We start from the raw sequence: 70755 nt of genomic DNA, 5'->3' as shown, positions 1-70755 counted from the left end.
GCTCTCATGTTTTTAATGTGCAGGGACACAGCCAAAATTTGTGGGCCTCTGACAACAGCTTACCACCCCCCTCCACTCATCTTGAACCAACAATCAATATCTTTAATCCCTGTCTTGCCCCACATAACAGATACGGTGCCCCAGCTAAAGTGGATTTTATTCAGCTTTATTTTTCAGGCACATGCCCTGTAAGTATTTCCTCCTCACTGCTGATCCTCAGCCCTGCAATCTCCAGTGTTGTCTTACGGAGCGCTGCAGATAGAACATAGTCATACGTTGTCTTCCGATGCTTTTTCAAAAGCCAGTAGGGAGCTTTAGCTTAGCTTTCATGATCTGCCACTATGATTTGACTTTTTCCCCTGGAATCTGTTCTTTCCTGGTTTTGTTTTGAAATTACATTCCTCATGTGTCTGTTTTGGTTCTACTCCGTTGTCTTTGTGGGGGTTGTCTTTCCCTCTTCCATGATTGTCCGCCCCGCCCTGATGTGTTTCACCTGTTCCCCAAACACCCCTGCCTCCTCTATGCATTCAGTTTGTCTGTGTTAGTTTCTGGTCATTTTCCAGAGTGTTGAGCTCCTGTTTTGTTCCTGGTTGCGTTCCCCAAGTTTTCCGTAACTTCTCCTCATCTGCCCTTTAAGTCTGTTTTTATCGCCTTAAAGTATCTTCACTGAATCTACATGTGAGTGTGTGTCTGCATTTGGGTCCTTTACCTGTGTTCCTGGGCTCAACACATAACAAGACAAGTATTAATCCTCTGCATAGACGAGAGTTTTAACTTGTGAAGTTTGTGACACTCATTTAACAAGCTACCTGGAGACTGGGACCAGGTGGAGTTTCTGTGGAAATGTGCACGACAGAAATGTTTGGTACAGATTCACTTGGAGCAGGGGTGATGCTTCTGGTTTGGACAGATTAAGTTCTAACTCTGACTTTTAGATTTTGTTAGTTGTTCCTAACTCGCAGTATGATATATATTGTAATGCGATAAAAATATATCAGAAACATATTAAGAAAATGCTGAAACGCGCTGTATCCCTGGTAAGGTGTTGTGGCACTGGAGGCCAGTTTAGCTCCTTATATATTAACAATTCATTTACTAAACCCAAGATCCAGCACACAAAGCCTCTTTGTCACCACAGAAGCCACAAATTCAGTGTTACAGCCACTGTCTTAAGGACACGGGAGCGGGCACACTCTGCCTCTTTTGTCTGGCCCATTGACATGTAAATGTCCTCCTGCTATAAGGCATCAGCAGAGAGCAGTGAGAGGAAAAAAAACCCACTAAATTGAAATGTCAATAGTAATTTTTGGCATGGAAGGGACATCTGAGAGTCAAGGGCTGCCTCCCGGGAGAAATGTAAAGAGGAAGAGAGTGAGGAAAGTACTGAGAATGTGGAGGGAGGATGGTGTGTGTGTGTGTGAGTGAGTGTGTGTGAGTGAGAGAGAGAGAGGGAGGGAGAGAGATGGAGAATTGGCGAGAGATGGAAGATGTAATAGAGGGGGCAGATAAAGTGGAAGACAGTGTGATGGAGGGGAGGAAGAAGGGGGAGTAATAGCAGTCAGAAGGTGAGCTGTCAGAGGAGAAGCAGTGCAGGGACATCCAAGGGGGAGGAAGAGGTGGGAGCAAGGTGGGAGCAAGGTGGGAGGAGGGAGGGGGGGCAGAGAGCGAGAGAGAGGAAGGAAGATGGTGGAAGGACGGCCGAGCCCTGGTCCTCCTCTGGGAATCTCTCCCCATCCTCATCCTCCTCCGCTGATGGACAGGCTGAAATACCACAGGAGCCACCTCCCGTAATGACTTGATGAATGAGCTTCTCCAACCGGCCCCATCACCCCCAGCCCAATACCACCTTCACACCTCCTCCCTCCCTTCACACTTCACCCTCTCTCCATCCCCCATCACACACCAGGAAACGGGCAGCATCCGCATTTACATGAAAACATATTTACATACAGTGCTCACCACGACGTGCTGCACCTGTAATTCTGTGCGGCGACGCTTCGTTTTCATTTGCAAACATGCAAGTGACGCCATGACCGAACGATTGGTCTGATATTTTATGTTTTTGTATATATTCGAATACATTCATTGATATTGAAAGTCACTCAAACCCAGCTGTGTTTGTTATGGTCTGATTTTATTCCTCTTGTGATTCTGCAGCAATAACACTGTGTACTGTGCTGAGCAAAGTCATTAATAGTGGATTTTCTAATCAATGGCTCTGGCTCTGTCTTGTTTGTCAAATCAATGCCGTGCTCTGATGCTGCTTTTATTTTATCTAACATGTCCTCTGTGTCCCTCTGTGTCTCCTGCTGCACTTTTCTCCTCAGACAAAGCAAAGAGAAAAACGTTTCTGAATTTCATTGTTTCTACGTTTTCTGCACATGCTGACATTAAAAACAGGCATTTTAGAAGAATGGGTGGAAAACATGTTGGAACATGAAATTATTCTGGCAATGCTGAGAAGCATAAATGATTCTGTGCTCCAAAAAAAGAAAAGAAAGAAAGAAAAAATCATCCAGTATGTGAATAAATTCTCTAAGATGACTCCAGACTTCAGCACTAACCCAGAATGGGCTTCGCTTTCATGCCTGCAGTGAGGGAACATATTTTAAAAATCTAATTTTTTTGGTTGAAAAATATTCATGCTGTTGGAGAAACAGAAAAATATGAAACGTGTTGAAAATGTTGATATTACATAATTAGCAGAAAAGGTCCAAACAATTATGAAATTCAAAATGTAAATCCTGGCTGTACGATCAAAGCAGACACACCGTGGTGTCAATAAACAATGAAATCAGAATATAAATCCATGTGCAAATCAAATCATTATCGCACCTCGTCTTTTCTGTCCTAAACCTAAACCAAAAAGTGTTACTGAAATGCTGAGAAGCCCCTCTTTAAAAATACAAGATGGTGCAGCATGAGGTGAATCCAGGAAAGACTTTATTGATTTTTCTTTTCTTTTTTTTTTCAGAAATGTGCATAATTGTGCAAAAATGGACTGCAGCTTAACATCAGGAGGAACTCCATGACACTTCAGGTGATTTCCTGACAAATACATTTGACTGTAAATGTCAGGAGGATTTATTATGGCTGCCATGCTCAGCTTGTTGTCTCTTGCTCTCCTAAATTACTGAGGTCAGAGACCTGATTCCCAAATGATAAAACTCTACATGTAGTGCGAGACAGATCAGTGAGTACTAATGTCGCTATTCCTGAAATACGACAGTACTGTTTGAAAGGAGCATGATGATTTTTTTTTTTTTGTTTGTTTTTTTGCGGGGGTTTTCACTTGTTATCTTGAGTGTTTGCTTTTTTGGGCATTTTCTCCCATTTTGTTATTTTGTTTATTTATGCACTTAAGTATTGTTTTTAAAAAAGTGATTGGAGTAAAAGGAAAAATATAAACCTTTTGTTATTCAAGTTATTTCTAATTTACCAAGTTTGTTTAATGCAGATTTTTTTTCTTCATTGTTGGTAGCAAAAAGAAACCGGACAGACGGATAGAAAAAGGCTCAAGAGAGAAAAAAAGGCCCATAGATTCATTATTAGCTGTCAGGATATAATCATGAGTCATTCAGTAAGTCACACAACAGAAGGTAGCTCCCTCTGAGGCATTTATCCAGATGCCCTTGAGCAAAAACACACACACACGACCCATGGGGTTACCAGTCTAATCCCAGAGGCTGCCCCCCTCATAGAGGACAGGGTAATCTCCAGGACAGACCGCTTCAGGACACCACACACATTATAACAGAGTGGACAGCGTCCATGTGGAGCAGGTGGTGTTCAGGCAGGCTGGGAAAAAGACTGGAGATGAGTCTGAGAAGACATGAAGGAGAGCAGAGGAAAGGAAACGAGAGCAAACTGTGAAGAAGAATATGCAGCCGCCACAGAGGGAGCGCTTTAGCAAGAGGGAATTACAGAAATAGATATGAATGGAGAGGAGAGGTGGGGAGGCAGGGGAAGGTAAAGAAAAGGTGAACGTGTGAGCGTGAGTGAGAGGGGCTGTGTGAGTGTATGCATGGTGTTATCTCCTGGTAAAGCAGATGTGCTTTATCTGCCAGGAAACAGGAGACTGCTCCTACAAAAGCCTCAATTCACAGGTGAAGCCCCAGTCTTTACTTACAAGACTCTTACTGCCAGTTTGGCCTTTTTGAGATTGAACCTGAAACGGAGATTACACGCATACACACACACAAAGAAATCAGCTATAAGGTGTTCCAGCAAAAGCGAGTCTCTGCCACCTGACACACATCGTGTCCACGCAGGTTATTTTTGCACACCGTCCCTCCAGGCCGCTGTTGGCCGCAGCTGAAAGCAGAGAGACGCTCTCAGTGATGCAAGGCTGGAAATTTGTCATTTTAAAGCGTGGGTCAAACGGCCTCTCTGGCTATTGATTGGCTTGTCCTCTTCTATTACCCCTGTGTTATGTATTGTGCCCTTTATCAGAGCTGCGACAGCCACAAACACATTAAACCTGAGCAGCTTCAATCCACCATAAAGTGCCACAGCATGTCGGCTGGTGTGCCGTGCTGGGTGGAGATGAGCTACCGATCAAGGACACGGCAGCAATGTTCTGGCTTCTCTCTCTTCTGGAGTTACGACCCAAAGTCACAGAGTCGTGGCCAGACTGAGAATGTACAGCTCCCCTGACTCCGCAGAGCCTCACCTCATCACACGAGGCCACTCGCTCCTCTGTGCAAGAAAAACTGCCTGCATGTGAGAAAGATGATGTGCTGTGGTGCAGTGTGGAGCGCTCAGATACCTGCACATGCTTTTACTCAGAGTACAAAGGGTCATACATGAATATGGCAGCAGGTTCAGAGCGTGCCAGCATCTATCTCTGTGCCAAGCAGAGGGTGACAGAGGAGTGGATGTTCAGTCCTGTCCCATCCCGACCCCATGACAGAATATATAAAAAAAGTCAGACTTCACAACAAAAAAAACTTGAAGCGTAGATAATACCTGTAATATTTCAAGTCAAGGTTAAAAAACTGTCAACACTTAATTTGTTTCCGTACGGACAGTAGTATCTGTAGCACTTTTTCCTCATGGTTTTTCAAAAATGCTAATTTTAAGAGCAATGCTAGCTTAGTCAAAGCTCAATACATGAATGTAGTTTCTGCAGAATACACGAAAACATAATGATCTACTTTTATTCGTAAACAAGACAGAACTAAGCTGCTTATTGTTAGCATTTCATCATGCTAACAAAAAATGCTAACGTAAAAACCAATGGAGCTAGAGTACCATTACGTTAGCGACAGCTAGCTGACGGAAATCTGTTAATTTCTGCCCCGTTTCTGTTTGTCATTTAATTATATTACTAAAGGCATAAGATAACTTCATCAATGGTTTAAAAAACACACTTTGTGGTGCATCATTATCCCATTGGTACATGGATTTGATTTGAGTATTACATGGAATCGTATTGTGAGAGGTTTGTATGGTAAAACGGATCTGTTCATACGTCCACAGAAACACTCATGACAGTTTGCAAAAGAAAATATAATGCGAGCAGACACTTCCGCTCAGCAGCACTTGCAGAGAGCATCTGTCTGCTTTAAAGTTCCACCCTTTACTTAACCTGACAAGTTTAAAAGCAATTTACTGTATGAGCTCCACTCTCAAAGGGGTGTAAATCATATCAAACATATTTACTGAGGCTGTGAATACTACTGTAATTGACAGAAGAGGGATGAAGGGTTTTATTTAAAAAAAAAAAAAAAAAAAAAAAGCATTTCTCTGCATCACAGCCTCAGTGTTATGTTAAAATGAGAAGTGCTGGCCAAGTTCTCCTAACCATGTTTGTGTGGGCGAGGGAATCCCACAAAGACCTAAAACATCCACTTGTGGTTTTCATTTGAGAAATTTGAATAATTCACTGAACTGCACTGGTGCACTGCCTTTGTGGCTGTGAGCAGATGGCCATAGCAACAGAGTTCACACGAGCAGATTAAACACAACTTGAATGCCGTCCAGCGAAGACAGTTGCCAACCCTTCACTCAGATCCCTCAGCTAAAAATTCCTTTATCTCGCAGTAGGCGTTTAAAACCCTCGAGTTAAGCTCACCTCATACGCTGGCTCACAGAGTCGGCCGCGCTACAGAGAATTTGCATATTCACAAAAAGACGTTTTTATTAAAGCGGTCGTGACAGTGAGCCAGCAATATGACGACAATTGCTTGTGGCGAAGTAGTTCGAAAAAAAGGTTACCGCTGAAGTTCATCTCTGGCTGCTTCATGTGCTAATGGAAATCATTACTTTGCTGAGTGAGTTCACGTCCTCAAGGCTTAATATGCTCTGTTTATCAACACATAAATGTGACAATTGCCAAACTGTTGTAAAAGGTGAAATTTTCCTTCAGATCTGTCCGACACTTTTATATATCAGTCTGTTGTTTCCAGTAGATATTTAAGAGCCATGTTATTCGATTTTATTCAGCTTTCACTCGCTTTCCCAGAATGTCTTTGAATAATTACTAACACTGTGCAGTTATATTATGTCCATTGGTAATAAATGTTTTGCCTTTCTCACAGAAAACAAAAAATTGTCATCAGTTTGGCATATTAAATAAAACTAAATACTATATTTTCATTAACCTTTTGAGAAACCAGAAGACCCAGAAATCAGGAAAAAAAGTAGAGCTGTGAATTTTGAATTAAATAAAGAAAAGAGGGTTTTTTAGCAATTTATTCTCAGAGCAGCAGTAGTTTGGAGCTCACCTCCTAATCGCAAGCCACATTTCAGATTCCTTAAGCGTTTCAAATAGGTCTGACGTGAAGCTTGATTCTGCCGATTGACCAATCAGAGATTTGTAGGTGGAATTCAAGGCGTCATATCTAAGGTTTTGCTATCGCTACATTGGCTACGTTAGCATTAACATTCTAGAAGAAATTTCGCGAGTTCAGCATCGAACTTTATTCATTTATTCACCGAGAGCTGTCTCCTGTGGTGGAAAGGCCAACGTTAACGTTTGGTTTGCTTATGTTTCTATCACTTCTTTTCTTCTACTGAAGTTAGCATGCTAACCAGCTAGCCCTGGCCAGTCCTGTCTCGTAGCACTACTTCGTGAAAGTGAGTCACTGTAGCATCCACGTAAACCACGTAAACACAACGATGACAAACAACAAATATCACCACCACCATCTCCTGGCAAGAAGCCATGTTCGGCAACAGAGATAACTTACATATAGCACCTTTAAAGATGGGAGCGTCCTCTCCCTAATAGCTAACTACCTAGCTAAGTAGGATTTATGAAAAGTAGCTAAAAAAAAAAAAGGCAAGTGAGGACAGGATCTACGCAGCTTTGTAAGTTGCTCAGTCCACAGTCCTTCTCCCTACAAGAAATCTGCCAACGAGAAAACACTGTGAAGCGAGGTCTCGAGTCAGTGTGACAGTCGGCCTAGTTTGAAACACACTGAGGAAACAGATCAACAGCAGAGAGCTGGGTGGTTCAGCCAGAGTGGTTTGAAATGTTTCTGTTTGACATTTTTTGAGATTTTTTTATTTTTTCCTTTTAGTTTTATCGCTGGGTTGCCTTTGGTATCCACTGTAACTGCTGTGAATCAAAGCTGACTGCAGCTGCTGCTGCACCCACCCCCGCCTCCCCCCATTTCCGAGCCACTTTTCACGAGGGTGAGTAGATGATACTCTCAAGATTTTTGGTGGAGCGTTCCTTTAATCCCTTGTGTTTCATTCACTTTGGCTTCCATGTTGTTTTGGGTCCCAAAGAGCCACTGCTGTATGAATAAAAATAATGATAACAGTAATGGCAAAATGAACCAAGCGTTAAGTTAAATGCTTAAAGACAGAACATTAGGGAACATTACAGCACATATGGGTCAATTTTCCTGTAGTAATTATGTGAGAGTACGATGACTGGAGGTAAATGGAGGAGAGCACAGAGACAGAGAAAGCTTAGAGCTAAGGGATCAATAATTCTGCAAACTGGACTACACTCCCCCTACAGCCCCGTCCCTGACTGACCCTGGTGTCATGTCTAAGGGTGTCCCAGTCTGCAACTGTTTACTGTCCAGACTGCACAGGGCCTGTTACATAATACATGACCACCGACGACACGGCGGGCCGAGCTCTGCTGAATCAGCTGCAGAAAGATGCCGCCGCTGCTGCTCTGAGCGAACGATGGCCCACAGCGGCCGCTGAAGATAGGCAGCCTGTACTGCCCCCCCACCCCTGAGAAGAGCACTTGATCACCCAAGTAACCTTTTGCATGAGTGCACTCAATCTGCCACTCACCAGAGAGCCACCGCAGACATGGGGCAGACAGGGGGCATTAGGTTGGATTATCGCCCCCGCTGCCCTTTGTTGTTTTGATGTCCATCTTTCACCAACTTACTCCCTCCCCTCTCTTCCCCCAGCAGCCCCTTCCTCTCTTAACTCCTCACCCGCCTGCCCAGCTCTGGCACTGCTACAGAGAGGCAGTGGCAGGCTGAAACCAGAAAGCCTCCCCTCAGCAGCCCACTTTCACAGCCACACACTCTCACGCAAATTAAACCAAACACACACATCGACTGTACACAACAATGGTGGCGTTTTCTCTTTTTAATGAAGAACGGGATGAGATGAATCCAGATTGAAGCCATTATCGTTCATTGATTTCCCTTATTCAGTCGAAAATGTAATCACAGAGGTGTGATATTGATGAACAGAGGCAAAGAAGATATTTTTTATGCTCTGAGTTGAGTGAGATGTTGAGTCTGTACGTGTTGCTAGTTTCAGTGTGGATCTTTTCCAAGCAGATTTTTCTTGGTTCCCAAAAAAGTCAGAAGTTTGAAAAGTATAAAATCTACTTCTAAAAGCAACAGTACTCCTATTTTTACAGTAGCAGAATACATATCAGACATGTAATTGAGCATAAGACCTTGAAGAGCTCAGACCTACAGCAGCGCTGACCAAATTCACCTTCCTTCTACACCCAAACACACCTGTCCTGTCTCTTTAATTTTTAGATTAAATTGATTTCTGGAATCAGTATGTTGGCAGGAATCTGATCTGCCTGTCAGAATTCCTGAAAATGTTAGATGTTTGAGTTGTTCTGCTGCTGGAGAGACAAACCTAGTACAAGGGTATAAAAATAACCTCACTGGTGAAGTGATAAGACAATAAATTTATTTTTTACGTTTGCAAACAGTTCTTCCTGTTTGTTTGTTTTTTTCTAAGACCACTACCCAGAATTCAAGTATTTTTTGAAAAATCAACATAGCGCAGGTATTGGTTGAGAAAATAATGTCACCGCAAGGTCCATTTAGTAGCTGTTCTGTGCCTTTCAGTCACATCACACTTCACTCATTATCACTTTTCCTTGTGTTCTGCTGTGTTCCCCTTCCTGGTGTGTATTGACAGAGCATGGGGACGTCACATCATCATAACCATCATCACCGTCATCACCGTCATTGCTCCACCCACTTCCTGGAGCTATTTAAGATCAGTGCTTCAGTTTATTCTTTGCCAGTTCGTCTGTCTTCTCTCACGGCAGAAACGTTGGCCGACCTTGCTGAGTTATTATTTACCTGTGTTGAGAATACTCTACTCTTGTTGTGGATACAAGCTCCAAGCTCACCCGGTTACCGGAAAACGTCACCCACGCTCTGTCCATCCCCGTTGTTCGGACTGCTGACTTGGATTTACCTCTGTTCTCCCAAGACCCAGCCAAGCTCAGCCTGCTTTGCCTGCCTGCCCACTCTCCCAGCTGGAAACACTGACTCTGATTCCTATGTGGCGATCTTTCACATCTGTCTCTGTGTGTCTGAGTCTGCATTCAGGTCCCAGTTTGAACAGTCTGCTAAATTTCAACACCTTGTGGTGATGTTGTTTCGTCAACTGCTGTTTTCAATTTCAAAAATAAACTTTTTGAAAAACACAGGTTTAAAGTCAGAGGTAAGAAGTCCTAAACCAAAACTGAAAGGTGATTTTTAATGGTAAAGGTTCTTACTCAGGTTGCCTTCATTTCAATATTACATTTTCATGACTGCTCCTTCAAGAAGTTTTTTTTTTTTTCTGTATCTTATACGTTTTCATGGCTCACTTTAGCTGTGATATTTGTGACACACACCAAAATGAGGATCAGCAGCCTGTTAAACTGAATTACAAAATGTACCTTTCTTTTATTTATTGGACCATATTAACCTCTGCAAATAAGCTGCCATGATTCTGATTTAACTGCAGCATCCTTTGAAAGTGGCCTGAAGCCTCTATTGAATGTCGCTCCGTGACCCATCCTGTCCCACTGTACCCATCGTTTAATGTTGCTGCTTGACCCTGTCCCTGAACTCAGAGAGCAAAACAGCAAAACAAAGCTCTTGTCTACCCTGAACCCTGACCGACACCCACAGTGTCAGTCTTAAGTGTTTTGATTTTCGAGCTTCATTTATCAACTCCAGCCTTGTAAATCTTCCATTTCACACAGACGTAACTGCCCATATTCACACTGATTTACTTCTGCATGTGCCTGTAACTGTCTTTTAAAACAGACTAATTTCAAACATTACACCCCCCCGCCTCCCCCCACTCCCTCCGGCCCTCTGTATTACCATGCAGACTGCTAAAGAGGTCAAACAGGGTTTTAGCTTGTGGCCCTCGCTGTTATAAGGGCAGTGTTCAGGGCTGACCTTTAACCCTGAATACCATTGGTCCTCTGGTTCAAATTCAGACCATGACCCTGCTGTTGAACTCCCAAAGGAGGGAGAGACAGTGGGGATGGAGGGGGTGGGGGTGAGAGGAGCAGACTGCAGTGCATGTACCCACCCCTTCTGTGTATTTGCACCAGAAGAGGCAGAGTCAGTCTGGTTAGTCACTTGATGGTTGTAATTGTGTTATGAACATGTGTGTTTTCCTTTACTACTCTACAGGGTCCCATAGAGGCCAATTTTTGTCCCTCACAAGACTGTTCTGCTGTCCGAATTTACATATGAGATATGAGACCGAGCATGTAGTGTGATGTTTACGTTTCTGTTCCTTCTTGCAAACCAGAGACATGTTTTGGTGTAATGGCAACATTTTTTGGAACTGGGTTGTGTGGAAATAAGCATTCGACCCTATAAAATCTGTGCCGGTGTAATGATGCTACAAGATCAAGGGCGAGGCAACAGTAAGAGAATGCTCCAGTTTCTCAACCTGCCATGCCTGCATTTTATTTTGTGAATTATTTGAGTCATCAACACAGGCTGAGGTCTCCTGTAACAGCTAAAGTTGTCAAATAAATGTGACTGATGGGAACAGGAAGGAAACACAATCCGCCCTCCTCACGTCACCACACACAAGACTGAATAAACCCGAGTTTATTTTTCCCTTGTTAAGAAACATGTAAATCAGAATATTATCGTTTCTACAAAGGCTCAGGGTCTTGAAACGACACAGAACATTAAAACCTGAAAACTACTTGTGGCCCAGAATAAAGTTAAAAACAAAGTCTTGATTAAAGAACTCCTTTCTTTTAGAAAGTCTCCTTGATCTTATCAAATTTGTGTGAATTCAAGTTCACTGATTGCATAACCATGCTTAGGCAATGTGAGCCTGTCAGTATGATTTAGGCTAATTTGGCACTGGAAATTAATTAGTTGATCTGTGGTGGCATAGGGGAGCACTGGGTGTTGCACGGTGTACTGCAGAGAAACATGGGAGGGGGGTGGGGTGATGTCTTATCATGCTCAAACATTCTCTGGTATACAGCTCCACTGTGGCTGCTTCAAATATCTCACTTCATTTACAACCAAAAGGTGTTTTAGCACCTAGTGTGAAGTGGATTTTCCCTTTAAGATCAGATAAGACAGGATAAACCTTTGTGACTCATCCCGGGGAAGCTGAAGTGCACAGTTCTGGTTCAGCAGAGCAAAGTTTTGAAGATTTTTCTGACATTCAATCTTCCTCCATCTCATATTCTCATGCTGTATAGTTAAACAACAAAATAACCGGCTCACATTAACGCACTTGTTCCTCCTTTGTTTAACGAAGCAACCAGCAGAGAGTCCCACAGCCACAACAGACTGAGCTGCAGCGTCCAGTCCCACCGGCCACCACACACTTTATTACCGTAATTAACTTCCATCAGCTGGGGCCTTCTCACTTTCATATCTGCAAGTATCTCTGGAGAGTGTGAGCAAGGCTCGCTGTGAACGCAGCAGGTTGCTCAGCATATTAGCGGCTTATTCATTCTCATTACGATAAAACGGCCTGGTGTCAGGTTCAGGAGGAGATGTGTTTTCAAGTAACAGTGATCCTTCTCGAAAAATTACAAATCCCTTCAGTTTCTTTCTCATGAGGGGAAACAACAATGAGGTTTGTCTTCTTAAAGGTGTACTACTCAATATTTTTATTTTAACAGTGAATTAAATCACGATATGTAATGTGAAAGGTGTCAATCTCAGTGAACCATCAGAGTATTTTTCTTACTTCTTACTTTTCCCAGGAGTCAGTTCGGATCAAGCCGGAGCTGAAAGGAGGGTGAGTCTTACTTACATTCATCAGGTGGACACAAACACCTCTCAGACAGGATGCTAATGTTCCTCTGTGTTTGCTCTGTAAATGGGCAAACAGCTGTGTCAGCTGTTGTGTCTCAGCTGGTTTCACTTCTGTGTCCCAGCTCGTGTGTTGTTGGGAAATAGGTTTGTTTTCACATTAAATTCCACGTCTCCTGCTAATTTAAATGGGGACTTTGATCCGTGTCTTTTCCTATAGAAGATTGTAGAACATTTTCTAATATTGTGTCTTATAAAACGGTGTCTCATGATGGCTGCCCTGAGCTGTGTCTGTTCATACTTGTTTTGTTTTTGCTGCCGTTCATATTGGTTGAACATTGTCCATATATGTTATATTAATATATATTTGTTTGTGTATTCCATATATTTTTGTAGGTACAGCTTTAGTTTTAGTTGATAGACTTACAGGGTTTAATGTTGAGTGGATTTCAGCGAGGCAGGTCTTAGGACGCCTCTGACTGCAGGCAGCTACTTGGTGCACCTGTTGGTGAAAATTTAAAAGGACTGAAGAACATTTGCATTTTTCCTTCAAACTAAATTCTGACACTGAAAACTGAAAAACATAAAAAAGAAAATGATATCAGAATATGCATCTAAAACCAAATGTCAGCTGTTCAGGAGCTAAGAAAACCTTAGTCCTTAACTTAAAAAACGAATTTGTTCATTAATGGTCAGAGAGAGTTTCCAAAGGTCAACATGTTGTTCACTATCTACCAAAACCAGTACAAATAGCCCAGATTGGAGTTGTGAGGTTTCACACAACATCAGCATTGTTAAGTTGCACAAAGGCTTTAATGAGAGCAAAGTCCGTTCACACAGCTCCTCTGTGCTGCTCTATCAGCAGTGAGACACACATCCTCTACATGTTTTCACTGGATGGCCCTGCTTCCTTTATCGCCTGCTTTTAATGACCCCAGTGGGTTTAAGAATATGGACACAAACCAAAGGTAAAGAGCTTAAATACGTTCATAACAGTGTATGATCCTCCTTTTCCTTTCATTAAAAATAAAACTAATTCCTTTTCATTTTGCGTCTATGCTCACGTCTCATGCAAACCATAGTAATCTTGACCTTTAGTCCTCTTCACTGTTATGACTTCCACCTGACAGCTCAATTACTTCTGCTTGGGCTTCGCCTACACACACACACGCACACAGAAACACAGATTTGGCACATGTACTCAAGCTACTCTCATGTATCTCATGTATGTAAAGCTGCATGCATTTCATGTGTTTTAGATGAAAATTAAATTAATAGAAATAAAACATTTAAATAAGTGAGAGTGACTCAGATCAACAGGAAAATATTTTGTATGTGTCAAAATCTGACTTTTATTCCAAAACAAAAAACAAAATAAATTACAAAAAACACATGCAACAAAAAGAAAAACAGGGAAAACTAGCACTTGGCAGATAAACTTATTTATTTTTTGGCATCAGTGTGTGATGTAATTAAAAGTTAAGTATCTTTATCAAGTCTCAGGAGGCTTTCTAAGTCCAACTGTTTAACAAACTTTAATCAGTTAACAAGAAAAAAAAAACACTTTTGTAAAGAGAGCTGTGTGAGTAATATGTTCCTGAAAAAAAGAGAGTGTTCTTGTTCAGAAAAGCCTCCAGTAATAAATAAACAGGCTGATCAACTGAGGGGGGATCAGGTACAGAGTGCCACAGGTTGCATCTTAATTTCATGAATATGTTTATTTATGGTCCTATTTCATATAGTGTTAATTTAACTGGGAAAATAAATCTCTCTAAAAGTTCTTATGTCAAAGACGACAGAACTCACAAAATGTGCATATATTTCACCTGTTTGCATCTTTTTTTTGACAATACCATTGTTTTTGATGGTTTTACTACAGATTGTACTTTGGTATTTTAGAGATATTTTTTTCTTAAGGCAGGTTTTAGTTTCAGTAGTTTGATGTGATGGTTTTAGAGGCTGAAAACTGAATGGTGCTGACTTTTCAAATGAGTCTGCATCACAGAGACAGAGACATTATTCATTTGTTGCAACCCAGAATAACAGATATATCTATTTGTACATATTCCTTTCTGTATAGAAACAATATTTTTTAAAAAAGCCTGTACATTGTGAACACAGCAGACGAACTTATTTGCAGAGGTCCTACTGATCATGAGTTAAACACTGGCGCCATCTACTGCTTTTCTCCTGGAAGTGAAAGGTTTGATTTGCACCAAAGTTCGTCAGTTTATTTTTATGCTACATTAATCTGATTATCTGGAGATTGAACTGTTTAACTCAGTGGAGGTAAGGAGCTGGGTCCAGGGTTCATTTAAATGAATTGAATATAACAGGAAAAATAATGGAAATAAGACAGTAAAGATGTGGCACCATTTATCTGAAACTCACAAAAACACAGTGACTACAGAGCCACAGCTGCTACAACAGTGCCCTTTCTTACGTGGATTAAATATCTAAAAATGAATATATAAATTTTACTTCAGCGCCGTCTCATCACATCGCGCATAAAGTCATATTCTACCTGATCTTACAATACATAAGTATATTTATTTTGCACGAAGAGGTCTTCTACCTGACCAACCTGAAAAACTCAAAATAAAGAAACAAAACTGGCCAGACTATTTGAGTTAATATAGCTACTAAACGTGAGTGTGTTTTATAAATCAGAAAATTTAAACTGTTATTGGAAATTATGTCCAGTTGTATTTAGTGAAGCAGATGTTTCTACGTTTGTTTTTAGGTTTTTGAGTTCATCCCCAGGTCACAGTCTCTATACTAACAACTCCGTGGTGAGAGTCATATAAGTTGCATTATTTCTGAGGCTTTTGTCCATGTTCAGCTTCAAATTCAGCACTGAACATATAATAGGATATCATAGAACATCATAAGAGAGTGGAGAGGTGTCTCCACCTGCAGGCACCTCTGCAGACACCCTGGCACAGGTGGTGGGGCGCAGGAAGGAAGAGGCATCGGACACGCGGGTTCTGGACTGTGATTGAGACCTTTGGTAGCGCTTTACGGACCCAAGGACAACACTCATCTCTGCTGTCGGGCATCACAGTCGCCGACGGCTCTAATACCACACCGGGGGAGCGAAAGTGAACTTTACAGAAAAAAACATGGCGTCTTACGCCGAACGTAATTTCAGAACTACGGTGTCCCGGAAGGCGCAAACAACGTGAATTGCTGGATTCTCTAGGGAATAGACAAGCGCAACAGCACGACCCAGCAGTGTATTCAAACCACTGCCTTTCATAAACGTAAACACACTAGAAAGCTGTGATTTTCCAAAAAGAAACTACTGTTGTTTTTCACTCATGATACCAAAGCAGCTTCTCCCAGAGACATTTTATTTTGAAAAAGCCTTTATTCGCAGATTGTTTTAAGACGGTTTAAAACCCAACATGTCTCTGATGAATTTATCATGAGCATGAGATGATAACAGACCTCGATTTTCTGTGAATTTCCACCGGGACGTTTGTTGTTTTTCTACAATGATGCTTTAAATATTGATTTCTACTGTTGAATAATGCAGGTAGGAGCAGGAACGGGCCTGTAGGCGGGAGTAAAAACCACAATTGCCCAACGACAGTCACCGTTGCATCTGAAGGAAGAAGGAAAGACTAAACGAAATGAATCAAGGTAATGAAAATGACCAAAAAGAAGATTTCCTGTTTAACGCGCTTGCCTTCAAAATAAAATATTTTAATAAAATAAAAAGGGTCACTGAAGAACTAAAGCGGGCTACATCAAACGTTGTAATAGTATGTGAACCTACATGATATTGTTGAATATCTCATCCTGAATCCATGCACATTAATCATAAAATACCTTAATAATCAAAACACAAATAAGGAAGGAGTCCTTCCATCTTCTTCCATCTCACATTATGTTGGATGTGTTTCATGTTTTTATTGCTAAATGCATATCTGACAGCCCTGCATTCAAAGACAAATTACAAGCCTGGAAAGCACAAAACCAGCACTACAAGAGTCCTGAGAGCTCCAGGTTTGCAGTGTCAGCAGGATGCACTAGTTTTGCCAAAGGTCACTGCATTATGTAAGCATCTATTGGTTTTAAATTTGCTTCTTTAAAACAAAAGGATGATTTACTTTCCTGCAGCTAACCATCACACGATTTCTGTTTTTCCATAAAGTTTCCACATCTCTCTTGTGTAAATCGCCTCTTGGCCCAGAACCATGTGGGGGGAATTTAGCTCTGAAAAGACTGTGTCCTCAGAGAATATCAACTTGATTTGTCCGACTCAGACTGCTGAAGCCTCATATTAGCTTTAGACTTTATTATTTTTGAATGGAATGAAGATTGTGGATTTTGTCCCTGTCACTTACATTGGAAGCACATTATGAAGAGATATTTAAAGGCCATTATGATTTTCATGTTGACACCTGACTGCGGACAGACAGAAAAGGGGTCTCTCTGTTGTGTTTCCTTTTTTCAGTTCAGCTTTTCCCCATCCTTTTTAAAGGTTTTTTATTATTATTATTATTATTTTTTTATTATGTGGAGATTTTTTTATCCGTTTATTATCTATAATAACTTTGACTTGACTTTTATCTTGAAAATCAAGCAGCGGAAGTCGTACGATAATTCTGGCCCGTGCGGCGGCAGGAACTTTCCCTTCGTTCCTTCACAACAAGATGGACTGGGCTGAGGACGCCAATGTAAGTCGGTTTATATTAATTACCTGCCGCTGTTGCCTGGCTCGTGGGGCTTCTGGTTCATGTGGTGGAGACCCGGCGTATAATGTTCTAGTTCTACTGTCTCGGCAGGTTGTTAGCATGGACGAGCTAGCTCGCTGTTTATTTGTCGCTCGGCTGTAAGTTGCTGTAACGCGGAATAACCTGTCCTGACAGACACTGACACATCGAGAGAAAAAAAAATCAGCTGTCAGTTGGTCTGCTGGCCGGTGTGGGTGTTGTTAACCTGCTGCTAGTCACCCGGCGTTAACCAGAACTAGCTAACTAATTTCTCAGACAGATATAACGAGCTAATTTTCTGCGTGTGAACGCATCGACGTCCACGTTACGGAAAGATTAGTCTGGATGACATGATGATGATGATTCGTGTTTAACCATTTCATTGTTTCTTATCTTCTCCCTTTAAAGGGTCGTGGTTTTTCCAGTCTGTCTTAAAACAATAACCAGGTGCTTCTATGAATATTGAAACAGGTTCTGTAATCCTTAGTTGTTCTTCCTGTTCATACAAGGCAGTAAAAAAAAATCACTTCCTAATGTGCTTTCATTTTAGTGACTTAAGTCTTTCAGCTATGCAGAGGCCTATCTGGAGTTAATTAAAGTCAAGTGGTATTTTCCAAAGTTACATTATTTTTACTAAAACAAACAAAATAAAAACTCTTAGTTTTTGACCAGACACTGTTTTCCTGTTGAGCTGCAGTGCAGCTCACACTGCAGCTTTAACAGATATGTAATATTAACAAAGCAAAGCAGGATTGCACAACCTGACTGATTTATCTGTTTTGGACAGCTGAAGACTCATATTGAGTCCAGATAAACTTTTGAATATTGCTTAGACTGAAAGCTTATTAGGAAAGGATCTTTTACTGGCCAGTACGAACAGAAGGAATGATTACAGTGAGCAAAAATGTTGGGGCCCTGACGATTGTTTAAAGACGAACTTGAAAAATTGTGAACCCATCTGTTAATGTGAAACTGTAATCCTCATCTTCTAGTCGTTTGCTGTGTTTCAGTGCTGGTTTTCGGTCTTTGGGTAAAAGTAGTAATGCCACACTAATGAAATACTTCATTTCAAAGAAAAGTCCTGCATTCAAAGTCCTAAGTACAAGTACGTAAACAAAAACAAATTCTTCTTAAATTATCAAAAGTAAAAGAAGTTTTATGTGAGGTTTTGTTTTATATCTATGATTAAGTACAGTAAAAATAATTGTTTTATACCTTTATAATACTTATAAACATATCATTTGTTAAAAGCCATCTTTAAAGGCTCCAGAGGTGTGTACGCACTGCAGCTGACTTAAATCCCTGATGCTACAGCTCTGTGCCAGTTTGAGGTTTCTCTGTGGACCATTTTGGACCAGATCTGTGGACTTTATCTGGCGTTTGTGTTGCAGGATCACAGCCACATGCGTGACAGCTGTCACCACGGACATGCAGGCCACTCTCACAGTCACGGGCCGAGAGCGGCTGCGTTCGGCGGGATGGGGCATCCCTTCATGCCGGCTTTTCACGGCCAGTTTGGCAAAAGCGCGGATCAGACGATGGAGCTCACTCAGCAGCCGAAGAAACGTTCGCACATGGATGACAGCAGCAGCTGGGACATAGTGAAGGCAACGCAGTAAGTGGTGGAATATTAAATCTCTGTCGGACATGGACATTTAATGTGTGGTAACGTTTATCAAAGAGGGCATTAAAGCAGTACATAAGCACTGCTGGGTGAAATTTTTAAATTGCAGCCATCTCGTCCTTGGCAGCAGGCAGCCACTGATGACTGAATTTCTGTTCATGCAAACAATGTGCATGGATAACTGCACAGGGGCTGAATCTTCATGGGTGTTTTAATAATTCTACTTTAAACAGAACAAGATATATTTTAGATGCAGCATACTAAAGCGTTTCCTGGAGTGGTTTACCACTGAAACTGCAGCCACCACACGGGAAAATGAGTCACTTAACTTGATTATCTGTGCTGCAGCTCCTCAACCCGTCACTAAAATGTTAAAAACATGTCGAAGTGTAGAATTTTACCAGCTCGTAACCTCAGATTTAAACCAAACTCCAGACTCTCAGATTGTAGTTTTTGTTTTCATAGGTGTTTTTTCTTTTCTCTGTTTAAGAAATAATCCTCCACATTTGTGTTTTGACTGAGGGTTTCCACAGTAGTAAAATAGTAAGATGGTACCGATTACTTTTGGGTAAATATGAGATTCAGATATGTTTAAAACTGTGTAGCTCAGAAGTAACTACACACCTTGTTGTTTCTGGCACTGGCAAATATTTGATCAAAACTCCAGGAATGCTCTGTGTTTAATGAGCAGCAGTCAGAGGATGATGATTCATTTTCTGTTTGTCCAGACTGAAAAGAGTTGAAAAGAGACACTTGAAGGAAAACTAAGGCTTCACAGTCCTGTCAGTATGATTTATTTGAGGTTAGCACACAGCTAACTCAGGTGCAGGCTGCCTTTTGTAACTGATCAGTGAGCAGCAGGGGAAAGGTCACTCCCCTGGTAAGACATTAAAAAAAAAAAGCATCAGAGCAGAGCTGTATGTCCCTGTATGTCTGTTCACCACACTGTTTGTCAGTATGTTGGAAACCATGTGAACACAGCACAGTTTTTTCCCACACAGTCTGAAACTATGATAAAATTAAGCTGTTTTTCGACTTCAGTGTACAGTTGACAGCTTACACACCTTCTGTCAGGTTGAAAATTCGTAATTGCTTCCTTGGTTCACCATAAGTTTTCTTAATTTTTCTGCATTTATTATTATTATCATTGTTATTTTGGAGCATTGCGAAACTTAAAGTGTTAGTCTGACAGTTAAAATGTTTTCTCTCTCTGTGTGATCCTCCCAGGTTCGGGATCCTGGAGCGCTGTAAGGAGCTGGTGGAAGCAGGATACGACGTCAGGCAGCCGGACAAAGAGAACGTGACTCTGCTGCACTGGGCGGCCATCAACAACCGCTTAGACCTGGTCAAGTAAGAACGACTTACAAAATATGAATCCTGTCTCAGCACAGAACAGACATCCCGGAGAGACGTGAGGAACATCATTTAAACATCTAAACCCGCCACTGCAGCTCCCCCACTAGCGCTAAGAATAATTAAGGCTGCAGTAGAAAACATTAGTGAGACCTTTGTTAGACTATCAGGTGTAAATTCAGAGGAATTATTCAGAAGCTCATGGAGTTTCAGTCGTATTTTCAGATTATACCTGGGTGTTGACTGCCTGATTTAAGTGAAATTAGGCAAAACATTGTTCTGTATACACATGTTCTGGTAAACAAGATTAAACAAGATTAAAAAGGATGTTGTATTCAAAATACAAAAAAGTATGTAGTATCACGTCAGCATCAGCAGAACATCAAATTAAAACAGTTGGTCCTTCCTCAGGGATTCCAGGTGTTTTATTTTTCACAGATTTTAGTTTAACACTGATGTGCTCTCTGTATCTGCCCTGCTGTTTTCTGACAGGTATTATATTTCTAAAGGGGCGATTGTCGACCAGCTCGGAGGAGACCTGAACTCTACTCCTCTTCACTGGGCCGTAAGGTGACTGTGTGACTGTGAAGGGATTAGTAGCTCGGGTTGGGCGTATTTAAATTGGGTTAGGCTCATTTCTAATGGATCCCCTGTTCTTATAAATCTGAAAGCAGTGGCCAAAGTGCTTTCATTTTCCTGGGGGATTATTTCAGTGCCTTTCCTCCGGTTTTTGTCCGTGAACAGGCAGGGCCACCTCCCCATGGTGATCCAGCTGATGAGATATGGAGCAGATCCTTCCATCACTGACGGAGAAGGTTACCGCGCTCTCCACCTGGCCATCCTCTACCAGCATATGGCCATAGCAGCGTACCTGATGGCTAAAGGACAGGTCAGCCCCCCGAGACAGTTTATTTTCCACTTGGTGTGAGTTTATTTTTCTTTCACTTTTTTCCTTTCCTGCATTTTCCTGGCTGGTAATCTGTCTTTGTTTTTTAAAATTAGGAAGTTGATGGGCCTGACTGTAACGGACAGACGCCGCTGATGTTAGCAGCCCAGAAGATCATTGGGTGAGCACCCTGCTCCATTACAGACACGATCTAAACCCCACTGGTGTCGACTGAATCGTGTAAATAGCTAAATATTATTTAATAGAGGGAGATCTCGTCTGTGATGATTTTTCCATTTGCAGTACACCTGAATCTGAAAGTATCCTGCACACGTTGCTTTTTCACTCCCATTAATTTTACAAAACGAGTCCGGTTTTAAAAATGATGTGCTCAAAAAGCTCTTCACTGATTCCATTATTTAATAATAATCTGCCTGCATCAGAGTGTTTTTATATCTATAAAGAATGCAAACTGTAGAAATATAACAAATACTGTTTTTCTTCCAAATTTAAAAACATTAACTAAAACATTTGAACACGTCACAGCCTGAAATTTTAATCGTAGCATCACAAACTGTAGGACTGAGTGGGTCAGCTCTGAAAACAAACCTGAAGTCAGTCCACAACACCTTGGCACGAGTGTGTGATATTTAAAAAAACTTGCTGATGTTCTGTCTTAGGCCTGAACCCACCAACTTCCTAATCAAGAATAATGCTTCTGTGAGTGCCGTGGACAAAGTGAACAGGAACACTCCGCTGCACTGCGCCGTGCTGGCAGGAAACGTAGACGCTGCCCACATCCTGCTGGAGGCCGGCGCCAGTGTGGATGCAGACAACATCAACGTGAGCTTCACAGAACCCACACCACAAACACAACAGTGGTCTCGTAGTGATGGCCGAAGTGAAGGGGTCTTTATTTGGCAGTTAGCAGCTAAATAAGCATTGAGCTGATATTACTGTGTCGAGGTGGATGATAAACCCTTGTATCACCTCACATTTTGAATCAGTAATGATGAATGTGTTTATGGTGTTCGTTTTTTTTTTTTTTTTTTTCAATGCTTCTTCTTCAGGGTCACACGCCCATCGATTTGGCCCACCAGGTGCACAGCCCGCTGCTCATCCACATGCTCAACCACATCAAGCAGGAGAGGATCCGCTCCAACTCGCGCTGCGTGCGGCTCGTCAACAGATACAGGGTACGCCGACGCTGAAGAGCACACGCTCCTGGGTACACATGAGCAGAACATCTTCAGCGATCTCCAGAAAACTGCCTCATTCCCCATTTGCGTTTTTTTTTTTTGCAGGTCATTCTGCAGATCCTGCTCTGCACTGCCATGTTCGGAAGTGTCGGCGCAATATTTGATATGAACTCAGAGTCCTGGTTGCTCAAAGGGATCCTGCTGGCCTGCGTGATAGGCGTGATGAATCTGGCTTCAAGGTGAGGGCACGTTTTCCTCTGAGCTGTCGTCTGGGCTCGCTCTGAGGTTAATGTCAGTGCGCTCCGCTTGTTTGTCGTTTAATAAGAGATGTTTGTGTGTGAACAGGAATTTCCCGAGTCCATCCTTTCAGTCCCTCCTACCGGCTGCGTCTCTCATGGCTTCGGTCTTCTGGATGCTCATCACCTGGGTCCTCTGGTTCCTCCCAGATATCCTTTCTTTGAAGAAGACATCACCCTGTAGGACAGCAGTTACTGGACAGCCGTTTGTGCTCAGCAGAGGAGTGTCCTTGGTTTTTGATTTCACGTTTGATATGTTTGTCTTTTGATAAAGCTAATGAACGGAGAGTTTCTTAACCTTAAAGCCCACATGGACACTGTACCACGGTTCAGGTCCTGTTCACCCTGAATGCCACTGCTCTGCTCTACTACTACCTCCGCACCTGCAGGACCGACCCGGGCTTCATCAAGGCAACGGAAGAAGAGAAGAAAATGGTTGTTAAAAGTTAGAAACCACATAACGTTATGTTACGTGTGAATGTTTTAGGCACAGCTGAGCTGAGTTTTTGTTCTTGTGTTGTCAGAATGTGTTGGTGCTGGCTGAAGCTGGCTGCCTGGACCCCAGAATATTCTGCACTTCCTGCATGGTGAAGCTCTGAACACAAAACCTTCACTTTTTACAGCGCTGTGCCATTAACGCAAGCAGTAACAGCCTCTTCTGTGTCACAGATAAAGAAACCAGTGAGAACGGTGCACTGCTTCCACTGTGACGCCTGTGTGGCGAAGCAGGACCATCACTCCGTCTGGACCAACAGCTGCATCGGTACGACAACTCGCAGCTTCTTACAAGTGTCTGAAACTGACAGAAAATACAAAAACATGTTCATCTGTGTAGTTTGAGAGCACATACGTCCACTTATGTCCACTTTTATCTGCATCAGGATAAATGTAGCGGTGAGACTGGGCTCGGTGTATATACTGGATCCGTCAGATTATTTTAAGTTGCTGAGAAAATAAGGAAAATGTTTTTTAAAAAAATAAAAACAAAAGCCCTGTTCCACAAAGTTAAATCCTTAATAATATATATATTTTTTTTCTTTTCCACTGGATTTAATCAAATCAAAGCACATTGACTGGTTTTGAAAATGTTCTGCTAACTTCAGTTAACAAACGAACAAAACTATAAACTCTGGGATGTGATAAGAAATTGTTTTATTTTTCTTTCTTTAAAAACAAATATCTGTTTAGGAAATAAATATAGACAATGGAAACATCAAGGCAAATGTAAAAAAAAGTCTGTGCTTTTCTGGATAATCTGGGTCATCGCCACGTTTCTTCTCCTCCAGGTGCGAGGAACCATCACTACTTCATCCTCTTTCTTCTCTCCTTCGTGCTGATGGGAGCCTGGATGTTCTATGGTTGTCTCAGTTGTGAGTGACTCGACCTGCAGCCTAATCCCAGTATCAGACCCGGTTCTGCATTGGATACACCAGAAACACATTTCTGTGCTGTCTGTTCTTTCAGACTGGTCGACTCACTGCGTGCTGCATTACGAGGAGCAGGGCCTGTGGGGCGTGGTCTCCGTCCTGGTCAGCTGCTCTCCCTGGCTGCTCAGCATCTTCCTGCTGGCCTTCTACCACACCTGCTGGTCCGGCTTGATCCTGCTGCTGCAGCTCTACCAGGTGACTGACTGCCTGGACTGTGTTAACGAGTAACCAAGTACTATAATTGACTATAGCACTAAAATTGCCATAATAATTATTTAAATTGCTGTATAATTAATGCTTTTTATCCTTTTAAGTCATTAAATCATGGAATTTTTTCGGCGTAGCTGTGGAGAGTTTTAGAAAAGTCGTAGTTTTACATCAGGGTCGGGTTGAAAGTAGTGAGAGAGGCCAGATCTCATTCTGTTTTCCGGTCGATTGACCCGAGTGTCTCCTCTGTGCTCGTGGTGGTCGGTGTGTTTCCTTTGTGTCGGAGCAGATTGCCTTCCTGGGACTGACCACAGCAGAGCGGACGAGCCTGACTCTTCACCAGAGGAAGCTCCGACCGTCCGTCTCCCTGAGACAGAATCCATACAAGTGAGTTGGACATTAGTGTGTTGGAGTGTAATATTTACTGTATTTTTCAGGCTTTACAGTGGCATCTAAATTGTGGCTTAAGGACAAGCTGCTATGCGTGTTACAGTCGTTCAGGATCAGTCCTGTCAGGATCTCATACTGTGTTTATTCAAGCCCAGAAAGTCTTTCTCATAAAATCCGGTTTGTTGAGGTTGAAGTTGGATTTTTTTTCGGGGCCTGTAACTGTGTCCTGAATCATCTCTGGTCGTCCCCCCGCAGTTTGGGCGTTGTGCGGAACCTGGTCTCCTTTTTCCAGCTGCGCTGTTGTGGCATCTTCAAGCCGACCATCATCGACTGGACGCAGCAGTTTCCGCTCGGACGCGACCAGCACGCGTTCGGACTGACGGACATGGTCTGACCTCACCGCCGCCCCTCGCTCAGGGTCAAGGGTCAGACTTTACACAGTGGTTCTGGACCAAAAGCACAGATTCTATTTATTTATTTTTTTATGTGTTGGCTCTTTGTGAAGAGAGACCACAAAACTAGAAGTTGGGAAAACACGAAGCAACATGTAGATATCGGTTCAGTTGCTCTTTGTACAGACTGCTGCTGCCTTATACTTGACCAATGTAAGTGAAATGAGAATCACAGACGTTTTAATTTGAGTGAAGTTAACTGAACCTTTAAACTCAAGTTTTTTATAAACACATCAAGCCTATTTTTTATCGTCTGTTCTGGGGGAAAAAAAAGGATCTTTGTACATGTAAAGGGTTGGTTTTATGACTTTTGTAAGAGTTGCATGTGTTTAATAATGAATGACCACTATTGTACTTCAATAAAGAAATGTCGTGCCTGTCTTTTTAACTTGCTCTATGTGAAGTCACAGGGAATACAGGGAGGTGGACAAAATAACGGGAACGACGCACGTGAGTGAATACCACCGTGGTGAGGCTCAGAAATGCTCGGGTTTCTTCGAGGATTGTTTAACTCAGTGATTGTTTATGTGGAGCGATGATGAAAATGTCCTGTTGAGTGAAAGTCATGAAATTCATCTGCTGAAGGAGGAAAGTTTCACCGTGCTCACCTTTAAATCTCTTTACACTTGTTAGTTGTTAGTTTGCTGCTAATCGTGGTTGAAAATGAAGCTTAAATGAAGGTTGATGTTATTTTTAAGAAACTTTAATCAGGTAATTTTAAAGAAGTTATTTTTATGTCATAAAACATGTTTGAAGCAAATGCAAAATTTGTCTCATGCTCATGAATAATGACAAATTATTTTAAGATGTTCAATTTACTGTGATTTAAAACTGAGAAAAACAGAAAATCTTCAGTTTATGTTCATGAAAAGTGACTTGATTGATCAATTATAAAATATTTGCCCATTATTCTCCTGTCAATCGACTAATTGCTGCAGCTGTATTTTTCATTATTTATCCTGTGCACTGGATCCCCGCCTGCTGCAGGAGTGACTGGCTGCTCATCAGTAACCACAGAAGCTCTTGTGGAATCAGGTCACTGCGTAAAGGTAAGGCTGTTTTTCACTTTCACGGCTGGAGGATTTTCATCCAAACCTTTTCATGTATAAAGGCACAAACAGTGTGATGAACACGGGTCTTTTCTTTGTGCCGTCAGCTCCTCTAATTTAACAGTGTGAGATAACAGCTCTAATTTTTATTTAACAAAAAAGTCTAATCCGGTCTTGAGCTGCACGGCTGCTCACACATAATTGTTTGGGAAAAAGTAACTTGTTCCATTTGTTAATCACTTGTTGCCTTGATTATTCTAATTAGATACTTCACTGAATTATTTATGCATGCAAATAAGATTCTATTAATAATTAACTTTAACAAGTTGAGGCCCCGCTAATTGTCTTTTCACAGCTGGAGGAAACAGTGGTGTGAAGTCCCTGACTTATAAACAGGGTTGGGCGAGTTGTGTTGCAGTTGTAAACATCAAAGCTATAATTAGTAACACAAACAACACAGGTTTATCTAAAATCAGTGATCTGTTCTAATGAGTTCTGCTGTTCTCTGTTTGATGTGAAAGATGCAGTGAAACAAAAGACAAACAGGACCTGTAAAAAGTTTTCACCCCCTTTTATTGCTTTTATAAATTGAATCTTAGTCAATATCATTTGTTTTTTTGACAGGAATTTACAAAAAATTTATGTCAAAGTGAAATCTGATTTCTACGAAGTTATGTCAGTTAATTTAAAATATATAATGTAAAATATTTTTTCCTTTATTCCTAGATATAATATCATTCTTCATAAACAAACATGGTACATTTTAAAATATCAAAATATTTTTATTCATGCAACATTTACCAGGTTGTTCTGCTGTAAAAGTAAGATGATAGTTCACAGTTCCACAGAATCATCTGCTCGTCGCTGAGCCTCGTTCAGAGTGAGGGTGCAGGCTGAGTCTGGGTGGAAGCAGCTGCAGTTTAACAGTGGATGTGAGTTTGAGTGTTTCACTGTCGTTCCTCCAACATGGCGGCGTTCCCCAGTCCAAATCCTTTGGGGCCGAAGTTTTTGGCGTAGCACACTGAAGAGATGGTTAGAAAACTATGCTGAGTTAATGATGGACAGTGTTTTCTGTTTGTGTGTGTGTGTGTGTGTGTGTGTGTGTGTGTGTACCTTTACAGTACAGCTCTCCATCCTTGTCTGTCACTGTAGTCGACTCCAGGCTTTTACCACACATTGCACAGCGGAAACAGGTTTTATGCCAGGGCTACACACACACACACACACACACACACACACACAATAATAATAATAATCAGGGAAAATAAAAGCTATAATCAAGAGCCCAAATTGCGCCCCCTAGAGGCCAAAGTTCACTACAGGAGTATTGTGACTCAGTCAAATCAAAATCTGCCTGATTAAATTCACTTGTGTGGTGTGACCCTGAGATTTTCTGTTTATTTCATGATCTAAACTGTGGAGATATTGGTCTCTGGAACAAAGTGTTAAATGATCAGGAAGACTGATTTGTCTTGTTTGTTGTTTTTTAAAGTATTCTCGCACGGCTTTCGACTAAATGCAACTTTGGATTAGTTATTTTTACCCTCTGAATGCGACTGTCATGATCAGCTCCTTGGTGACTGTGATTGAACTCTTTGTGGACTCTTGGTTTTTCAAGTTTTGTTCAGTATTTCGTGTTTTATTTTGAAATCCTGTGCCCCCGTGCATCTAGTCTACTTCCTGTCTTTGTCTGTTTCCCGCCTTGGTTGATTGTCTGCTCCGCCCTAATGTGGATCACCTGTTGCCGTTTACCCTCAGTGTATTTAAGCCCTGATGTTCCTGCGCTCGTCTCCTTTGTGGGAGATTTTTTGAGTTGCCTGAGCTTTGTTTTCTGGCCTTGCTGACTTTATGCCAGTGATTTTTGTTGTTGTTGTTGTTAAGAGACCGTGTCACTCATCAGTCTGCCTAATGTGTCTCCATTTGGGTCCTTTCCCAGGTGTTCTTGGCCACAGCCACTATAACAACTGCAGTATTAGATGACAGTCAGCTGCTCTGTTTGGGCTGAGACATCTAAATCATTACTGTCAGTCTGCTGGGGGGTGAGGTGGGGAGGAGAGGGGTGAGGTGGGGCGGAGGGGGGAAGGTAGACAAATGCCAAATTGAAGACACCAACATGATGGTCTTTACCTTTCCTGCTCCCATCACCTTCTCTGCGGCGTAGACGGCTTTGGAGCAGCGAGGGCAGCGATCTGAGCCTCCAAACTTCTGGGAAGCTTTGCTTGGATTCGAGTTCGCTGAAGAGGGTTTCGGTTTAGAGCTGTAAAAAAAAAAAAAAAAAAAAAAAAAAAAAACAGATGATGAAGACTTTCTCTCAAGCTGTGTTCAGGAGGAAACCTTCATCATGCTGGAGAAAGGCGACATTTACAAGCTTAGCTCTGATAATTAAAGGATAAGTTCACTCAAATCAACAAATAAATGCAGGGAAATTCGAGTCTCTAAGTAAAATCACTCTTCAAATAAAACGTGTTGTTGTTGTTGTTACTCGTGAGGCTGCAGGTCTACGTTCTGTCCAGGAGGATCAGAGCTCAGAGCCCCGGCTCCCTGCCCGTATCCGTAGCCTTTGGGCCCGTATTTCTTGCCATAGCAGGACTTGCAGTAAATCTCAGACTCGTGTGCTGCAACTGTGGTGCTGTCCAGCCCTTTTCTGCAGCTCACTGCGTCAAAACAAAACAAAACACAAACAACACACAGTTGAACCTGTGACAGTGTGGCTGGCTGAAATTGTTTGCCCACACCCTGAGGACTCTGAGTGTCATGGTGGAGTAATGGAGGTTAAATAAAGGTCCCACCCAGCTAGTTTTATCAGTCAACGGTGGCATTACACGTAGTCAGATGTCTTGTGTTTCTATTTGTAGGACGAGGAGGAGAGTGTGAGGTGAATGTTGGAGAAAAGATGAACACTTAGCAGATGGATGAGCTTATCGCAGAGACCTTTCAGAGCTCCCACTGGGACGATCCGGCACAGACTCACGCCCAACCAGGCGGACAGTGTTTGTGTTTGTGCAGAGAACAGTAAACCTGTGTGTGTTTATGTGTGTGTGTCCACTCTCTGCGTCCCTGGATTAGACCCCTGCAGCTGGGAGATCTGGTCATGGCCTAAGATCTTTGGCTGTGCTGGAATTCTCTGCTTGTCTGTCAAACCCAGAAAGGAGCCGTTCAACTACCAGAACATGAGAACAAGAGTAAAAGAAGCTATAAAACGACAAAGAAAGAGATAAAAGAACAAAAGGAAAAGAAGGGAAGAGAAAAAAGAAGCAAGAGAGAGAGGAAGGATGTAAGAAGGTGGGAAAAGAATGAAGGAAGGAGGCAGGAAAGAACGGGAGGGACATCAAGGAAACAAGCAAAAACAATGAAGAGAAAAGAAAGGAGAAAAAGAAAAAGGCAAGAAGACAGAAATGAAGAAAAATGAATGAACCAAAGATAAGAGAAGAAATAATGAAATGGAAATTAAACAAAATGAAACCACAAAACAAGACGGAAGATGAAGACAGTGATGGACGCTCCTGTGCTGTTGTGTGACTCTTCATCGACAGCACCCAAAGGTGCCAACAACAAGGCCGATAAGAGCGAGTGAGACACACAGAGGGTCAGAGGGAAACAGCACTGGAGCGTTAAGTGGCCGCTGATCCACCATGACACTCCAGAGACGAGAACAGAGGACCGGTCTGCTCACTGCAGATGAAACAGGTCTTGTGGAAGCTCCTCCCGTTGCACTGGATCTCCTCCGCGTGATACACCGTCTTCTCACAGGCTGCGCACTTGGCGCCTCCTCCCCAGTTTGGCATCTTAGAGGAACAAAAAAGAAGTAATTTAAAATTCCTCATGGTGTAAGGTGACATCTTAAAGTTACTACTTTTCTCTCACCAGCAATCAAAAAGCCAAAGATTTTCAGTTTGCAGTGATAAACAACAGCAGCTCATCTTCAGCGTCTGAGAAGCTGGAAGCAGAAGGTGCTCGGAATTTTTCCCATTTCCAATTATTTTTAAATAAATTGATCCATTAATCAACTAATGGTTCGGCTGATATCTTAAAATAATTCAAGGGAAGATGAGTTTGGAACTTCTTGCCCATTAAGCTTTACTTAATAATCACAAAGCAGTTTTTACATAACATCCTTCACCCTGTTCTCCCAGAGACACCATTCAGATCTTTTAACTGGATTGTTGAATTATCAAATTAAATGGTCTTTAAATAATCACCTAAAATCTTGACCTTTTTCCTTCCTCCATCAGTTTTGATGGTTTTCGTCGACTCTGATTTTCCCTTCAGTGCCACCTTCACTAAAAACCCTGTTTGACATTCCTGTTCCCGCTCATACCAGAGGCTGCCCATCACCTCACAGGACTGGTATGTGATATTCCAGGAATAGAGGCTTTACTGAGACATCAGACAGACAGAAGCCAAACGGCCTGACAGTAAAACACTGCTGGAAAGTTCTGAATTTTCTCCAAACCAGAAACACGACATGGAACTGACTCCTGATGTTGGTGTGGTTGTCAAAAAGGGAAAAAAAAGGGCAGATAAACTTAATGTAATTCCACCTATAAAAACTAAAATAGACAAATATCCGTCTTATAGTTCAACCACCTGACCCCTGTTTTGTAAGATACCACCCAACTACGAACATGAAGCTCTAATCCAAAGGAAACGAGTCCTTACCTTGAATCCAAGTCTGTGTGCCCGGGTTCCCAACGCTGCACTGAACACTTATATACCGTCCATCTCGCCATCACCACAGTCCACCGCTGACACTCCAGTGAAACTATCCTCCTAAAATAACTTGTGACGGAGCAGAGCCCTCTGACCCTCCATCACAGGCTGAAAGACGCCTGAACAGGGGACAAACATTTGTCCTGGACTCACAGACGGACACAGGAACCTGAACCCTGACTGACAGCTGCACACAGGGAGGCATCGGCTCAAAGCATGTGAAGTGACAACTGCTCATCTGGATGGATGAACACATGGTTGAGCTGCATTAGTGACCTAGTGACTCACCAGGAAACAAAATAGTTGGGTGAATGGATGAAAACATGGAGAATTTATTTAGAAGTTTGACCCAAGGGTCGCTGTGATGTAGAGGACATGTTTACTTTAATAAAACTGGTTTATCACCTGTTCATGTTCAAATCTCATCGCTCATTTTGTTCAGTTAAATGAGGAGAAAAAAAAAACAGCCTGATCCCAGATACTCGAACCACCAAGCACACTTCTGATCTGTTCAGACAGAAACAAAACAGGAAGTAATTCTGATTATCAGGCTCAGAAACACTGACTCTTAGCTGTAATGATGAGAGGGAGACGGATCTCTCCACCTCCCACTTAAACTCAAGAGTTCAAGACTTGAAGAGAGCTTTATTTTCACAGGCGCCATCGAGAGACACCAAAAATATCTTGTATAAAAGTACCAAATTTACAGTTTATCAAATTTAACAAGGAAGAAAATTAAAATGAAAAAAAAAAAAATATATATATATATCAATTTAAAACATATTGAATTTAATATAATAGTTCGTAAAAAAAAAAAAAGATTCTTGCAAAATAACCATCAGTGGTTCTAATGTATATAAAATTTTATATTAATACTCCATCAAGAGTCCATTCAGCTAATTAATAGTAAACTCTACAACATACAGAGTTTACATGTTCAGTGTGTTCACTGAAGAGACTCCTGAGGGTTTAGGTTCGTTCATTTTGCAGCATAACTGAACAGTGACTTTAGACATAATCTACAATAAACTGAGGCATTCTGTTATAAAACTATGTGTTCAACAAGTGGAACCAATGACCTGCTGGTGACGCTGGATGAATTATTATTCATACTCTGATAACCATAAGAAATGATTAGACAATTCTACTTCCTGTTTTCTATTTGATGTCCATTGAATATCTTTGTGAAACAAGCAATCTGAAGGTGTCATCTTATAGACTATAAATGATGAATCATTAGATGATCATATTAATAGATAATAAAAAGAATTGTTGCACGTCCACGTCATATCTGTCATAAATCTTGGTGAAGCGTATCCAATACACCGTGTGTGACTGCAGACCAAAAGAAAAAACAAAATGACTTGATGTTCTAAGAAAAAAAAAAGTCATTAAAATTTATTTAGCATTTTACATTAAGCAGGACATTACAAAGATAATTTCCTTATAAATAAAATCAATATCAAAATGTCTGATTAGTCTCAGAATGTATCACAAATATTCACATATTCTTAACAATTCCATTTTTAAAGAGGGGAGGGGATAACAGTTAATATGTGCAAAAGTGATCCTGTTAGGTTTTACTTGGCGACAACATGTCAATCAGCAGTGTTTCCAATCAAACTTGCCTTTCAGTAAAAAAACAAAAACAAACAAATATCCACCTGATCCAGGTGTATTGTTTATAGCACTGATGTAACTTTTGCTACTCTTGGAAATTTAAAGGAAAAAATTGTATTTACAACACCCACGAGCAGAATTAACTAAAAAAAACAAACAAACAAAAAAATTCTCCTCCAATAGGTTACAAAGATTTAAGCCCCATGAAAACAGTTTCTACCAGAATCGTAATGAGAATGAAAATAGTGTTCATGAGTATCTGGCAAACCTGTTCTGAAATCTAATTCCCACGTATTCGCTGGGCCACAGCCGACGTCTGCATGGCAGCTATTTTTAGAGCTGGCTGTGATAAGAATGAAGGCAGTGAGGCCGCCGGTGAAATGTTCAGAGGTAATGAATACTGTAAAATGCTAAACTGACAGAAAACAAAAAAAACAAAACACCCACCCATCCACCACACATATGTAAGACCCATACACACATCATGAACACAGACATCAGAGAGGCTCCTTCAGGAGTCTTCAGTGGTGACGTCCAGCTTCCTCTGAGGGATGTAAACAGTTTTGGGGCCTGAGTGTCCACCAGTGGTTACCACGGCAGCCAGAGGCGAGAGGGGGACCGGCGTGTGGAAGAAGCTGTGCTGGGGGAGCCCTGTCCCTTTGGGGGTGGTCATCAGAGGCTGGACAACAGACAGATGTTCAGTTAGTAGGATGAATAAAGAAATAAAATGAAACCTGCATTTCCTGTTACTCGCTGCAAACAGTTCTCGTTGGAACAACATGTCCCAAACAAACTGTTCTCATGAAAACTGCTGACACTGAGGTCTGAAGTTTCCGACACGCTGACAAATTGTTGATGTGATGAAGTTGGTGTTTAAAGTAAAGAAGTGCTACAGTGTTTACATTCAATTCAAAGAGTACAAAGCAAAGAAATTACTGCAGAGTTTATTCGTACCTGTTGGACACTGATCAGGGCCACCGGCTGTGCAGAGACAGACTGCTGGACAGGCAGCGGGGACACGGGTTTGATGAAAACCATGCCTCTCTGCTGCAGAGCCAGTGGGCCCGGCAACGGGCTGGACAGGGTGTTGGCGCGCTCTGGAGTCTGGGGGGCAGCGAAGGCATTTCCTGGGCTGGAGCCTGAGATCAGACCCAGGTTCTGCATGGTGAAGTTGATGATGGCAGGACTGGGGCTGTGGAGGCGGCGAGACTGCTGGGCGGTGCACGGAGAGTCGGCAGCACCAGCCGCGGGTCTGTGAAGGCGAACACTGGTGGGTGTAATCTCCTGGGCTGGGGCAGGTCGGGATCCTGCTGACGAAAAAATAAAAACAGTCCAGTGATGTTGTTTTGATGTTGTTATTATGCGAGCAGACTCACAGACAGTTCCAGTTGCATCCTCAGACCTCAAATCAACATTTTTTTTCACATTTAACTCCATATTTACCTGCAGTTGGTGTTTGGTAGATGTTGTAAGTGGGAGTTGGGGCCTTGTTGCTTTCTCCTCCTGATCCTTGAGTTTCCTTGTAGCTGATGAGGGAATGCTGGGAGATTGGGATCAGGTATCCAGCCGGTACTAAAGTCTGGGCGGGCAGAGAAACAAATGTCATGCATAAGTTTTACTCGAAAGCCTCCCTGATGTTTCCCCAGAAAGCAGCGTGTCTGTGTGTTTACCTCAGTGTGGAGATGTCCAGGTGTGAGGGGTACGGCTCTGACTGGCGTTAATCCTGCCTCACTGTCGGAGTTAATTGTCTTATCCTCTCTGTCCAGGAAGGTCTCCAAGCTCTGCTCTAGTGTCTGGCTGGCTGTAGCACCACCAGGGGTGTTGACAAACTCCGGATCTAGGTGGAGGGCGCGAGGGGAGGGCCGGCTCGAGAGCTGATTGGTGCGACGGCCCTTGAGACGAACCTGAAGGATATCACACAGCTTTGGAGAGGTGTCCTACAGGAGGCCAGGTAAAAGAGGGAGGGGGGCAAAGGGGGTGGGAAATACTGTATGTCAGTAAAAGACAAGATGTTTTAAAGTGATTCAGTGTTTTAAAATGAATCTATTTTCAGGCATAAGGCTGAAATAGTACTTTATGTTTTAACCTTAAAGTTGTGGTCGGCCCTCTTGGCTTTGGAGGGGCTGCTCTCTCTGGCCGAGTCTGAATGCAGACGTTTGAGCACCTTGGGGCTGACGTCTGACGCCCTGGGGGCCGGCTGGCTCTTAGCAGCAGACTGGTCCGTCGGACTCTGCCCAGTCTTATCCTCAAAGGTCATGGAGCGCACGGCGAGGCTGGTCGGTTGCGGCCTGGCCAGAGGGTTTGGCCTGAGGGAAGAAGGGTGCAAATACACGGCGTAGGGCCCGCTCCCCCGCTGCTGAGGTAGCAGCACAGGGATCAGGGGCGAACACTGTGCTGGGATGTAAGCGACGGAGCCTGCGGGCTGGGCTGCCAGCGGGGTGCAGGGGGTGAGGTGGACAGTTGTGCTGACTCCGGGCTCCTGGGTCGGAGTCAGTAACGGTGCCTGAGGTGGTTCCATTGAATTAGAGGAGTTTGGCTGTGGCTTCACAGCAGCTGCGTCCAACTCAGCAGCAGCAGCAGCAGGCTTTGGATTTTCAGCTCCAGTCCTGGAACAGAAGCAGAACAGAGCACTCTCATTTAATGCAATGACCCCATTATAAAATCTGTGGTGGGGGAGCTGAAAACAGCAGGTCAGTTTATGATCGTCGGGCTGAATAAAAGTCTGAACAGAACCAAACTTACACAGACTCCTGGTCAAGTTCGATCTTACAGATGGCAGCAAGCTGAGCCATTTTGTTTGGGAAGTCTGTGTTTGACGAATCGCCTGAAGACCAAAAGAAGAAAAGATTGGATGTAAGTGTCATCTCCCTATCTACGAACATACACCACAGCAGTGACATCCTCTATACTCACCGAGCGCACTCTTGACAGGGCTGCTGGGGGCTGAGTTGATCTTGCGTCGGTCGTCCTGAATGCTCTTTGCCAGCTTTATGAGGGAGGGATGTCGGGTGAAACTGCGTTTCGTCCCGGGTGATGAAAAGAGGTTTTTGGCACAGTTGTCTACAGACGTGCGTGTCTCCAGCACATTTTTCTTCTTTGACGGGGACTCGGATGTGGGGAGCTCCAAGTCTGAAACGAGAGTAATAATATTAATATTAATATTAATAATATTAATAATATTACAGGAAATTACAAGTCAAGAGAAACTGAAAGTCCTGAAATGTATTTCAGCTTATGCGGTAGTTCATGCATATGACAAGAATACCGTTAAGATAAAACTTCCAAAACCTAAATGGGAAAGAGGTCCGGCGATACCTTTGACTTGAGGGAATTCTACGAGCCCGACCCATTCGAAGGCCGGCTTCCTCCCCCTCTCCTCCGTCACGTGGACCTTCTCGATGAGCTTCAGGCTCCGCAGCACATTAGCTATATCATAGAGCCGGCGCACTTTGGCTGCAAACACATGAGCAAACAGCACGATTATCTACTGCCAGCACAGGGTGTCAACAACAACAAACACACAAAAAACCCATAGATGCCAGGAGACTCTTCTCCAAGATGACATCTAAAAACCACACATCAGCACCATTTTGTTTTGACCCTGTCTAATACTGAAGAACAGGTTTATCTGACAGGCTCTGTACTCACTCTTGAACTTGTTCTTGTCTTGGTCAGCACCCTGGTCCTCTCCGATCAGGATCTTCGCTGCCACGTCCAGACTGACCACGCGAGGATTTGACACCAGAAAGAGCATGACGAACTTCTGGCTCATCACCCGCAGAGATTTGTCCTTCCGACTGTTAACAGAGGCTGAACGGGACCAATAGCAGGTTGGGACGTGGAAATTTAGCATTAATATAAATAATTAAAATAGCATGTTGCTGTACTTACATCTTATATATTTAATTCTATGAAGCAGTATTTGTGCAGTACTGTGGGCCAGACCTATTACAGAAGACTCTCCAGCTTCTCACCTGCTTTGAACTCTACGCCTGGAAGCTCCACAAAGAAGAGCTCCTTCTGTCCCTGCTCCCCGCTCTCCAAGTCCACGGCCTCCTTGTTCTCCTTCTCCTCGCCATCAAAGTCGAACTCCTTGTCCAGGAGACGCTGCCGGATCTGCTGCATCTGCTGACCGTACCGGTGCACCTCGCCCACATGCTTCAAAATGGCCAGAGTCTGGGCCAGTTTGGACCGGCCGTGCCACGTGTAGCGGTTCTTTGCAGAGCGGCTCACCATGTGCAGGCTCTCCAGCACGTTCATGATGTCGTAGATGCGCCGGCGCTCCACGTCTGTGCAGACGAAAAGAAAACGTGTGAAACACAATGACACAGAAACAAAAATTATAGATTGAAGAGTTAGAAAAGCAACAATTACCTGCTGCCATTACACTGTATAATTGCTTTAAGTTAAAGAGACAACAAAGAGTGAGACAGAAGACATACTGAGCTCAGTGGCCACATCGTCCAGGCAGATGTCATTGTTGAGGGCAGGGTTTGGGTAATCTGGGTAGCGGGCGAGGAACTTGTGACAAAGCAAACCCAGACTCTTTTCTTTTCTGCTGATCATTTTCTCTGACTCTTCTCCATTTTCAGTGTCCTACAGAAAGATAACAGAGAACAGCAGGTGAGAATAATATTCCTTTGAGCACCTTGACTTATTAGTAAGTATCTACTATGTGTTAAAGCTAGGATTTTTTTTGTACCGGTGTACAGTCAAGACCTTCCCGCCCGTCGTTGTCCATGCACAGTTCCTTCTCTCGGTTCCTTATATCAGGACTAGCAGCACTGATGAGCATTTTAAGGTTGGAGGTCGGCGTCCAGGGATCAATAGAACCTACTTCTCTTCCTTTTTTAGGTGTAGTAAGGGGACCCATGGTCTGCTGGTTCTCCGCTGACACCGCACACGTGCCAAATAATTTCTTTGGGGTAGTTACCAGAACCTGGGGTGCTACAAAGCCATCATCCTAGTCAGCGAAAGGGGAAACAGAAAAATTAATGATTAAGATACAAGCCCATTCATTCCTGCTGAGGTATTGTCTCTGGGGTATTTCTCATTAAAAACAAGAGAACAAATCATATCTGACAAACATTTAAAGTCCTCTGTACTTACTGACCTTTGAAAGAGATTTTTGGGTCAGGTTTTGACATTCAGGCGTTGTACTTGACATTGTCCACCTTAGCATAAGAATTTAAAGAGTACATGTTATAATATATACAAAAAAAAACTTTATAATACCCTCCTACCATTGCTATAACTTATACTAGCTAACATTTATTCCACCTAACAAACTTTAAACATGCTCATCTGAAAGCTTCCTACATTATTCCACTTTGTCTGCCGTAGTAATTAATTTAAGTCCGTGATTATAAGTTAATGAACGCTGCTCATTCATTATTTCAGCAGAACACTAACCAGGGACTCAGCCTTACCGCTTTTTGAGCGCAACACATTTGTCGTGCACCAACATTTTTATTCCCGCGTGACAGCCCTGAGTTAAATAATATACCGGTGGACAGATCAGATTAACCCCCACAGATCATCTACATCGCGCCCTGTCTCGCCCGGGGTGGCGGTATTGATCAGAAATATCCGGTTAAATCTAATCAAAACACAGCAATGATATTGGCGGTAACTGACGTGCCTTCCATCGAATCCTCGGGCCCAACGGACGCAGCGGTGCCGCCCTTTTCGCGGGAGGCAGCCAATGGGAGCGCGGCGCCAGGCAGCGTAGCGGAAGTTAAGGTTGTCCCGCGCAGGTAATCTGTTTTTGAAATCCTTGGCGCGGAACCGTGTGTGCGGTAACAGCGGCGGCTCGCTTTAAACCGAAAACGCTTGTGGCGAATCGTCACTAACGTTACGAGGAAAACGCCGCTTTATGTTTGAGGGGACCCGGTCTCACAGCGGCTAACCGTTTGTCTCTGTCACGTAGCTACGGGAGCCCGCCTGTCTGATACGGTTCAGGGCTAAAAGTCAACTCAGTCACCGAAGCACGGAAAAACCGGACAATCCAGAAACGTAACCCACACACCAGCGGCTCTACCCCGGCTCTATTCAAAAGCTTTAAAGAAGCGATAACAACTGTAGCTTAAGTTACACGGGCCTGCGTGTGAATCGGTTTACAGTGAGGAGGCGGTAACCCAGCGACACCGAAACCACAGCACTACTTAAACCAAACACTTTTCTTCTTCTTCTTCTTCTCTCTCTTCTTTTTTAAAAGCTGGATAAAGTTCACAAATATGTGTAGACTCACCAAAATCCACGATATAAGCCGTGCTCAGAGGAATCTCCTCATCCTCGCGGTAACGTGTTGTGAATTCCAGCTTCAAAAGGTGGATTTTTAACGCAAGATCACAGATCTCCGCGCACAAAGCGGCTAAGTAAACACATAAAAGCTGCGCGGGTCTCCGATCCCTAATGCCCACCCTGCTTGTAAGCGGTGGCCTGTACCTTGGTCAACTTTACTACAGTGGAGAAAAGTTTTCCCAGTTGTGCGGGTGACCACCAGCGTTTGGCCCGCCCAGTCTGAGCATGCTGCTCACGTCAGCCCAGCTCCAGCCCCGCACTTCCTGCACGGAGGAGAGAGGCGGGCCCAGACAGGAGACACCAAGAGTCCTACGTCTCCAGCCCGGATCTACAGTAGGACAGAGGTGGAGTAAGTACTCAGGTACTGATTCTTTACTAATGCACTTTACTCAGTCTTCCTTCTCAAATGTGAATTCAGAGGTTTATCTGAATCTAACAGGAGGCTTTACTCTTCCTCTGCAACTCAACTCTGTCTGGTCAAACACAAAGAGTGAATTTTAAACTAAAAAGCGTAAAAAGAGTAAAACTATTCTTGGCATTTTCAGATGCCACATTATACAGTAAATACTCAAATTAACAGAGCTGTTTGATTAAAGCTGCTGCACTGGGTCATTTCTGCAAGGATGTTTAGTGGCTTACAGGAAACATTTCAGCAACAGCACAAAATAAGAAATGGAAGGCGGAGGGATGGAGAGGTGTTGATCAAGGCTGGATTACCAGGCAGGCAATACAGTCAACTGCCCCAGGGTCCCCAAGAGTTCCCATGGGTCCCCCCTAAATGTCCTTGCTTAACAGTCTGTCAGTGGGTTTTGGTAATTTGATGAATTGCAAATTTGGGTGGAATGAGCACCCCTGAAGTACAATATCAAATAACACAGGTCCTGAAGTATTAGCTCATTTTGTGGCCGTGGTTTGTAGATGGGACCTGTGTTAAAATCTAGTTGGGGGCTGGGGCCAGGTGGGCTATTGTTCCAACACAGGAGCGCTGGTTGGTTTCAGGGTTTCTGGGTAAATAATGAAGCTGCCATGTACAAATGTTCTGTTGTGTTCACTGGTGACAGGGCACATACATAATTCAACGGAGCGTAAGATGTGTGAGTAATAGTGAATGTTTACTCTGACGCCTCCTAACTGCTCAGTCCTCTCGTGCTGTTGATGAATCATTTTAAATTTCCACCACTGCGCTGTTTGTTTTCCATAAATATATTTATTTATCTGAATCTGCGAAGACACTAATAACTAAAGTTAGCAAATAAATGCAGTGCCCGCTTTCAGAATACAGCTGCAGAGGCTCCGCATCCTGTCGTTGACCTGTCTGTTTCGGCGCTAGGTGGCGGTAAAGCTCTCCTTGCCGTGAGTCACCATGGAAACCGACGGGCGCCTTCAAGGATGTTGGGAGAGAACGGCGGAGCTCGAAGCATCCAGTGACGTAATGTTACGGATGTGAGAGAAAGCGAGTGGGACCCTGATGCTGCCTTTACGTGCTCCTCGTAAATTAAAGCACCCACTCCGACTGGGTAAGTTCATAGCAGTTCATTGGGTTGTGATTAAAAATGGACCCAGTTTAACTTTCCTTGCATATCAGAAAAAAATCCACAAAAAACCACTACTAATACGTCTGCCTATGACAAAGGAATAATTTTACTACTTTGTCAATGATTCTGCCAAAGAGTCTGGGAAACTTAACTTTACAAGTTTATTTATAAGTCTATTTTCATTGTTGATTATTTTCTTGATGAGTCATTTGACCTATAAAATGATAGAAAATAGCAAGAAAATGTCTGTTACAAGTTCCCGCTGTCCAAGATGACATTTTCAAATGACTTTTTAATGCTCTCACTTAAGAATTGGCTTTCATTAACACTTATCAATAAATCTGTTATTTATCTTTTCAGTTAATTCTGTTCATCTATAAAATAGTGATGAGAAAATAGTGGCAGATGTCCATCACAAACTTTCACTGCCTAGGATAACAGAAATGGGCTGTTTTATGAAAGGATGAAATGGATAGTTATTTGTCATCATCATCAGTAAAAAAAATACTTACAGCAAACTTTATTTATGCATCACGTTGCAAAACAAGGTCAAACAGTGGTTTACACAATGATCAAAACATAAAAACTTGAAGCTAAAAGGGGAAAAAGTAAAAAAAAAAAAAAAAACGACATGTTAAAGGCACAGATGTAAAAAAAGAAATTCCAAAGAGGAAACAGTTTGTCCTGCAAACTTTTTGTTGACCATCACACGCCCGCTCTGTTTCCGACAGCACGTGAAGGCAGCAGCTGGCCGCTCCGCTCGCCGCCAGAGGAACGGACAGCGCTGCGCACGAGGCAGGGACCATCTCCACCGGGAGGGAAAGGAACAGAGAAGTGCGGGGTGAGCATCATTTCTTACCGCGGAAACTCTTCTCTAATGTTTATTTCTCCTCGCAGTTTATTTTTTGTTCGTTAATGTAGGCAATTACGCACAGTTTCCAGAAAGCTCGGAGCGGCAGCCGGTCTGTCAGGCAGCCTGAGAGTGCTCGCAGATTCTCCTGCAGGGATGCTGCAGTAGCTCAAACCTTTGGCGAGCAATGTGCACCAGATTGCAACTCTTAAGTTAATGAGTTTTTTTTTTTCAGTTGTCAAGTGGAAGCCAGAAAAAAAACGCGTTTATAACATCTAACAAGAACCGCATTGCACGATAGTAAGTTTGTGAGCAACCAAAAGTTAGCTGCTTATGTTTTAAGAAGTGTTTTTTTTTTCTGGTGTGAATGTTGAGAAGCTCACATCTGCAGCTATTTGTTGGCGGTTTGTTGAGTAAACAGTGTCCTGTATGCGGTAGATACAAATGGTACGTCGCAGCATTGAAATAAGAAGTCTGGTGATATTCTGTGGTTTTTTTTCTCTGTCAGCAATTTCCATGAAAAGACTAAAACCAACACTGAGTTCATCCTGTGTTTATGTAAAATCTGATGCATCTTATTCCTCAGTGCCATAGGCTTCAGTTGTTGCTCAAACAAGTGAGCCAGGCTGTCGCACCGGGGTCGTGTTCCTTCGTTTAGATGCTGCTGCAAATACTCACAAGAGCACCAAATGCGGATTAAGCCTCGACTGAATAGATTCCCAAAAATGCACCTTTTTTCCAGCTTTAGTGACATTTGCTATAAACTTCAGCTGTTTTAGGAAAATACAAATCCTTATTTATGGTATGGGTGTAGGAATAAGATGGAATGGGCTTGTGGCTGAGTGTAAACACTCATAGATGGACTCACTCATTTGTGGTTTTGGTCTTTTCATTGCATTTGTTGATAATTTAGCGTTTAGCATGTCTTCTGGTTCTTTGTGTCAACAAAGCCTTTGCTATAACACTTAAATTTAACTCTGTTTTCTTTCTCCACACAAGCACTTGTTCACTGTCAGGATACCACACTTGACCTTTGCTGTGAGTGACACCAGTTTTTACTCATCTGCTTTCGCTGGACATTTTTTGCTTTGCTTTTCCTTTTTTTTTTTACACTGGTTGATTCACCCTGGAAAACTGAAGTTTACTCATTTTAGAAACCAAAGCCTGCCCACATTTTCTTTCCAGTGGCAGACAGATTGACTCTTGGGCAGCAGAGAGGATCATGATGATCAAATCCTCCTTTAAGATTTGATGATGTTTCTGGGAGAGAGAACCATCCTGCTTGTCTTCGGTTCCCGTTCCCTGCCCTGATGCTCGCTTTGGGCTGGCCCCTCGTGACCAGGAACCGCAAAGAGAAACCATCAGGAAACGATATGACCGAGACACGGCATGTGGCTGAGGTTGGATCCCCCCAGAGATCGGGTGCCATCTTTTTCACGGTGCAAAGCTGATGGACAGACATATTTTCTTTTTTTTTGGATAGACATTCATGCACCACAACTGGGATCCAAGTGGGAAGGGGACTGAAATACTTTGAGCAGGTATTTCCCTTCGTTCCCAAAAAGGATATTTAGCTGTGGAAGACCCTGAGGACTCACTCGCTTATGGGAAGATGGAGGCAGGAGCAGAGGGGAGTCCACAACAGCACCCGAGGAGGAAACCGGTGCTGCACTGCTTGGAGGACCAGAAAAGGGTGAGTCAGTGACCTCTTTACCCTGTCGATCTACCTGTCTGCTCTGTGCTGTGTGACAGCTGAAGAGTTCAACAAGGCCGAGTGAGTTCTCTGGTGTGTAGAGTGGTCAAGCAAACTTTGAAGGCAGAGTTTGTATGTGGACAGTTGAGTCTGGATATTTTGATGCACAGGTGGTCAACAAGCTAAATAAAACAGTCGCTACTTAACTTGGTAAAAGGTACGGACAGATTTCACTGCTCTCGAATGGATGTCGTAAGAAATCTTTTCTTTTTAAGTAACTGCATTCTGACCTAGTCTGACCTTCATCACCTTCATGAGGTGTCAGAGGAAGCCAAAGAGCCGGTGAAAGCATCAAGGCCTCCATGAAGTCGTCTTTGATGCTTTGTGGTTGTGTGGAATTACTTCGGCAGTCTGCACTAAGATTGATGGCGTGCCTGATGCCGCGACTCATTTTCCCTGTTTCAGCTTCGCTCTGCATTTTCCACATGATGTTGATGTAGTAGTGCTGTTGTTGTATGCAAACCTCGTAGCTCTAGTTCTCCAGGGTTTCATTGTTTGGCTTTAGATATGGGATCACATGGTCCTCTGTAGGTTGGAAAAAAAACTGACAGCTCCTTTGCTGTACGAACCCTTTAATGTGGTGGCGGACTGAATTTCTGCTGCTGTCCTGCAGTGAACGTTGGGTCGACTGACTTGCAGCTTTTATGCTACGTTCATAGCTCTGTTTGCAATGTGTTTACAGCTAATGCAGCCAAACAGGAGGGATCTCCACATCCTCCAGGTGGGTGACCTCACCTGAGTGTCCAACATGTGGGGTCCACCACTCAGTGCAGCTAAAGATGAGACAGCTGCATGGTGAAGTTAGCTCACTGCAAAGTCTGGTTCTGTTTCAGAGTGGTGTGGAGATCTGTTGGACCGTACTCCCTCTGGTAAAGGTGTGCCAGGGAGCAGGTTTAATAAGAAGGTTTATTCCTTTGTCTCATTGCTTTCCCTGTCCTCCCTGGTCCTCCCCCCGTAAATTATTGATTTGATCAGGTGTGTTAAATTAGTCTCTTGGGATGATGGGGAACATGAATATTAATTGATGCGACTAAAGTTCCAGCTGCTGTTTTGCAGTTTTCCAGACTGCCGAGCTTCTTTCTTGAAAGCGTCTCCATCTAGCGTTTGGATGCATCATGAAGCTCAATATTTACAAAATCCCATCCAAAATATTTTTTTGTTGTCGTCAGCAGATCCTGATACCATTCATAATGCGGGTTTTTGCCCTCTGCATGCTCAAAGAGTTCCCAGCGGCGACGTGTCTAGGTTTTGCTAGAAGCCTCACTTGCAGCCACAAATGTGGCAGCATCGTCAGTCGGAGACCAGACGAGGCCCGACGCTCGGCGGTCTCCAGGGAGGAGAGGTTGTGACTGAGACTGAGCCAATACTCACCTTGCCTCTTAATGGACATCAGCCGACTTAAATAAATTGAAAGCACTGAGGTAGCAACGCAGACACGCGGGCTCTCATCGTCGGAGAATTACTCCAGGCTCCCATGCAGCAAGATTCAATGTCCCCTGACAATTACCTAGGCTGTGTGAGTTCACGATCCTATGTGTGATACTCGCCCCAGTAGGAGGTAATTGGATTTTGTCCTCTTTGTAGATTTACTCTCTCACATGTCCCCTGCTCCACATATTAATGTTCATTGAGTAGCAATCATGGAGCTACATGGGAAAGCAGAGAGCGTCAGAGGAGAATCAGGGATGTATTGTATTTTGGTGAATCCGGTCTCAGTGTTTGATGGAGCAGAACTGCAGACTATCAGAAACCCATCTACTGGTTACTCAAACTGTATCTGCTGAACTGGGATTCCATGAGATTTGATCTTTAGTGTTATGAATTGTACAAAGAAGGATTAAGGATGTGCACTTCCTTCCTTCCTTCCTTCCTTCCTTCCTTAGTCACTAAAAAGTTATTTTTTATCTGACAACAGCACCAAATACTACGTTTTCATCAATTCTGATTCATGCATTAAGTCTCCTCTGTATCACAGATCTGTGGGAGCCGGCGTGAAATTAGGTTGGAGAAATTTAAATACCTGTGAACTCCAGGTCTAGACAGGCTTGCTTAATGTATTGGAGCACAGTCAAAGAAAAAGGAGCTGTGAGCTGATTCTTGATTAACAATGTCTGCACAGCATATTGGACGGTTGGCGTGTCCCACCCCCACCATGCGGCCTGGTTCTTGAGAGAACACTAATGAAACACTGAATTCAACGTTGTTGAACTTCTCTTTGATTTATATCCTGACCTCACACCGAGTTGTTGTGGATACAGGACAGATTTACTGAGCTAATGTTGAACTAAAAGAGCAGACTGTGTTGACATAACTCTGTGTTTCTCTTAGTCATGTTTTAGAGCCGCCTTTATATGTTTGGTGAGAAAGCAGCGCTCACAGCCAGGATTCATTATGCTGTAGAAAGTGCATTGTCTTCAGACATACCATCAGGAGAACACCAACTGAAAAAACTGTGCAAGATTTCAATACAAAAACTACATTTTTAAGATAAAGGCTGCGTCCGACAGCAGATCTGAAGCCCTTCCACTTGTGCCCGTCAGAGATGATGAAGGGCGTTCAGAAGGTGACAGAGATCACTCTGTGATGGAATCTGTTATTGATTCAGCTCAGTGAGGATGAAAGGGATTGTGACACTAATTGCTCAATCAGAGCCATTGGAAATTACGTGTTTATTTTCACTAGTGTAGTTTCTGACTGCTCATTAAGAGGCGTTTGATACGGTTGGGTTGGGTTCTGTAGGATAATGAGCTGTTTACAGTGGATGTGTGCGCTGCTGACTGCACGGCGGAAGTCGTTCTGTAACAGTCTCATAATTAGTTAAGAGATGCGGATGAGTGGGAAACCCCACACGGCTTCGTTTATTTCCTTCCCAAGATGGACTTAATCCTGAAGCTCAGGATGCAGGTCGTCCTCGGTGGGAGAGGCTTGGATAGTAAGCCTCAGAGTTTCTCTCCATGGCTGACGGGCTTCGGTGTCCTCCAGCCTGAGAACGGTCCAGTGATGTGAGACATGTTGTTGAAAGACTCGCTGGTCAATAGTGAAACTGACAGGAAGTTTGTAATGTGTGTTTCACTTTACTTGTTTATTAAAGCAGTAGCACGTCTGTACCAGGCAACAACAAAGGCGCTACCTGCTCTTGAGTTTTCCAAATAACCTGAATGCTGTTTGGACATGCTGCTGCACTTCACAGGTGTTGTTTCAACAAACAAAACAAAACAAATTAGTTCAAGCCAATTGCTCAGCCAATAAAATGGCAGCTGATCACTTGGTGCTGTCAGAGTTAAGGTGTGTAACATGTGCTCCACTTGTGTCAGATTATTGTGCTCGTAAAGTTAATCAAGGCAACAGAAAAATAACTTACGTGTGCAGCTTCCTCTGTGATACTTCCACCAGCAGCGGACATTTAACCAGACATATGGGCAAGGTCAGCGTGGCCGTAGCCTCCCTGAGCTGCCAGCCTGTTCATTAGCACTGCAACATCTGTGCTAACCATCACTCAGATCACTGCAGCCATTGCCCTCCTGCATTATTCTCTTGAACCAGCTAACAAACTGTGAAGGCCGTGTCTGTCTGCTGCGTACAGTACTGCACAGCGTTTTGATTTTCCTGGCACCTGAGCAGGTTTGAATGACGGCTCGCCTTTTTGCTCTCATCGAGAACTGACGCCAGGCTCTGACCCCGGGTTGAGACATCCATTAGGTTTGGTGATCGCCGCCTGGAATCATGTCTCCACTGTCACGTTGGCCTGTTGCCTAGATGTAGAGAGAGACTAGAGGGGTGACAATTTGTCATTGACAGGGTTTGATTGATTGTGCGCGCCAGCAGCCCTGCACTGCTGCTATCTGAAACTAATTGAATGTAATATCAGAGAGATAGGATAGCGCATGATGACAAATGAGCAGCCTTGTGAGATTATTTAGGACCTATTGTAGACATTATCCCTCTTTAACAGTTGCTCCTTTCCATCCAGCCCCTGACTGGATCGCTCAGATAGTTTATTACCATCTTTAGAGATCACCATTGCTGGCACTCACTATCTTGTTTTGCTCAGGTGCTCTGTAGCTGCATTAGATATCCATTTTCTTTTTAAATATTTTTTTTTCCAGCTCACCAGTAAAAAATCAGGAGCAGGTTCTGGCACTTTGTGATAGTGAAAATCTTAATGTCATGAATGCTGCTTTGCCAGTGGAGATGAAGGCTCTTTTAGGCACTGGCTGAGCTTTTCTTGCAAACCAGGCAGCTGCATAGGAGAGACGGGGGATTTATTTTGGTGAAGGACTGTGTTTGCTCAGTCATGCAGCACTGACGAGCGCTGGGGCTCAGGGGTTTGGATTGGGAAAGGGGAGGGGGGTCAGAGGGTGGAGGTGGGACCAGGCATGGAGCTCTGAGGGCTGGGGGTGGGGAGGATGCTGCACTCAGGATGCGCTTGGCCCTCAAGAGCCATCTGGCCGTCACCCTCTCCCCACACCCTGAGGGAGGGTGAAGGACAGGTGGCAGGGGCTGGTGGGATGGCCTGGACTTCAGCTATGGGGCAACACGATTGGCTAGCTGGGCCCCCTAAAACACGGACCCATCACATACCAAACGCCTGCTCAGCTTCCTGTCAGGAAGGACATCCGCGATGACCCTGGAAAGAAATCTTTTGCCTTCAATCTGTCTCTTACTGTCATTTTCAGACCGACTACAGGACGGTGCTTCTGCTGTTCATTTTTGGTGGTTCGGCAAATTTGTAGTACAAAGGTCATTAATTTCACATTAAATACAGACGTATATCAGTTATAGGAATGTGAATAGTTTGATAATGAGAGTCGTTTTGCTGCTTCAGTCCAGATACACAGTTTTTCAATGAACAAAAATAACTTTATTGACTACAGTGGCCAAAATGAGACGGCAGCTGATAAGAGTGTTGTCTCATCTATGTTCATCTAACAAAGTAAAAGATTAAATGACTGATTGAAATGCAAGCACATACATAAGAGCTGCATGTTTACCCTCATTTTTAATTGCACGAACTGATTTTTATTTAAATTCTGTGTTTCTGCCCTAAGCTTTCATTAATTTTCCACCCTCCTGGTAAAACACACATATACACGCAGTATTGGCAGCAGTTCATCTTACAGCTGACTTTGAACTGTACAAATCAACAGTATGTCCACATTTCCGGTCGAGTTCGGTCTTTGTACTGTGTGTGAGAGCTCGAGTCTATATGGCCGGGGAAACAGTGTTGTCAGTAACACACTCAGCGGGGTGTGTGATGGTCCGGCTGTTCTGACTCACACAACGTTGTAATCCCTGTCTGGGGGTCAGTGGGTAGGATCTGGTTCAGTCTGGTTCAGGGGAGGCGCTCGGCTGATGAACAGGTGCTTCAGCTCGCTCCTGTGGCGATGGGATTTCCTCTGTGCTGCGGTCGTCGTATCCGTGTACAAACATACACATGGAGAACAAGTCATTTTTTAATCATCTGAGCAGGTGGCTGTGTGTTGGGAACAGTCTTTATAAATTAAGGACCCTTTTGTCTTTGGTTCATTTCAGTGAATAATGAGGTTATAATTAAAGCTGAGAACCAGCATTTGTAATATCTGGGGAGAGCTGCTCTCTATCAGACGTAAGTGCTGCTACCACTTTCGCTGTTTAATTATTTTTCCTCTAAGAGCAGTTATTTTGATGGGTTCTTGCCAGTGGATATATGTCATGTTATTAGGCATGCATTTTTTTTTTCCCCATTTCAAGCTCATAAAAAAATAAAATAAAATCCATGTGCAGCACCTGTTAGGATAGCTTCAGGCTCAGCTTGTATATGTATGTGACTGGAATAGATAGAAACAGCAGGGTGAGAATCCAGATTAAAAACAGAGTGTGAACACATGCGACATCACAGAGCCACCAGATCAGCATGTGTGAGGCTGGAAGTGGCTTCTTCTTTGCATCATTGGCTAAATGTGAGCCCACTCCTGCTTTTGTTCTAGAAAAACAGAGAGGCAGTTATCGTCTGTCTGCAGTTAATGTGTGTGTGTGTGTAAAAGAGAGGGATTGAGCAGTGTGGTTAAGAGCAGTTGTCCCAGCTTCTCCACATTATGTTTTCACCAATCCCTGCCCTCTCATCTTGATCCCGGGAAATACCGACGGAATTCAATTTTACACACCAGGAATTTTCCAAGTGATAAGGAGGGATGAGGGGTAAAAAAAAAAGAAAAGAAGGTGCTGTTTTTCCTCTGTAGCCCCGAGTGCGGAACTGGAGGTTCTTCACGTTCTTCCATCCAATATCCAACCCCCCCCCCACCCCACCGCACGCCCCCCCGCCCAGTGCCCCATAGACACACACTCCACAGCCTCTTAACCTCTTAGCCCTACCTCCATCAGTGAGCCCATAGTGTAAATCCGCCACATTTGGAGAGGAATTCTAATAGTCAGGAGGAGGGGAGGGAAGGTGGACAAACTTTCTTTGTTACAAGAAGGGAGAGAGATTTCTACCGTGTGTTGTTGGATGAAATATTGCCGGACACTGTTTGCCTGCAGGGCTATAGGGAACACAATTGGCACTGTGGCAATGAACAATGGTACTGAGGGAACACGGGGCCTTTTTTTTTTATTCTTTAAAAGGCTGTTCTTCCAGAAAGAAAATTAGATTTTTCTTCTAGCTGTAGCTCAGAATCAGAGCAGAGAATCCAAGACCATGGCACAATGGGTTTACGTATGAGACCACGGCAAAAGCCAAAGACATAAACCCAGACTCAGGTTTACAGATAACAGTATATGTGCACAAGTGTTAAGTGGATAAATCCTGCTGAAATCCAAGCTCATCCATTGTAGTGCCTTTATTGGCATGTAGTGTCCGTGAGACAATTTTTGAGATAATTTAATTGCGGCACTTCTTTTATCTATCTGAATAAATAATCCTGTTTTATTCATAGGACAGATTTTCCACCAGCGTCTCTCTCAGTGTGTAATCTGCCGAACCTGAAATGATGAATAAGACAATGATTTCCTGTCTCCAGTACCTTCCCCCAGTCTCCACCTTCCCAGACACTGCTGTTTCTTCTCCCTGCATCTTAATGCACTCTCAGTGTGCTGCAGGGGAGTCAATGTGGTGTTGAATCAGAAGGATAAATAACTTCTGCAGCACACAGAGGTGGGAAGCAGCTAATTATGACTGCTTGTTCCCGTACTCGAAGAACACTGCTTGCCGCTGTTTGCTGCTATTTTTGTTCCTTTTTTTAGGGACAGTGTTCTCTCTCTACTGATAATGCATGTTACTGCAACAAGCACCAAATATGGATCACCAAGATTTGTGTCATTTGAAAATACTCCTGTTTCGTAAAACAGTCTGATAATTGGAGACATTTTTAGCTGCCTCAGATCTGTTAATGCCTGTTAATGCAGTGACTTTGGCTGTGAAATCACTCAGTACATTTATTTAACACGTTTACCTCTCTTAACTAGAAAAACCAAGATAATAATGACCCTTTTAATTACAGAGACTCAATCTGTCTCTGTTCTGAACAAGTTAATTTGATGAGAACGTGCTCAGAGTTTAAATGATTTGCACGATTTTACTTAAAGGCCGTGGACATGTACTTCTGTCCATACAGCAGGCGCTACAGTTGATTAAAATATCTCTGCACTCTGACAGTATCTAGATTTCAGATGTAAGTGTAATGGCTCATTAGTGGGAATACCACAGGGATATTTGATATTTGTATCACAGTGGGCCAGGATATATTCAGGATCTGGGGTTTCTGATCCCAGGAGGTCGTGCCGGGTGCGTCGTCAGCGCTGTTTTGGAGGGTGTTGCTGCAGATATGGAGCTCTGCTGTAATCGAGCCGTTCAGGTCCTGGGAGAGCACTAAGCTGGGTGTTAGAACAGATGTTTTTCATGTGTCTATAGCAAAGACACGATCAATGTAAATAACAGGCAGCTGGGATGACAGACAGGGTCAGGGTTTCTGTTTTGGTAGAAAGGGGAGCTGGCTAGTAAATATGTAAAGGGCTCAACGATAATCATGAGCAAACCTTTTTAAAAGAAATTCCACTGTTGGAATTTAGAGTTGTCAGATATTCATGCTGTATTCTGTGTTAAATCTACTACACTAAAGAACTCAAATTAAAAAAACTGAAATGTAATGAAAATGTCATGTCTTTTGAAAACCAGTGGTGCTGCAGGTGATTTGTTTTTTTTCTAGCTGTTTAAGACATCATGCAGGCTCAGGCTGTTTGTGAATGAAGCCCCACAGTGCTGGTTATATTGTGAATATAAATGGTGCATAAACTGCGCTTTTAGAGGTATGTGTGTTTGATGCACTGAATACTAATAAGGCAGACATTTATTCATTAGCTCACCCTAATAATCAGGCACTGAAGTTTCAGTATCTTGTTTTTATGAAATTGAAAGTACAATAGGTTTTATCAGGTTGCTTTATTTTATTTTTTTTTGTAGGTGGAATTGATTGAAGTGCAAATAGGTTCTGGATGACTGTTGACATCAGTGGTTTTCTAGCACTTTTTTACCACCTGTATTGAAACATGTCTGCACTCTGTAATTCCATGTGTGAGATATCACAGCCGACGCTACCAAAACATCCCCACGTCCAATTTATAATTAACACCCGAAGGTTAAAATGAAATTAGCTTCACACTTTGCAGCTTTGCAGCAAAAATGCAGAGTGAAAGATGGATGGCACAGGATTTCTTTGGTGAAGTCCAGAAGCTGCTAATTTATTCAAGTGTGAAGTGAGGGGAGCTGGTCGGGTTACTGTAGTTTGTTGAAGTTGATCAAATTTATTAATGGAATACCCTTTGATTGTATTTATATATAAATGGCAACGAAAATCGACTAGTTATAGATCAAGTCTGCTGCAAGGGTCAGACCAGGACACAGGGGCGGACGTATGGAAGCCTTGGAACTCAGGGATCAGCCTGTATTGAATAATATGACATCTCTGTGCAACACACACACACACACACACACACACACACACACACACACACACACACACAGCTCACCAGGGTCACCACAAGGCTGTTACCTTAATCCAGGCCACCTACCTCCCACCGCCCCCCTCCTCTTCCACAACAACCCCCATTCTAGTATCACTTACACGCATAATCAATACAGGCTCTCTGCTGTTATTGATCAGAGATACTGTGTATACACAGCTGCTGAGCCCAGACCGTGGCCTCCTGCCTGGAATCAAGAAGCCAGAAAAAGACACTTGATCACCCGCACCTGGTTCTCCTCAGCCATCTCCAAGATGCGTCGAGCGCGGGGAGATCAAGGGAGAACAAGGACATCAAAGGCTCTTACATTATACGAGGAAACTTAATCAGTATCTGTCAGGGAATCTGTTCGCTGCCGGTCAATGACTCTCTCTCAGAATATAATGAAGTGTGCTCTTGAATTGTTACTGTAAAGCTATACAGAGGCGGATGGGGCCGATGTTTGATTAGCTATGAAAACATTAAGCATGGTTTGAATTCAGACGCCTTTCTTGCTCGTGGATTCATGGAGGGGAGGGTCGACGTCGACTAATGAAAGCCTGGTTTAGGCTAATTATGATGTAATAGGGAATTGGGTTGATCTCGGGACGATTTAATGATGTGTCTTCAGGTCAGAACAATCTGTTTATAGCTGGAAGGCACCAAAAAAAAAAAAAAAAAAAAAACCCAAAACAAAACAAGAATGCCTTAGAATGCAGGTCTTTTCTGTCTGCAAAGGAAGCTGCTGTTTCCTTTAGAGAGGGATATGAATACCAGTTAGAATACATGATCCCAGAATGCTCTGATATATGGGTATAAAGAGGCTGATGCTGACATGTAACAGAAAGCAATTGGACTTGTTTGGAAAGCGGAGGTGAACAAAATGACGTCTGGACCTGGGATCAGTCTCAGCTGTCTTAATCTTCTTGCCTTTTTAACTTGTAGGAACACCAAAGAAGCTCAAGTCCATCATCCTTAGCAAAAGTCACCGGGACTGGAATCATATTTGCTTCTGCTGTTCTCTGCTGCCAGAATAAATAACCTGACAGGGTGACAAGAGCAGTCTGTCCAGTAAATGAGCTGCTGATGAGGCCGTTGGAGTTTTGGGCTCTTGCCAAAGATATAAAATAGAGCAGATAAGGCCAGAGACATGATGTAACCTCTTTTTGTATTATAAAACTCGGTTCTGTGACCAGCTCATCTTAGGACAGTTAACGAATGTGAATGGCAGTGAAAATTCATCCGTGTGTGTGTATACAGCCATAAAATAAACTTTTCTAATGAGGTTTGGTGTAAAGAAAATCAAACTAGAGACGCAAACACTTCTCACTCCGTGACTGATGATCGCCTGAAGGCTTTTGTAGAGCCTGGTGGTAGGAGTGAATATTGCCTGGAGATCTGAAGACAGCTTTGCCCGTAACGACAGCAGAGCGTAACTGCATCCTTGGAATTCAATTACCTTTAATTTCACCTTCCCCACTTGGACGTATTACCCTCTGTCAGAGCCAGTCAGTATAATCAGATGAGATCAAATATGATGCGTTTGCCTCGGACTGATTCACGCACGGATCCGCTCGGTTGCCCCGGCGTAATTAAATCGTTGCAAGAACCGGAAGTTCACAGTATTTCAGCTGGAGCATTGACATTCGTTAGGTGAGAGGACCTCAGGTGACGTGGCAGTGAAAGAGTCTTGTGCTTTTTACAGACCAGAAACGACATCAGGAATTAGAGAAAATGATTTGGCCTCATAGGGATGTTGGTGGCTGCGTTTATGAGGTTGGGTCTGAGGTGTTGCAGGGAATAGATACATCATTGTCTTCCACCCACACAGAGTCAACCCAGAAACTGGAGCTCAGTCCCTGCATCAGCACTTTGCTTCACCGCTCCCCTGCTCTTATCTCTCACTGCTGTGGTTTCTCTCTCTCTATATATATAGAATGAGTTTGGGAGCAACTAGCTGAGAGACAATTCAGTTGTATTTTTTTTTAGCATCAAATCATAACATACATTTTCTCAAGGCTCTTGACAGAGTAAGGTCAAGCCCCTTACAATATTATAGAGGGAAACCCAGACAGAGTGAAGTAGATAGATGTGAAGAAAGAGAGGAGAAGTGCTCGGGGCATCATGGGAGTTCCCCCAGCAGCAGGAGAAGAACCTAATAGCTGAAGGCTCTGCCACCTTCTTCTAGCTTGGTCATTAAGGGCTTTTCACGTTTCAGGAGGAAAAAGATTTTGAATTCTCTTCTGGATTTTACAGGGAGCCAACGCGAAGAAGCGAAAACAGGAGAAATACGATCTCTTTTCCTAGTTCCTGTTCCTAATCTGTAAATTAAGACATTTTAATTTTTTTCTTGGCTCACAGCATTAACCATAGCAATGTAGACCCATGTCTCTGACCTCATTCTCGAGAGTGTCCAGTGTTTGGTCCCAGTGCTGACTCTATGGGATTTGTACAGTAGTGTCAGGTCAGGATTATGTGTTTCACCTCACATCACAGTGTTACTGTAGTGCTACGATCAGATTAAAGTGGCAAACGCTTTCTTTCTTCACCACAATACACTGCGCACACACACACACACACACACACACACACACACACACACACACACACACACACACACACACACACACACACACACACACACACACACACACACCTGTGCTGTGGTGGTGGTTCCCATCATTTTTGAAGGCAGAGGTGCTTGTGTAAGCACTACAGCAGGGGTCACCCGACATGGGGCTGAAGGACGTCGCAGTAATGTAATCTTAGCTGTTAATAGGACTCATAGGGAGGGTATGATAGCCTAAGAGTGGGGAAAGCACTGTAACCTGATCGTGGCTGCTTATATACACCACAGGGCATGTGTACACACACACACACACACACACACACACACACAGAAACATATCTCTTCCTTTATCTGTGGTATCAGTGCTTTACAGTGCTGTTCTCTGAACCACCTCACAATCATCTCATTAGAAAACTCTTTAAGTGAAGCTAAATGCTTTAAGCCTTTAACCTTTCATTCTGATTTGACATTCAGAGGTTACAGGAGTGTGTGTGTGTGTGTGTGTTCATCTAAACAGTGATCACAGTCAGCAGGGATCGATGAAGAGCGGATAAGGGCTCTAATCAATACCCATCAGAGTTCCGCTGATCAAATATTTATCCAGGAAGAGAGAGGAGGATAGACTCCCTGTCTGTCTGCCGGCTTTTCTTTTCCCGGTCTGTCTACACACGCCTGGTCTCTCTGTCTTTGTAATAGGAGTCAACCTCAGGGCCCTCAGTGCCTGTTGACACAGAGACGCTGCAGAGAGAAAGGCTTTTGAAGTCCCCCGTATCTCGATGGACGACTGCGATTAGTTCGTGTTGAGGTGGTGCAGGGCAGCGATGTTTTTATGTCACTGAGAGCAAAGTGACAAGAGTTGAAAATAGTTAATCTTTTGATTTTAATTTTAATCCTTTATTGTCCCTCAAACAATCCTTTCTCTCGTCTTCTTTTTCATCGTGGTCGCTCACAGCTCTCATCTCCCTCTCTGCCTCTCTCCACCTCTGACATTTTGTCTGAATCAGGCCACATTAATGTTCAGACATTCCATCAGACCCTTCCCTTTGTTACCGTGAGCGTGTTCCAGCTCAACACATCGTCAGTTATCGATCTAAAGTGTATATCTTCCCCTTCAGTATAATTAATTTGAAGTAAATACTTCCCTGTGTAAAGCTTCGCCTCTCTGTTGAGCAGCTGTCTTCAGTGCTGTTTTCTCAGGCGGAGACTGACACATCAGCTCGTCCTCAAGCGAGATCCATCCAAAACGCACATGTGAAAACATGCTAATTTATTGGCCGTTGAGAGGCTCGTCTCCACATCTCCCTCATCTCATCCCACAGGGGGGAGAAAGGATTACTCCAAAATCTGAGGATGGGAATGTCGGACGAGGTGATTACAGGGCGGCTCTGTTATCCTGATTGCGTTAATAGTGCGTGTTTATCTGTGTGTTCCTGCCCACCCTTCCACCGTCTGCAGCAGGTTTAATGCTGTTTGAGTTGTCAGGTTCAGGGGGTTAATTCGCTGCTTGTGTTTTCTCTCCCATTGAGCTTCTCCTTCCAGCTGTTTCAGCTGTTGGCAGGCGGCTCTTAACGCTCTTACATCAGCCCTCCCTGGCTCGCTGAACTGTGGCGCTGGCAAAAGCAAACGGCGAGGGGAGGAGGTGCTGCAGGAGAGCAAGGAGGTGGTGCCGGTTGGCTGAAGCAGCGAGAAAGTGAGGGTTTTCACTAAAGAGACCCCCTGTAGCTGCAGTGATAACAGAATGATAGCGTGTGACTCAGAGGGAGAGGAGCTCGCTACCTTGATGGAGTGTGGAGCCGGAGATAAGACGCACACACAGACACACACAGACACACACACACACACGACCACGCACACTGACAAATAAAAGCAGCATGTTTGGGGATGTGTGAATTTGAAGTGGTTGAGTAGTGCGACAGCAGCAGTGCAGAACATACAGACTTGGATTGTGTACAAAAGCAGCTGGTGATTGTGTGTGTGTGTGTGTGTGTGTGTCTGTAACAGTACTCCATTGAACAGACACAGTAAAATGCAGCAGCTCCACTTATTTAACTCAGATTTTCTTCTTTTCCTTCAGTGTGCTTTCTCTGTCTGCACCCTCCCACGCTCACTGGAAAATAATGAATTACCTCCATCTTAATGAAACTAATATTAAAAATACATAAGAGCGTGTGAAGAGCCCAGCGGATAATTGCTGAGCTGGTATTTTTTTTGTTACAGGTGTACTGGCAGGTATATTGACTGTATTTCTGTATACAGTGTACTTTATGAAAGTTTGATTTATATTGGTGTTGTTGTACGGCTAGAGACAGTGGATGAAAATAAACAAAAATGTTCCAGCAAATCATAAGTTTGTAACCAAAACCTTGTAATAAATGTTAATGTTATTTGATTATCTTAAAAAGGAATATTTACCAGAATCTGATTTTTTATTGATTCTCAGATATTGATACCAGTCTGGTCTCCTCAGGCTCTACATACTCTACACCCTCCATGATATTTCACTCTCAGCAGTGCAGTGGATGATGTGGATGACTCCTTTCTTTCTTTCTCCCTCTCTATTTAGTCTCACACTGTGCCTCTCTCTGGCTCTCCTGACCTCCTATACCTCCTCTTTTCTCTGTGTCATCCTCTTTGCCTCAGTGGTTTTAACTGCAGAGCTGTGAATCCTGCTGGTAACTCCTTTAAAATCCCCCCATCTGTCTGTTTTCCCTCTCTCTGTCTCTCTGTCTTCCTCTGGAAATCTTTTCATCAATTTGAAGTAGAGGGTCACGCTGATCACAGTGAGATCCTGCGGTTGTTTATGGTGGTGGCTTACGTCTGTATTTCCAGTTGACACAAGTTGTTGTGGTCGGCCATAAAGCAGAGATTTTCTCAGTAGTTTTGTTCATGATTGTGAGCTGTATAAAGTTTTGGAGTCTTTTTTAATTCTAGCCAACAGGTTGCAACAGTGATATCACAGGAAACTGAGATGAACACCCCCCAAAAACATCCACCCAACCATGATAAGTGTGGCTCTGTTCTAATTTTTCAAATGAAGAATTGTGCTGTAATTGAAACCCACATTTTTATTAGTTAATTTTCAGCATGTTCCAAGGCCAGATTATATTATTTTATTGTACCACATTATTCTCCATTATTACGTTCTACATTATTCTGTCAGGGTAATTTTCTGTTGTCACAGCCCGAAAATTGCATTTCTAGCTGTGAACGTGTGGATCCTTTGTAATTCTGCCAATCACGCTGAACGCATTTTCCACACAGCATGTGTGCTCTGTTCAACCACAAAAGGGAAAGTGCATTTGTTTCCATCCTCGCTGCAGTGGCTGAATCTATGTGCTGCAGAGATTCATGGAGAAACCACTGAGTCTCTTGTCTGTTTGGAGCAATTTATCAAGGTCAGCTTGGACTCCGCAGCACCTGCCAAAAAACTGAAGACTTTGCCTCATCCCAAATTCAAATGAGGCTGTTTGGAGGTTTGCATATCTTAATTTAGGCTACAGTAAGCACATTTGACTGAAGGTTAGCATAGATTTGGAAGCCAAGCCTGCAGGCAGCTGAGCTTCAGCTGTTTTGGAGTGATGCAGTATTCACAGGAGAGGACGGGAGGAGTGTATGCGCCCTGTTTGTGCGTGTGCGTATGTTTGCGTTTGCAGTCACATACGTGTCGATGCGTGTGCATACATGTGTGTATGAATGCGGTGGTGTGGCGGAGAAGAAAAAGCTCATTTATCACAACATGCTCTGGAACCTTCCAGGGGTCAGCCCGCTGCCCAAGTCTTCTCTAATGAAGAACGCAGCTGAGCCAATCAGAGCTCACTTCCAATGAGGCGGCCTCCAACTGCCGGCCAATCAAAGGCGCGAGGTTCGGCGGAGCGACGGGCAGAATTGATGAGAGGAGTAAGTCCTAGTGAAGGATAACCATAAGCTGCCTGAGATAACGCAGCGCTGGAGCTGAGAAACACTCCGCTCCATCGAAATGCAATAAAGCCTGAACCATATCTCACCGTTGGCCGATGGGTGATAACGGTCCTGTAGTGGAGAATGGAAAATAGCCCATTGAAATTCAGTGTGAAATACAGTACTGTACATGCAGAGCAGTGGAAATGGGAGGACGTCTGAATACAAGCGGTCTGCAGTATTACACATCGGTGCCCACTGTTCTGGACAAAGAACAGGACAACAGGACAAAGAATGAGCAGCTGAGACGATTAGTGAAATCACCGTTGTGGAGGTGTACTGTAGGGCCTCTGCTGCTGCTGTGAGCAGAATACAGATCACAGAGTGGCTCCATAGTTCACTCTGAGGGCACAGTCACACTCTGTTTCTGAAAACTGTTTAGCTGAGGTGACTGAAGACAGTGGTAGTATAATGTAAGTCTGCTCTGTTAGTGTGCAGCTCTTGGTTCTTTGTGGTGTCGGTACCTTAAAGTTCTTGGTTGTGTACTATATTTCTGTTTTACTACTTTGGAGTTCTCCTAAACCTGCATTTTATCGTCCACATCTAAGGTTTGGATGGACATGAAACTCTCCTGGTTGAAACAATATGAACATGTAGTATTTTTATATTATTTGAGAGACTACCGTGATAGAAATACACCCAGAACCAGCAGCTACCCTCACTTCACAGCTTAGATTTCTCTCAGTTCTTTAATGTTTTTTTTTCCCCTGATGAGGATTTATGATCCACTGATAGAGGGTGTTTTATGTTAAACAGATTGTAAAGCCCTAACTTTGAGATACAGAGATAAACCTGACTTGAAACAAGCTAAAAATACAAAGATTTATGGGTAAAAGGAGGGAGCTCCTGACATCTGAGAGCCAGGAGTTCTTCTGAAAGCGGAGCGTAACATAATGAATATAAATCCACCCTCCTTAAATTACAATGACCGGGGTTAGATCTCTTTTGACTGCCTTCACATTAAAGCATAGTCTCAGGTGTGCTCTGACATGATTGATGACTGCCGGTTTTTGGGCCTTGACCAAAGATTATTGGACCATTGCATCTCTTATCATTCTTATCTTATCAATCCGCCAAGGTGCTGCCGGTCTGGATGAAGGTGTTGGTCACAGGAAATAACCTCTCAAGGACTGAGGTGCGTTGATGTGTAGTAAAAGTATGTCAGGGGAGCAAACTCCAGTAACGGTTTCCTCACGGAAACTTGGCCTCATTTTACAGGGGCTTTCATTATGAAGGGTTTACAGGCATTACAAATGAGAGCGGGAAGACCAGGCTCTCTGGCCCATTTGTTTTATTTTTGGTAGTCCTGGTTTTATGCTCTGTGATAATTCACCAGTTTTACTGAAGGAGCTGTTAACTTGTGCTCGCTCGAGGTTCTAACCTGATTCCCTGGTATTTTGGATGTTGATGAGAATCGTTCTTAAAATGGTCTGAACATAATTCCTTGGTGTTGGAGGTTGGCGTAGGCTCGTATCGGAGACAAATTGTCGAACAGCCAAATGTCGTTACATTAACAGCCGTTCACCGGGTCGGTTTTGTAATGCATGTGTGAGATTCTTGAAGAGAGGGAAAACGGCCATCAAACTCTGATGATATCGACTGGAGAGCAGAGGCGCTGTCGCCTGCTGATGATGTATGAGGTGAGGAGAAGCGTTCATCAACGAGCGGGAAGATTACTCCTCCATCCCGAAACACCTCCTCCTCCTCTCGCTCTCTTGCTGCCTCTGTCACCTCCCCGGGTGAGGAATCATCGCTCTCTCTCCACCCCCACCTCCTCTGCACGTCACAGTGGCTCCTCTCGGACACTTTTCACTCGGGCTCTTTTTCTGAATGTTTATTGATCCCTCTTTTTTCTTTTCCTCCTCCTTGCTCAGGAGCTTAGGGGTTATCAGCCCGCTGTGACTTCTCATGTCAGCAAATATTTATCCAGCTTCAGTAACAGATTCTTAGGTCACTCAGTGTTTCCCCAGTTTCCTCAGTGTTTTTTTCTGTTAAAACAGAATTTAACAGCAAAGACAGTGCAGTGTGTTTGTGAAGAATCTGTCTCTGTCCTCTGATCCTGATCCATCAGAGTTAGACTGAATAAGGCAGAAGGTTTGTAAACTTAGCTGAGGCAGCCGGTGTCTCTGTGAAACAACAGTAAAACACACAGCACTCGTAGCTCTGGATCATATGCTCCTCTTGTCTCCACCTCCTGAAAGTTCTGAACAGAAGCTTCCTCAAAATTTGTACGTGAAGTCATTCTAAAGTGACGTTTCGTGTCCCTCAATGTGACGGATACATGCTGTCCTGCCCAGAGGTGGATGCCTGATAAATCCCTGTGCACCAGTATGTCACACATGCACACGCTCCGTACACAGAAAGGTGAACATGTCCACATCAGCATTTCTGTCATCTGCTTCCCTGAGGGTAATGGCCGTTAACATATAATCCCAGTCTCTACTTAAAGGTCCAGTACTCGTGTTTTAACTGCAGTGCATCCTTAAATCTTTCAGAGCATGACTTGCCTTCAGTGAGCTCCATTAACACTTGTCACTAATTGTGGGAATCATTGCTTTTGCGGGCGGCTTCGCTCATCACAAATCCTACACCTGATGATGCAATCGCAGGCCAAGCGGTGGCAAGAAAACCTCATTTCAACCCCAAGACCTCGCACCATTCCCTCAGCCAGAAAAATACAGTGAAACTTTGAAACCAGTGAGAATTAAGTTTGAATTTTTTTTGAAGAAAGCTAAAGTTAGACTTTGAAACTACTCTTTTGTTGCTACTGGTCGTCCAGTGAATGTTATAACCAGTAAGAATTTGACAGAGCCTTTTGGTAATATGTGGATAAGTGGATTTTAAGTATTGTTTAAATTGTTTAAATGGGCCTTGAATTCCAGTTCAGGTCAGGTCAGATCACCAGTCTGGCTGACTAGAAGCCTCTCACTCCCTCTTTCTTCTCATATGCTGTTATTCTCACTGCTGCCTTCTTTCTAATTAAGTCGCAGAAGATTTTCTTCACAGATATTATGTCCATAATTAATAAAACACTTTGATGCATTTTTAGAAATCACGAAAATTGAGATAGAGGTAGATGAGAGAAAGTGAAGGACCAAAAAAATAAATTACAGCTCTTCAGAATAACTCCCGGACCACGTTAAGCATCACAGACTGATGATGCCTGAGTGTCTCTGTGAGTGGGATTTCCCTGTGAAGTGCCTTGTACAAAAGCTGTATAAGCAGCGACAGTAGGTCCCCAGAGAGATAATCCAGAGGACTTTGGTGATGCTCTGATTAGGCCTGAGTGATACAGCCAAAGCAGAAAACCCCATAGGGTACCTTTTTTGATTTGAAGTTCATGGGTTATATTCATCTTAGATTGAATAAATAATAAATCACTTAAAGGTTTATGGTTCTAAACTGTCATTTGTTTTTGGATCAGCCTCAACAAGGAAACCAGACATCACACAACAGATCAGTGTTGTGCTACACATGTTGGATATTGCATACTATCACTGGCAGTTGTATTTCGTTTTATTTGCCACATGATATAAAAAATCAAAATATATCAGTTAGAAAAATGCGATTTGAGCTAACGTCACCAGGAGGGTTATTGTTTGTGAGCTAGCTTACTAGTTTCAGGTCGCCTGCATATTTTGTGACAGATACCAAAATCGGAACCTCTTTTCAATCCATGGCTCACATTTATTTTTTTTCTATTGTCTTTTCCTTTCCCTCATTTCTCAGCACAAATTGCGGAACAAAACACAACTGCTGCAAGCTGTGCTGGCTCCAAGTTTGCCAAGTTTACTTTGGCATCAGATTATCGTGGAAAAACACATTTTCGGTCCTGAAGGTGCACAACAGCACAGCACAGCAACACAAACTAATCACAGATAAGTACTCCACTAATTCTGGAGTGATTCTTACAGTGAGTAAAAATTACACAATAGGTTCAAGATTTTCCGCTAAGGAGCTGGATCAGGGATGGAGGGCTGAGAGTCTGAAGGCTTCCTCTTCAGCCAAACACAAAAGCAGCTGATCAGCCAATGAGAGGGAGCTAATCAGCTGCTGCAGATTGTGGATGGAGTACAAACCTCTCAGCCCTCTCTACTGTATGATTACTGTCCCTGAGACAGACACACAGGTCGGCTGGTACATTTGCAAAGAGACTATTTTCTATCCATAGAGTCATAATTCTCTTTTGAGCGATTTGTCTCGATCTGACAAGGTAAAACTGGCATATGTGAATATTAATGAGCATTTTGTTTTTCCTTGCATCTGCTACAGCCGCCCGTCGGACCTCACCAACAATAAATGGATATGTAAATAAGTGGAGGTGAGGTAAATAGAGCCAGGGAAGGAAGAGGCATGAATAGTGAAGGTTCCAAATTGATTTCCGCCTCCCTGCGCTTTAACTCATTTACTCAGCTCAGGGAATAATACCTCATGAAGCCCTGGAAATCTGTGTGTGTGTGTGTGTCTGTGTGTTAAGGTGTGTGCGCATGGTTGGACATTGGAAACCAGTGCTTAATATTAACTGGTTATAAAGTTGTAAGAATTAGAGATTTGTTGAGAAACCAAGCAAGCAAGCTTCAGAAAAGACAGTGGCAAACAGTGCGAATACTACTTAATTCCAGGAGGAAATCTAATATGACAAAGCATTTCCTGCAGCGTGGTGTGAAAATGACTCCTTTCTGATGATGATGCATCTTTTTTTTTCGTGCTCACTTTAGGGCTGCCGGAATCATTATATATTTCACAGTTTTCTTCATAAACGCCTGAACACCTGTATGCCATCTGTAAAATTACCTGCACAGTTTGTATTCACCGTGTCCCCCTCAAAGCTATTTTTCCTGTTTGGATTACTCAAAGGCAGGAAGGTGCTGATCATAACCGGAGCGTTTTACCCAGAATTGGTTTTCCTTTGTTACACTGATGGAGGAGGTGGTAAATGAAAACGTGTTAGGGAGTAATATTAAAATGTGTCTGGCTAACTGTAGGATGCAGAACACTGGGAACACCTTCCTTTGTGACGGCTATGTTTCAGATTATTCGTGTCTCAGTCATCTTTAACCTCCGTTCCATCTTTTATGTCCATCTCTCCCTTTTCCATCTCATTTTATGATTGAAGAATCTTTCACAGATGAAATCAATAAAAATCATCTCTTTCATCTTGAAATTTTATCCCTGTCCCGGCTGCTCAGGAGGTTTTTATGTCAGAACAGGTGGTCTCGATATGGTCTTGACATTCTGCATTCTTGACGCAGATGTGTGCCATGAAGCATTTGTTATCTTACCTGGCAACTTAATTTTAAAAACAGAGGGAGAGAGGGACAGAGGGATGCTAGCGAGAGGTGGAAAAGAGAAAAGGGAGAAATTCTGTGATTAAATAATAAAAAATGTAAATGTAGGTCTCCAGAAAAGAGGTTATATTCTTGTTTTCTCCACCTCCTGAAGGATTTGTTTTCGTCCCTTTTAATGAATTAGTCAGTTTATCAGCAGGATATCTCAGAAACCTCACTGACAGATATCCATGAGAGATAAGACTGGGCCAAAGAACGCTAGATGAAGTTTGGGTGGTTGTCAGGAAGCGGGATTTCCACCATTAGTTAATGTTTTAGGCATCACAGTGAAACAGCATTAGTTCCAGTTCTTAACGGATGTCTTGCAGTGTAAGTGGGTTTAAGAGAAAGTTGAACAACTGTGCAGCATCGACAAACATTTGTACTCTCTGAGTTCCTCCTAGTTACAGCTGTTGTTTTTTTTTTCTTGCTTCTTTCTTCTCGTCGAAAAGAATTTTTTCTTGTGTCCCACTGTGGGCGAGCAGATGTGTTACAGCGGACCGCTTACTGTGCTGCCTTCTGGTAATTTGGGGTTAGGGGTGTGTGTGTGTGTGTGTGTGTGTGTGTGTGTGTGTGTGTGTGTGTGAAGGGAAGGAGTAGCATCCAGCAGTGGGTGTTGTAAAGGTGGAACACCACGCGGCTGACTGACAGGGTCTGTGCTTTTGATGTGACTCGTAGCATTTTCCTCTCTCGCGTCTCTTCTTCTCTGCATTTTCTCTGTCTGTTCGCTGTGAGCCAGTTACTGAGTGAATAAATGCTAATGAATGGATTTGCTCCATGGTGTGTGTGTGTGTGTGTGTGTGTGTGTGTGTGCTGCAGTGCTGGGAGAGATGGCAGATATGTGGCTGCTAATAAAGCAGTGCATCTGCGTCTCCAGTGTTTTCACTTCTTTCTCCTCGTTTTTTCTTTTTTTGAATCTCTTCTGCATGAAGTGACGCTGCCGCCTAACACAAAGCTTAATGGCTGACTTTGATTACATTTCTCAAACACGAACTCTTGAGGAGTAGCGTATGTGTGTGCACTTGGAAGTCTGTGTGCATTTGTAAATCTTATATAGGTCTCAGGTGTGCTGATTACTTTAGGTTTTTTTTTTTTTCCTGATGAAGAGCATCGCTTAAAATCTACAACCTTTTTCTGAGCTTTATAGAATGAGCAGCTCAGATATTCCCATGGAGCCTTCCTGTGGAGGTGTTCTGCATAATTCCAACTGGGAGAAGACCCAGCTGCCACTAAGACCTGGACCTGGATAAGTGTCAAAAAATGGAGCGATGGGTGAAATTCCACATGAGATCACCTGGGTCACCGGCCTGGTCAGCTGCAGGGTTTTGTACCTGAGCATCAGCTGTGTTTAGTTTCGGTTCATATTATGTGTGTGTGTGTGTGTGTGTTTATATGGCTGCTTCTTTCACATCCCAGCCCATCCATCATGCCACTACTGTCTTCCCTGTGGAAAGTGTCTGTACCTTTACCTTCCTCTCTCCATCATCTTCTACCATCTTTCCATTTCTCTTTCCTTTTTGCTAATTTAAAATGAAAGTTTTTTTTTATTTTTCCCTCATCGTGGACACTCTGTCATCTCGCTTTTCCTGGGAGCCGTTCAGGTTTCTGAGGGGGTTTTCTTATTCCAATGATTTCCTGTAAGCCCCACGCTGTGAGCGAGACACCCCAGGCCCCTCACCCCACTGTGATGGACTACACTGATTTACTCAGGCTGTAATAGCATGTTTTCAACCCCCCCCTGCCCCCACCCCTCCCTTTACACACTCACCCACCCCTCCCTTTACCCACTCACCCTCCCCACTCCTGGTTGTTTTGGCTCATGTCGCGGACTCCTTGTGGCTTGCTGGCAGGAGATGAGCCGGACACCTGGCTGAGGTATTAACATTGCTTTGCTCCGGCTCCTCGGAAACACAGCACGGGGCTTTACACACAAGAACACACACATGTGCTGAGATTTTTTTTTTTTTTTTTTTTTACTGTAATTGTGAGGACAGTTTTACCGAACTACATTTATTTCCTTACTTTTCTGTGTGTTCCCATGCTAATAGAAAAGAAGCATCGGAATATCATTCATTTTAAATGGAAATCTGGAACACAAGGGTGCTCCTGAATCGGTGGTGTGAAGCTGCAGAATGGCAACAAGTGGCTTAACAAATGGGGATCGAGAAAAGTTCGCGTTAATGCGAATGCTGTGTGGCACACAGGACGGCAGAATCTTTGAAGAAAAGACTCAAATGACCAATTAGCACTGAATATGTAAGACTGACAGGTTGGAAGACATCTATGTTTCCTCCGTCTGTTGAACTCTCCTGTATCTACAGTGGTGTATTTCCCTCTGAAAACTCTCTGCCTCTGTGCAGTGCGTGTCAGTGTGGAGGAGGAAGGGCCACAATGGACCAAACCTCAGCCATTGTTTATACACCTGTGCAGTGTCCCTCAGCAGCCTCCACTCGTCCTCAGCAGTCCCCTGACTAGATAAAGTGGAGGACCTTCATCTCCTGAAACAAACAAACAAACAAACAAAAACACCGGAGAGCTCAGAGAATGAAACAGTCACACTCCTGAATACACGATGGACTTGCTGTGTAAACTCTAGGTTTAGACATTTCCCTCTCCTACCCCGCTTCTCTTCCTCTCCTCCTTTCCTTTCTTCTCATCTCATCTTTTTACGTCGCCCCCCTCTCTCGGGTAATCCTGGCGACCCAGACTCCGCGACCTCTGCAGAATATCAACGCTCTCTTAATGCCATCTCTCAGATTCTCCAGAGAGCTGGTGAAAGGAGAAGAATATGGAAGGGAGATGGAGCTGAAGGTAGATCTAGATGTTGATAGCGTTCGCTGGGGGAATGAGTGAAAGGAACCAGCTCGCTTGCGTATCTAGTACGTGCACAGCATTTTGACCGTAATGAAAACATATTTTTATCTTTTATTTTCCAGCCTTTTGCTGCTCTTTAAGGTGCTTCACAGTTTTTTTTTCACATCTTCCAGAATTAATCTAGGTTGATGACAGGAAAATCAGGAAATAGAAGATAGCTCAGTTATGTTTTGTCTTTTTTTTTCATTATTCCGCTTTCATCCCCCACTCTCTCTGTCTCTCTCTCTGATAATCAAATACAACTATACATATATTATAAATCGCAAAGATCTCAGTTTTTTCAGTGGAGGAATACTGTCTTTATTAAGTCAGGTTAATGTGTTCTTGTGCTCTGTTAAAATGCAGGAATTATGTTCCTTTTACTCAAGAACAGAAAAAACCCCTGATTTCATTTTATGACTCTGCAAAATGAGGTCAGTTATGAAACCAGACCCGGATCGTCCTCATTCAGAAATTTCTATCCGATGGTTGATTTATTTATTTATTTATAGCCTATTGGTTTCCTTGGTGGAAAAGAGGCTGTTTACCCCTGAAAAACATTAACAAACAGGAAGGAGCGAAACTTTTTTGGCAAACACTCAAACTCGGTGAAAGTCATGGAAGCCTTACAGTTTATCAAGAACTTCTAGTTTCATATCGAACACTTAATAATTCATTTTGTTTGATCCAGATACGAGTGAAAATATGTGGAGCGGAGACGAAGGAGGCAACATTTGCGAAACCCTCCTGCAGTGTTGCAGAGATAAGTTTCCTCTGCTCTTGTCTTTTTTCCTCCCTGCTGCTCCAGGCCTCGTTCAGGTCCCCTCCGATGGTTTCCTCTCCCTGTGCTGGAGCCACCAGGTGGAGGTTTTCTCTAGTTAACTTCCATTGATTTCTACTCTTGAAACATGCTGTTTATCACACAGCCTCCTCCACACTGCAAGGATAACAAGACCGGTGCACACACTCCAAATATTAGACTGACTTTTCCATCCCTGCGTGCTCAGGTAATGAGACGAGGTGAGTTAGGGTAAATCAGTATTCTGCACATGGACAGGCTGCATCTGGGCAATCTTTAGAGAGACCAAGAGAGCAAAATGAATTTCCCGTCTTTTTTGTTCCTCTCCTGCTCTGCATGCAAACACTCCCTTCTGTCGCCTGTCTCATTATTATCACCCCCTTGACGGCTCATTTAACGCGTTTGTTAGTTTATTTATGAAAGTGGTGATGGCTATAATAGAAATCACCTTTAATCAAGGCTCTGCCTTGTGTAAGGAAGACTTTGTAGTTGTTTTTTTAAAGCATGGTTCATTGTGAAAATAAGTTTAGAAAGATAGAATCTGGATTTTTATTCTTCTTTAAATTATTATTTTAATGTTATTTATTTTTTATTTTATATGCTGCTTTATATAATACAAGTAATTTGAAGGTGTCATCCTGACCCTCTGAACTTATAATGGGAATTCTTCTCTATTTCTTCACAATTTATTGATTTACAGAAAAATAAAATACAAAAGCAGTTATGAACACACACACAACACATTAGTTGCAGCCCTAAATTTGTCCATTTTCTTTTCTCCCTAAACAGCAGGTTTACAGAGAATTTGTTTTTTTCTAACAAGGTGAGAAAACCTGAGAAACCTCCTTAATCACCACAGGTCACAAAAACTCAAAATAGTGAAAACAAACGAAAACAAAATGAAATTAGCTGTGTTCTCTGAATTTCTCACAGTTAATGGACGACACTAACTGGCCAGTAGCCGATATTTAATTAAAGTCCAATATCGGCCCCATTCATTTGAAAATCGACGGATCTTTTTAACCCCAGTTTAGGCGTCTGATGATCTGTGCGTATTGATCGTGATGCCACTCATGTCAGTCAAACGAACATGCAGCCATCCTCTCACTGCTCGTTAGAGGTTCATCAGACGCTGAAGTTTCTGTTGTGACTTTGGATGGAAAAGTGTCTTCTATTTATTTACAATACCGTTGCACCGTGGGAAAATGATGTAATCCGTTTACAGCCGAAGGCATTTGTAAAATAAAGCTGTGCCGCACTCCTCGAAGATTTATCTGCGCGCTGTTGATCCTGCATGTGGAGGGATTTCTTTCTTCTGATGGATGCAACAGCTCCGACACTGACTGTGACTCTGAGGAGCAACCATAGGGCTTTCTTCCTCTTCTTCCCCCCTCTTTTATTTTTTTCCTCTCTTCTTCTCTCCTGTCTTAGTCCCACTCGCACCTGAAAGGCGAAGCTCAGGGCTGGAGCACAGGCAGAGCTCCTCTGGGCTTAGCATCTGTTGGATTTCTCCTTCCCGACCCAGACTGTAAAAATGATTGACGCCGGGAGCTGTCACTGTCTCTGCTCTCTCTCTCTCTCTGTCAGGATATCGACTGATTGGTGGGAGATAGCGGATGAGACTAATAAAATATTAAAAAGCAGAGGCCGGCGTCTGTGTTAGGTCCTAAAACGTGGTGACACGAGCTGTTGAATCCAGGCTTTTATCACCGCTGTGGAAGAACGCACAGAATCACAGCATTGATTTGGAGTTTCTTTTAACTGCCTTTTTTTTTATGACAGACACACTTAGGCGCTTTTGGCAAAAGTCCTTTCAAGGCTCATGGTGTTGACTCGTTTTAAACAGCGAAGCTGCAGCAGCCGTCATTCCTCATGTAGAAAACTAGATCTCCTGCTCACACATATCCCAGCAGAAACACTTTCAGTGTGTGTGTGTGTGTGTGTGTGTGTGTGTGTGTGTGTATTTGAGGAGTGAATGAATGGAGCAGTTTCGGGACTCCAGCCAACAACGAGCCCGGCATCCTGGAAACCTCATCCTCTTTATGAATAATAAAACAAGCATTGTAAAAAAAATAAACCTTAGCCCTCACTCACGTTCTGCCAGCCTGTCTGGCTGGCTGCACTGACTGCTGCTCCATTATATATTTATTATATGATCTCTTTATGTGTGTGTGTGTTGTGCGACCGAGGGCAGGTGATGCCGCTGTCCCAGTATCGAGGCCATGTCTTTGTATTGGGCTGGAATGCCGAGGTGCAGCCATTAGGGCTCTGACGGAATTGAATTATGTGCCACTGTTTTTCCCCCTTTTTTTTCAGTTTTCTCCTCAGACTCTCTGTCCGCTCACCCAGTGAGTTTCTGCAGGTGCATGTGCGACTCAGTTAAATCTGTGAGTATAAGATAAAGAATGTCTGAATAGGACAGAGGAAATTAAGCAAAACCTGGTTTAATTCTTGACTTTCAAACCTGCATTTCCTGCCACACGCACAAGAATATAAGAGATCTAAAAAGGATTGTTATTAGATTTTGTCCTACGAAAGTCGAAGCTAAATATCCCTCAGATTTTCTCATTATGATGAATGAGCATGTCGTGTTGAACTGTGGTTCGGGCTTCCCAGCACCGAGGAAAGGAGACAAAGAGCGTTTAAAATGGAGACCGATCACCTTATTCAGCTGACCTGACCTTTGAGAGCGAAGACGAAGGGCTGTTAGAGAATAACGGAGCGATGGGAGAGGATTGTCCTTCTTGCGCTCTCGCAGGTTTTCAGCAGTGTTTTTGATGAAGTGTGAAGATCAGAACAGGGAGAGACGGTAAAATATCAGACTTATTGTGTGAATAGCAGGCGGCCTTACACTGTTGGGATAACCGGACAAATATGGATGATGCACTACAGCTCGTGTCTCTGTCTCTAACTCTGTTGTGGAGGACTTCGGAGGACTGCGGACAGACACGTTTTTCCTTTTCCTCAGCATGGTATCATACTGTTGATACTTTAGCAGCATAAGAGAAAGAACTATTCCTGTTTCATTTGTGAGAGTTTGTGAGTTTTTGTGTATCACTGTGTATCAGGCTAACTAATGGATTTCCGTACTGTCTGCGTTTGTTTGTCGTCTCCGTCTCTCTTTACCCTTCGTTTGACGGCCCATTCTCTTGTCACATTAATTGTTGGTTTTCATCACTGACGTGCCGACACATTTCATCTCCAGCTGTGCTCAGCGCACTCAGCGGTGAGATCCGTGTGTGTGTGGGGCCGTCGTCAGCGCGTACATGTGTGTACATGTCTGTGTTTTTGTCGTGATGCGCCGTTAAACCTCTCCTCGGGGGGTTCACAGTGTGTGTGACCCATCTTGATGTCAAAATTGTGTCCCTTGTATTTTGGTCTTGTCTCATGCCCTTCAGCAGCCTCTTGGTGTGTGTTTGTGAG

At 43.2% G+C, this 70755-nt stretch overlaps 3 protein-coding genes across 5 annotated transcripts; 1 reads left to right on the top strand and 2 right to left on the bottom strand.

Moving 5' to 3' along the window:
- The first annotated feature begins 16037 nt into the window (after positions 1-16037).
- zdhhc13 (zinc finger DHHC-type palmitoyltransferase 13) lies at positions 16038-25415 on the top strand. The gene is made up of 18 exons (XM_041044314.1): positions 16038-16124; positions 17071-17164; positions 18592-18815; positions 20052-20174; positions 20670-20747; positions 20922-21066; positions 21180-21244; positions 21744-21906; positions 22134-22259; positions 22368-22501; positions 22608-22708; positions 22869-22993; positions 23083-23145; positions 23228-23321; positions 23845-23928; positions 24023-24180; positions 24482-24579; positions 24838-25415. Exons 2-18 carry the CDS (start codon positions 17141-17143, stop codon positions 24974-24976), a joined length of 1944 nt encoding a protein of 647 aa, XP_040900248.1. The 5' UTR covers positions 16038-16124; positions 17071-17140; the 3' UTR covers positions 24977-25415.
- Positions 25416-26639: 1224 nt separating this feature from the next.
- On the bottom strand, positions 26640-30883 carry csrp3 (cysteine and glycine-rich protein 3 (cardiac LIM protein)). The gene is made up of 6 exons (XM_041044769.1): positions 30743-30883; positions 29757-29868; positions 28566-28737; positions 28211-28340; positions 27197-27290; positions 26640-27104 (listed from the first exon to the last, which is right to left on the bottom strand). The coding sequence occupies exons 2-6, from the start codon at positions 29866-29868 to the stop codon at positions 27031-27033; spliced, it is 582 nt and encodes a 193-aa protein (XP_040900703.1). The 5' UTR covers positions 30743-30883; the 3' UTR covers positions 26640-27030.
- A 1280-nt stretch (positions 30884-32163) lies between these two features.
- e2f8 (E2F transcription factor 8) lies at positions 32164-38913 on the bottom strand. 3 transcript variants are annotated; one of them, XM_041039867.1, is made up of 14 exons: positions 38664-38913; positions 37527-37587; positions 37116-37376; positions 36856-37009; positions 36388-36702; positions 36062-36223; positions 35729-35866; positions 35327-35542; positions 35156-35237; positions 34500-35019; positions 34084-34350; positions 33857-33992; positions 33368-33723; positions 32164-33092 (listed from the first exon to the last, which is right to left on the bottom strand). In XM_041039867.1, exons 2-14 carry the CDS (start codon positions 37578-37580, stop codon positions 32925-32927), a joined length of 2829 nt encoding a protein of 942 aa, XP_040895801.1. In that variant the 5' UTR covers positions 37581-37587; positions 38664-38913; the 3' UTR covers positions 32164-32924. The 3 variants fall into 3 exon arrangements, with proteins under 3 accessions (XP_040895801.1, XP_040894217.1, XP_040895038.1); XM_041038283.1 differs by lacking the exon at positions 38664-38913 and adding an exon at positions 37843-37950; XM_041039104.1 differs by lacking the exon at positions 38664-38913 and adding an exon at positions 37843-37948 and having other exon boundaries at positions 33368-33720.
- Between the last annotated feature and the right edge of the window lie 31842 nt (positions 38914-70755).

This window comes from Toxotes jaculatrix, chromosome 1 (genome assembly GCF_017976425.1).
Source record: "Toxotes jaculatrix isolate fToxJac2 chromosome 1, fToxJac2.pri, whole genome shotgun sequence".
NCBI lineage: Eukaryota > Metazoa > Chordata > Actinopteri > Toxotidae > Toxotes > Toxotes jaculatrix.
The sequence above is the reverse complement of the archived record's forward strand: the minus strand, read 5'-3'. Positions and strand labels throughout refer to the sequence as shown.

Bases quoted from the DNA above. Each gene is read 5' to 3' on its own strand.
- csrp3 (XM_041044769.1), bottom strand. From the start codon at position 29,868: ATGCCAAACTGGGGAGGAGGCGCCAAGTGCGCAGCCTGTGAGAAGACG. The intron at 28,738-29,756 runs GTGAGCAGACCG...GTTTTGACGCAG, and splicing joins CAAGACCTGTTTCATCTGCA to TGAGCTGCAGAAAAGGGCTG. The intron at 28,341-28,565 runs GTAACAACAACA...TTTTTTTTACAG, and splicing joins GTAGACCTGCAGCCTCACGA to CTCTAAACCGAAACCCTCTT.
- zdhhc13 (XM_041044314.1), top strand. From the start codon at position 17,141: ATGGACTGGGCTGAGGACGCCAAT. The intron at 22,994-23,082 runs GTTGTTAAAAGT...TTGTGTTGTCAG, and splicing joins CGGAAGAAGAGAAGAAAATG to AATGTGTTGGTGCTGGCTGA. The intron at 23,929-24,022 runs GTGAGTGACTCG...CTGTTCTTTCAG, and splicing joins GTTCTATGGTTGTCTCAGTT to ACTGGTCGACTCACTGCGTG.
- e2f8 (XM_041038283.1), bottom strand. From the start codon at position 37,880: ATGTTGGTGCACGACAAATGTGTTGCGCTCAAAAAGCG. The intron at 36,224-36,387 runs GTGAGAAGCTGG...GGTCCCGTTCAG, and splicing joins AGGCGTAGAGTTCAAAGCAG to CCTCTGTTAACAGTCGGAAG. The intron at 33,724-33,856 runs GTAAATATGGAG...TTTTTTCGTCAG, and splicing joins CTACCAAACACCAACTGCAG to CAGGATCCCGACCTGCCCCA.